Source organism: Centrocercus urophasianus, unplaced genomic scaffold, assembly GCF_019232065.1.
Source record: "Centrocercus urophasianus isolate 14NV4802_14NV808 unplaced genomic scaffold, USGS_Curo_1.0 seq_11, whole genome shotgun sequence".
NCBI lineage: Eukaryota > Metazoa > Chordata > Aves > Galliformes > Phasianidae > Centrocercus > Centrocercus urophasianus.
Window position 1 is genome coordinate 79,392,596 of NW_024884253.1, and position 72,089 is coordinate 79,464,684.

At 43.0% G+C, this 72,089-nt stretch overlaps 1 protein-coding gene across 1 annotated transcript; it reads right to left on the reverse strand.

Moving 5' to 3' along the window:
* Window positions 1-20,967: 20,967 nt before the first annotated feature.
* On the reverse strand, window positions 20,968-43,068 carry PXDC1 (PX domain containing 1). Its single transcript, XM_042809143.1, has 5 exons — window positions 42,787-43,068; window positions 32,549-32,640; window positions 32,151-32,268; window positions 28,472-28,583; window positions 20,968-22,950 (listed from the first exon to the last, which is right to left on the reverse strand). Exons 1-5 carry the CDS (start codon window positions 43,040-43,042, stop codon window positions 22,833-22,835), a joined length of 696 nt encoding a protein of 231 aa, XP_042665077.1. The 5' UTR covers window positions 43,043-43,068; the 3' UTR covers window positions 20,968-22,832.
* Window positions 43,069-72,089: the final 29,021 nt, after the last annotated feature.

A 72,089-nucleotide genomic window follows, 5' to 3' on the forward strand; every position in this document is an offset into this window, starting at 1 on the left:
GCACTGTCCACACAATTAACAGAAGCTTTCGGCCTCTGAGTCTTACCAATGAAATAAAACCAGAATAGTTGGGATATTTCTGCACCATCCTACACAAGCACATTTCTGAGCTGCAGCCCTATCATGTAACAGATACAAGAACAGTTAAATGCCATACAGTGGCAGAAGGCCAGTAGAAACCAGCATTGACAGCAAGAGAAGCACTTGTTTCTAGGGGCAGCGTGCATGCATACATGTACACACACACACACACACACACACACACACACACACACACACACACTTTGCTTGGAAGATAAAAAGCAATGTCAGATTCAAAAGAGACCCAGATTCTGAAAAAGAAGATTCAGAGCTATTTGCAAAGATAAACCTTCTCTGACCCAAAGTAAAATAGTGGGATATATTAACACATCACTTCTCAAAAGAGAAACACTTTGTTCCTTCTGCTGCCATCCTGAACAACATTTGAACAGCCATCATCAGTAAGTGCACAGCTTTTCTGTCCTCCTTGACCAGCTACATTTGCAAGGTGCATCCCCCAGCTCTCACCCAGAGGATCCAGGTAGCTCAGAACACAAAACAGCAAACTTCAGTATTTGAAGGATTCACAAGAGTGTGACCAGCAAGCCAGGAATAGCACAAATTGCTGGCAAACAGGAGCCTCATCATTCAACGCTCTTGTTCATTTACTGAGTCCTTTAAAAGAAAAGGTTTTAAGGATGCTGAACAGGAGATGAAAAGATGCATCATGCTTTCTGTGAAAGTCAGTGAAAACCTGTTGCTGTTTCATGTTTTTTCCCCTTTCGTAATGAGCTTCCACATTGTTGGAAGGTCATTCAAACCAAGAGCCTATAGCAACCCAGTGCCCCAGACCACTCCCAGGTTGCAGTAGCATTACCTATCTCTATTGGGTGGCATCAAGAAATCCTCAAGTTTTACTTTGTTAGACTTCCTAAGCTGAGAACTTCAGATGAATATTACTAAGCTCTATATTTAAGTAGGTCACTTGTATCTTTACTTTCTTACCTCAAGAAGAGAGGAGGAAGAGGCACTTACTATTGCTATGTGGTAGGATTTTAGAACAGTTTCCACAGAAAGCCTCCCTGCATTTAGCAGCAGCAATCCTCCCCTGGCATTATCTACTTAACCTCACAATGCTGTTTCAAATCCACAACTGGTGCAGATCACTGACTGATTGACTACATTGGTCAGAAGACAAATGACTCTGATTAGCAAGAAAAGAAAGCTGTGGTTCAGAAATTCAAAGTGATCTGGCCACATACAACCAGATCTAGACTCACAAGTCTGAACAGAGCAATTCCAGGAAAGTCTCAAAGTTAGCAGAAGGGAACAGGAGGAAAGATAAATGTGTAAATAGACTTCTTATTTACCAGGCTGACTTTATTAAATCTGTTGCTCTGGACACACAGAAAATTAAAGCCAGAGGATGTACTCCACCAGGTCATCACATAATGGACATCATAGCAGTCTGTTTGCCTGGATAAGTCTTCTATCTAGGCTGATGCCTCACTCTCTAAACAGGCCTTGACAGGTGAGATACCATCATGCTCCAAGAAGGCAGTCAGAGCAGACCACACATATGTAGTGCCATCTGTCTCTCCCTCAGGAATGCATCTTTGGATCTCCAATTGTACTTCCATTCTGCCTGAGCTTATGGAATGACATCTGTACATACACAAAGTGCATTGATACACTCACGTATTTTAAACTTTGCATATTGAAATTGATGTTGCCCTGGCTTTCCTGGAATGCATTGATTTCCTTGGTGCTTTTATTTCAAAAAAAAAAAAAGTACATCCCAGTCTTGAAGCCTAGATCAGAGTGATGTCCATAGTTACACTCCTTAGAGTGAATCCAAGGATTCACACAGGCTGACCGTCTCTCAAAGTAAACCACACTTTCTTGCTCAGCAAGGAGCTACCACAGTGCATGCATGCACAAACCATAAATGAATGTTATAAAACAATGCAGAGAACTATAATCAGAGTCAGCCTTCCCCAGCAAGTTGGGCCCTCCTTACACTACATGTTTCCCTGTATGAAGACAGGTTTCAGTTAACCTAAGAAACCCATGTCATCAGATCTGTCCAGCATGAAGAGATAGCTTTTATTTTATCTTGGCAGCATTAGAAGCAGTGCTGTAGCACATATTCACAAGTAGAAAGAAATGTGATGCCAAGAGGTTTCATCTCCAACCCTAGGCTGATAGCTTCAGGGACTAGGCAGTATATTAAGGGACCCACTTGGAGAGCTTTCTTTTTGGACCCTATAAACTGATCTGCTCTGTGCAGCCAACAGCCTGTGGGGGTCCCCTCTCCATTCACGTCGGCACTCTCATGTCTCTCAGACAGAAGGTCTCATTTTCAGTTGGTCCTGTGTGGAGCCAGGAGACAGATTTGATGATCCTTATAAGTCCCTTCCAGTTCAGGATATTCTTTGACACTATGCTTGTTGAGGGTCCTCCAAACACACTCATTCTAATCAAACAAATTCAAGGCTAATAAACACAGAAAACAGGAAAATAAATTTCCTCTAACAGATTTCAAATGAATTTACTTGAAGATTCAGACAATTGCAACTCTGTAGACTGCTGTTACCTAGAAATTTCACTAGCATTACACCCTTACCTCTGTTCTGCACTAATTCCACAATAATGAAAAAAGTAAAGTTATTTCAGGAACTTTTTGTCCAGGAAAAGTACTTATTAACATACCAATAATCTCTCAATCATCCCAGGACTCCAAGCATTTTGTCTACAAGCTGTGAGAGCCAAAGCTTTTTATCTTCAATATTTTTTCCTCATGATTTAAAAAAGACACAAAAAAGACAAAAGAATGCTAGTGTACCTCAGTGTGTACAGTTCAGTATGGATAGCTAGTGCTAAGGACAGCTAATACTTGAAAGTTGATAATATAGGTAAGGTTTTGTAATTGTATGAAGATACTCAAGTAGTTACACATAAAGTAAAAATAGTGCAGAGCTTCAAACAAGATGTTGCAAGTACTTCATGGTGCCCATGAAAATTACCCCACCAAGAATATCCACTCTTCCCAACAAATCAGATGTGAACTTGAGTTATCCAGGTTTTGTTTTCTACAATACCTTCTTACTTGGCACTGCATCCTGAAGTGCTGAGAAATCTCAGTAGATTCCAGAAATATGCCATCCTCTCATAATGATTGATCCAAGCTAGAAAAGCTCTTGTTCAGAATTAGCTTTTATCTTACCAAAAACATTAACGCAGACAGGAATTGGAGCTGCTGCTAATGTTGGTTAGATATTCCATTATTACACTTTCAAAAACAAAGCCAAATTATCCTCTCTCCTGGCATTTCTGTTTGCAACCTGTGTCTGTTCAGTAAGTTAATAACTCATTAAGCATGAGTTATCTGTGGCAGGAACCATCCTATTGTACTGAACCTAACACAAGGAAATCCTCCTTCGTGGCCAGGGACAGCATAACTTCAAAATATTAGAGACTATTCAGAGCAAAAGTTCCCCAAGATAAATTTTTTCTTCTTGATCTTTTAGGATGTCTCCTCTGTACTGTCATTTCCTGGTACTTAATTCTGAGTTTCCCAAGTTATTTCAGTTGTCTCATTTTAGCTCCTCTCATTTGCCCTTCCCTACTGGCCAGCAGGTTAACAATTAAGGAGGGACAAGTAAATCCACACAGTGCTGTCCATGTGTTGTAGGGTTTTTTTTTTTTAAGCATGGTTCTGCTCTGAGTTAGGTTTCTTGTATATGTTCACACCATACCCAGCAGCCAGCCTCCATTAGTAGTTTCAGTAGTCTTTGAAGAAGCCTAATTAGACCTCTTGGATGTAGGCAGAGTAAAGGTGCAACTTCCCAGCCTGGTATTTAGATCCAAGTTTTTTTATTCATTTAGACCGTAAAGGTTTATTTTAGCATGAGAATGGTTGGTAAAATCACAGATATATCTATGACTGTCTACATACATTTGACTCCCATGTTTACACTTGGCTCTGAAGAGTCATTCCTTCAACCCCACTGGAAAGTGTCAGTCCTAAAATAATTGTTTTCCCTAGGAACAGCATTATACTGGTAAGAATGACATGTAGACCCTCTCCAGATTGCTATATTCAATTATTAGGGGAACAAGAATGCAGATTATTGCAAACAAGAATGAAACTCAATCACAGTATTGTCTGTATCACATGTTTCAAATTACACTCAAGCAGCTGTGATAATTAGCTAGGAAGTAATTCAGTATCATAAAAGTTCTTTGTTACAAGGAAAAAAAAAATAGGAAAGCCATAATAAAGTGAGAAAACTGAACTCAAGGAGCAAACTCAGTAAGCATCCTGCTTGGGCTCAGCATGTAAATCCCAGGAAGAACCCCACCTTTAAAAAAAAAAAAATATATCTGTTTAACCTCATTCCATTTTAGAAACACATGATTGTGTGCTTGAAATAACTTAAGATATAAGCAGAAAAAGCAAACACCAGAGCTATCAGGAACTACTGAAGCCATCAAAGCCATTCCTCTGCAGCCACAGGCTAGCCAGACTCTGATACTGAACTAAAGCAAGTGTTCACTGTACCCAAAGTACACACAAAAATGTTGGGGAAAATGGACAGTCACTTAGGAACAAGTCAGACAATATCAATTTCCACAAAAGCTGAAGGGATACAGGAAGATGGAAGCCTCACAGCACCTGGCCAATACAAATGGAGCAGCCCATTGCCTCTTACTGCAAGGTAGACATCCATCCGTGTACTGAAGCATGCATTTCTGCCAGAATGAGGAGGTTTAAGGTATACAGGTGTGATATCATTACTGGTGCTACAGCCAGAAGAAAGAGGATTCAAGCAAGAATCCTGGCTGTCTCACAGAGCGAGTACAGAAACACAGCTCTGAGGGACATGCCAGGATAGAAAACATAGCCACACAGTAAATGGACACTTGCAGCAAGGCAGTAATAGTAGCATTTGTTTTGTATGTGTTTAGTAAGCCACTGAAAAGCAATGTCTGTCACTTTCACACAGATCATAAATGATATTTGGAATCCCTCATTCAAGAGAGATGAAGTGTGACCATTTACATCTTTCTCTGCCACATAGCCCTCTGAGCTCAGAAATGTAGGTTGCAATACTGTTATTTAGTAGTTCTTAGTAAAAGGCAGCATCTGACAACGTGAAAGGTATTAATATTTACACTCAACTGAGAGCAAGCTGCTTGTCAGTATCATTCATCTACTGAACACCAAAGCTCTCTCAAGTCACTGCAGCTCATCTTTTTTTCCCTTTCAACTTAAAACTGCCTTTCTTGCTGTGACCTATTTTCTAGGGAACATACACTCAGCTAAAGCTGGAAGATCAAATCAGAACTGTAGCTACACTTTCTTTGAAGAGATACATCCTTTGCATTTGAAATACAGCATATTGGTTTCTTTCTGGCACTTATTTCTAAATGGAAACACTAAATCTGATGGGAAGCCTAACTAATTGAAGAATCAGCCATCCTTATTACCAAAAGGACTTCTGGATTACAGCAGCAAAAGCTCCCCCTCCCCCCCCCCCAAGCAGGTTGGAATAGCTCTACAAGCAACTCAGTTGCTACCTTTTGTCTGTAATACCCACAAAAGGCAGATGGGAATAGCTCTGCTGGTCTGACTTCTGATTAATTTGTTCCCAGCTCTACTTACATGGATATGTTTGCTGTTCTGAAGCCTGCTAGACCCTCACCAAGCATAGAATCAGTAAGGTTGGAAACTACCTTTAAGATCATCTAGTCCAATCATTAACCCATCCCCACCATGTCCACCAACCATGTCCCTCAGTGCCACAACCACATATTTCTTTAACACCTCCAGGAACGGTGACTCTACCACTTCCCTGGGCAATCTGTGCTCACCACTCTCTCTGAGAATGTTTTCCTAACATCTAACCTGAACCTGCCCTGGTATAACTTCAGAACGTTACCACTCATCCTATCACTGGGAGAAAAGGCTGACACCCACCTCACCACAACCTCCATCCAGGTGATTGTAGAGAGCAATGAAGTCTTCTGGAGAGGAGGAGGCTCAGGAACAAACAGCTCCAGTTGCCTCAGCTACTCCTCATAAGGCTGCAGGCCCTCCACAGACTCGTTGCCCTTCTTTGGGCATGCATGTTAATTGAACCCAGCAGGAAGAAATACCTTCGGGATTCTCTTTATGTTCAGCTCAGCATGAGATATGCTCAGATTTGCTCCAGCACCTTCCCACAAAAGCTAGATTCTCCTGAGCTGCACTCAGACCCAGTCTTCCTTTCACTGGCTCCAAGTTAAGGGGAAAATCTAAATCACACAGTGGAAATCCCATCTTTCCAGAATACATGAATTCTTCCCAGCTCAAACCAAGGTGGAGGATGTTTATCGGAAAGGAAGATCCAGAATGGGCTGCAATAGGTAAGTCTGGACAAATTTAGCTCTAGAAAAGTAAAATCTTCAGTTACGCAGCTGGTGAGCTGCAATCTGTACTATACACTGCAGCTCTGAGTTAACATAATGGCTTTAACTGAGCACATTTTCCTCACGATCTCATAGCAGTTCCTCAAGTCTGTGCCTGACACATGCCTTTAGCAGGCCATTCTCCAAGGTCTCCCCCTTTTCTCCCTATGGACTTCATGGACACAGAACAAGTTCTTCAAGTACTAGAAGTTACTTTAAAAGTTCCCCTTCCCCCGGAAGGGCACTGTTGCTAGCTTGTGAACATTAGAAGACAGCTACTGCATAGACAGAGTCAGAGGCAAGCTCTGCAACTGGAAATGGCTCCGTTAATATCTTTCGCATCATGGGTCAAGGGTCATACCTAAAGCTCTCAATTGAATGTGCATCTTTCCATTTGCTTCACTGTGAGCTGAATCAAGACCTTGGCCTCCATCCAAGAGCCCCTATACTTTTGACTGCACATTTACATGCTGCAGTTGGAAAGAAGCTAAACTCACCCTGTAAGCATTTCCCTATTTTTAAGCTGCAGAAATGCCTCCATACACCCAGATCTGCAGCTTTTGGAGCTGTGGTTTTTGAAGTGGTTCAGTTAGAAATAAAGCCTTATTTTTAAAAATGGCTTTGATCTTTTGACTTGTCAATTTTTAGTTTTTACAGACACACAGTATATATAAAAAAAGGGAAGTTCTAGAAAAGAGCTGTAAGAATAAGTACATCCACAGTAGTTTTAAACTAGCACGTTTCTTGTGCTAGAGGATAAAAGGTCAGGTCTTTCAGGCTAGGTCAGCTGGAAAACACAGTGTTCCTTCAAGATAGCAAATTGTCAGACCCTCAGATCATCTCTTTGCTTGTCCATTGTCCAAAGAGACTTGGCCTCAGTGAAAGAGGAAAAAGCGCAGGATTTGATCAGCAACCGAGAAAGTCCTGAGAACAGATTCTTTTTCTCCAGCTGTTTCCCATCATGTTTCTCTATGTATCAACTTTAGACAGACTAACCCAAGGGAGTGGTGCTCCAGAAGTGATGATGAAGGTGAGAATGCAGCTTTATGCTCTGAAAAAAACAGCATGTGCCCTAGTGCTGATTTTCCCAGTCTTGTATGCATTTTGACAGATACTATCTGTAAAGCAGGGGTGGTTTTTTTTTTTTTTTTTTTTTTTTTTTTGCTCTTTTCGTATAATTTCAGTGCATATCAGGTCACAGCAAGATAGCCTTGAGGAATTGATGCAATGGATTTAACACAGCTGCAGACATCATAGAAACCTTCTGCAAGATTACCTTGACCTTCTGGCACATGAGCAGCCAACTTCCAAATGAATTATAACTATCCTCATACTCAAAGTGTAGTCACATCGTGCAGAAGGCCAACTGTCAGGAGTGACAAATAACAGAAGGAATTCATCATCACCATATTGTGCAGCTTCTCCCTGAGATGACCAAAAGACACTAATGCCAGCCAGGCCCATGCCCCAGTTTTCAGAAGTAGCCAGCACATTGCTATTGGCACACCATTTTAGTCCAATGCAATTGCTTTCCTGTCTCTAAGCTGCTTTTGTAAAGACTGATGTGAGCTCCTTAGCTGCTTAGGTTTTACTGAAGTTTCTACTCTGCTCATATTAATTAAGAGGCAAATAGTACTAATTAGGATCCATAATGAGTGTTAAGTTGGCAGAGAGATGATGTATCAAAAACACAGTGTTTAATGAGTATGTGGCAGATATTAGTCATCTCACTTAACACAGCTGGCAGAGGCTCCTCTCACAACAGAGTAGGCTGGTGAAAAGGAACCAACCACAAACACTGCTTTCCTTTGCAGAAGCATTTGTAGACCACTAGCTGGAAAACTAAGGAAAACTAAGTACTGCCTATCAGGTCACCAATAAACATCTGTCAAAAGCTCTCCCCGTCAGTCAGCCACTGCTCTGCTGGAAGACCCTCACAACTTCAGGAGGCCACGGTGGCCAAGCAACACAAGCTGCACTCAGCCACATGCCCAGCAGAAACCCGTCCATCACAGCCAGCAGTCGCTTAAGTCCTCAGCAGCGGCAACTTCACAAGAGCACACTACAGAATATGGATATCCCGTGGTGCTAAGCCGCCACCTGCAATAAATAGCGAGGAATTCACTTTAATCGCTTCATTAGAATATGAAAGTCACAAAACATGCTGCTTTAGGAACTGAATGTTTATTGCCATTTGCAGTGTTTTACTGCTTGGTAAGCTCCCCTAAATGGCTAGCTGCTCTTTCCATCAAAAACTCATTTCATTTTCCTAAGTACTGCAGAGCTGTAGAAATTGCAAACAAAAAGACATCCGCAATTTGGGCTTCATAAGCAGTTGAAAAATCTACACTTAAAATTAATTGGGAGGTTTTAGGGTACATTTAGCCAAAAAGCTCACATTTAACAGGAGCCAGATAAGGAAACTTTAAGAAATTAATGAAAATAAAATACATTGCATAAATCCTCTGATAGCCTTGCCTGGAATATCAGTCTGAGTGTTTTTACCAGCAGCCGTGAGATGCAGCTGCACTCCCCTTGGAGATATTGGTGTCTGCTCAGTCCTGCATTGAAGACAAAGCTACAGTTAAACATCAAAGATGAGGAGTAAAGGAAAACTAAGTACTAAGTTTACCTGTAATCTGCTCTTCTCCTTTTCACTCCAGTCAGGACTCGTAGAACATTAATCAAAATTGCCTGATTGACAATGAGCAGCACAGTTTTTTTTTTTTTTTTTTTTAGTAAAGAGTGATTTGGGTAACTTAGTTATTCTGGCCAGGCTACAAATGCATGCAGACACTCTGCAATGACCTTTTCTAAAAGGCCTTCTAACTCCCCCTCTGCTTTTATAGTACGGGCTCCCTAAAGTTTTGTTAGGAGAAGTGATAAGTTCTTTAGTTACTACCAAAGGACCAAGGTCTGCTTCAGGCTTATAGCAACCAGGTAACATGCATCATAAAAAAAGGGTTTAAAACACGCCCTGTACTACCTCCTGTAAACACTGCCAACTCTCCTTATGGGCTCAACAAATCAAGCACTGTCCTGAGCTGGCCAGAGAGCCCAAAGTACCCCAGTGCTAACAAGGACTGTAATGGCAAGGAAGAAACCATTGCATCCCTCTCAAAAGTCTGGATTCTGCAGTTGAGTTTAGTCCTTTCCTCCAGATAAAGTGGAAGCATAATCCTAAGTGAAAGAGAAAGCACTTTTCTTCCTTACATAAGGGAACCACACAACTTGGTTTAATAGCATATTTTGCAACATAGGCTGTTCCCTACCCTTTAACACTCAAACCACTACAGAAATAACAGTGCTTCTAGCAATCTGTAAAGACACAGCAATAAAAGAGCACTACATTTCACAGCAAGACAAGAGGGCTGAGAATGTCAATTTTTTCCTCATTTCACAGTGGCTTTTACCCAGAGTGGAATGGCCATTTTGGATACAAAGCACATTTTCCTTGCTCCATATGTGTTGGTTTGTGAATTTGCTCTCTGCAGATTTCTCATTCTGAGAGCAACCGTGTCCTTGTAACCATGGAAACCACTTTCAGCAAATTTCCTCAAAATACAAAAGCAGAAGGATGCAGAAGAACAAACATTTTAAGAAGGTTTTACACAAGGAGTATGACAGCATCTCCACAGAAGCATTCCAAATGGCTTGAGGATTATGCAGAAATGGATAAAGTCACAGTTTCCTGATGCTAGAGGGCTGGCTGCCAGGCTGCTCACCTTCCTAGCTGGACTCAAAACAGATGAGTTAGGCTCAGACTACATAGAAGACTTGCACTTGTACAGTGTTGGAGCTTTCCTGAACATTTGGTGAATCAGGTGACTCAGCACTGAATTTTCCTGGAAGCATGAGACAATCCAGGACAGAATCCCATCAATTTTTAATCATGTTTTTAAGAATGATAACTTGAATTGCCTCCAAAAGAAAAAAAATAAAGGCATGCACCTGTATAAAACCATAAGGAAAGAGGAAGAGTCATCTGAGCAGATCTTAGTCTTCCTACTTTAGTTTCCAACCTGCAGCAGTGCCTGTAAATGGCAAGAGTAAATACCATTTGGGAGACCATTCCACCCTAATGCCTCCCACCGGCAATTCCCCAGCTTCGAGGGACTCCTTGAGCCTGCTGAAGTTTGTCTAGAGGGTAAAACTCAAAGCAAATCTTCTCCAAGTACTTTTCCAGGGTCCCTTCTAAACCATGTCAGCTTCTTGCACCAACACCATCCTCCTGCAGGCAGCACAACAGGCATCACCCACTCCACATGAACAACCACCTCTGTTCATAGTGAACTAGTCTGCTAGTGCCACTTCATGGCCCTCTGTACTCATGCTAGAAGAAATAATCTCTACTCATTCAGCCCTCCTACATCACTCATTATTTTGTACATCTGTATCATATCATCCACACAACCCTTTTCCAGGGATGGAAAACTCAGTCTGCTCAGTGAGACAAAAATCTTTCTCCTCCCACTGCTGCAACACATCTTAACATGGAGGAAATAGAGCTGTGGAGAGGAGGATGAACCTATGGGCTACATACTGACTTTTCTTTTAGCCACTGTATTTTTCATTAGTACTGAGCAATAAATGGTTATAGTTATTATAAACCCAGTGTCACACTTAAATGGCAGTAATTAAATCAGAGCCCAATTTTTATGTGAGGCCTTCACCAGAACTTAGATTTACCAGCATTAAGTTTCATCTATTATCATACATCTCAAACTCAGCAACTCCATCCCTATCCCACAGCACCTCCAGAACACCTGGATGAATACCACCAGGCCTGGATATCCATTAGTTTTCATTTTGTTTATTTGTAGCTCTGCCTGTTTCACTATTACTTCAAAATTCAGGCTGATAGTTTGCTGAACTCCTACTGAAAAGGACATTAGGAATTTCCCCAGCTTCCTCCTCTGCAGCAAGCAGAAAACTAATTAGTTCCTCTGCAATAGCCTTGTCCACATGGCTGTTAGATGACCCCAGTAATTTCTAGTGGACTTTGATCTTTGTTTAACCATACAGCCTCTGCCCCTCCCTGGGATTTCACAGCTGTTGCTCAAGGCAGCATTGACAGCATGCAGCTGTGTGACCTTGGATCTGGTTGCTGGAAACAGAGCTAGGAGAAGGCTTGCTGGGGGCCTCCACTCCTCTTTCCCTTGGGAGAGGCATTGACCCTTCCCTTGGTCCCTGCCCAAGCTACGTAGGTGACCTTGAGCCCAAACTTACTCCTCACCAGCCCAGATCCAGAAGTCAACTTCCCAGCCTTGGTCCTTCTCATCCCCTATGGACTCATCTGACTAGCTGGACGCCTGGATGTACCCCAGCCAGCATCACTCAACTTGCCCTGATCACTGAAGGACTGAGCCCAGCCATGACCTGCCAGCCTTCCTCACTCCCAGCCTCCCTCTCCCTAATTCTGGGGACAGGCTAGGGGAAGGAGAATGCTTCGTTCACCTCACTAGCCCTCAAATTGGATTCATAATATGTTACAGTAATGAAGCTCCAGATTCACGAGGACTAAATATGAGGTGTGTTTTTTGGATAGAAAGACAGAGAGGAGGGACTTCCTCTTAGCTCTGCTGTTAGACAAGGAGGCAGGGCAGCTGTGTACTCTACATTTCCCGTGCATGACCTTCACCTACTTGCTTAAATGCTCCCCATTGGTCTCTCTCATTCTAGGAAGGGATGAAAGTATCCTCCTGAGAGGAAAGGCACACAGCTTCCTCCCTCCTTGTAACCAGTGCCAACAGCAGCAGCTGCCCTGACCAGGGCTGGGAGGTCTGGAAGCAGGCCATTAGCCTGAGCAAGTTCAGAGGCTTCATTTACAGAGCTGGGACAAGATAAGATACAGAGAAGACCTTGGTTCTCCCCTGTGCGAAACAGAAATATCACGCTGGCAGTAGGATATAAATAGGGCATCAGGTATTATTCCTAAGCTTTATACCAATATACTTACTTGCAAGAAGAAGCTCTCCATGTAAAAGCAGCAAGAAAAATCTTTACTATTGAGTATACTGTATTAAAATTCTTATGTTAGCATCACTGGTTTGAGACTTGCTTGCAGGCTTGCCTTTTAAAAATGCACGTTCTAGCAACAATATTACTATGCTAAGCTATGAAGACCTGTACTTTACCTCTCACTAGGCTTTAGAAAACCACTCCTGCAATATTACCTTCAAAAAACAGTACTAACACATTTTGCGTTTGCATATTGAGGTACATGCACAGAAATTTTTGAAATAAAATTCAGCCTAAGGTCTACAGTCATGTTTCAGCAGGCTGCAAGTCTAAGCTTCAGTGGGTACCAAGGAACCTTGGAGGGCAGGAAGTTGTAACACCAGGCTTTCTCAGCATCAGATTCACCCTCAAAATCAAAATAGCTCTCCCTCCCCAATCCTTCTTCAAGGAAAGGCAAGGTAGTTCTACAGATTTTAGTTCACAGTGTTTTTACCCTTCACTCCTTCCTGTTTTGTTGCATAAGTTGTCACTTAGTGACAAAGCATCAGAAGAGGAGGGAGAAAAACAGGGATATAAATGAAAAGTTTGAATGTATCCTATAATGGAACAGTTCAGATAATGAACTGTATGAATACACAGGAAGCTAGATCTCCAGGAAGAAGCTACATCCTCCTTATTTTTAGGTTATTAGATACAGTTAGTAGAGTATTCAGGAACAAAGTAAAGATTATGAAGTCTGCATTCTGAGCAAAGAGTTCCACAGAGCATGGACAGTCTGTTATTGGTAATAATTGCAGTAGATCACAGGAGACTGCTCAGATCTGCAGTTGGAATGGAATGAGGGCTTTGATTCTTGGTCTAAAAGGCTCCCAGGAAGTGCTCAATATCTACTGCATGAAGTTGACTACCATCTGTTGCCCAAAGGAAAGACATCTTCTCCACCTCCCAGCCCAGCAATTTGGTAATTGCCTCAGCTGCCACATACAAGCAGGTGCTCTGTTATCCCAATCCCTAAAAACATCAGGACTGCACATCACACAGAGCATCTTTTCTCCCAGAGCTTTCCTACTCAAAAGGAGTAGAACTGCAGCAGACCTGGAGAGGAAACCAGCCCTTCCCCTGGTTCTGCAGGATGGTGAGGGAAACAGCATCACACCAGCTGGCACAGCAGCAGACCCTGCTCAGCTCTGTCCTAATACTGATCTCCAGGTGGCTCATTTGGGAACAGCTTGGCTGCCTGAAAGCCATCAGCTGTGCACAGAGCAGAGGCATCTTGAATCCCAATCAAAGCAGCAATTAGATTTTACCACTTGTTAGAGTGCAGTAGCAAAGAGGTAGAAAGGTGAGGAGATGGGAATAGCTTCTTGGGTAAAAATAGCTTAATGCAGGTTCTATTTATTCAGGATAACCCTTCTTCCTGATACATGCTCCATGCACTTCCTTTTACCCCAAAATTCCATGTTCACAAGTGTCTCTGTTCCTGATCTGTAATCACAGTCCCTGCACCAGCCATGACAGCACTCAGCTATTTCTAGCCTCACAGCCTGGAGTCCCATTGATTAGCATTATATCAGTCTGCTCCACGGGCCAGAATGGTAACATAACCATAGATAAACAGGATATTTCCCCTATTCAGGCTGATTAAGGGAGGTTTCTGAGTGAACTAATCTAACTGCATACAAAGCACAGAAGAGAAATATCTCCCTTTGCAGCTATTACTGAATTACCATTGATATGCCTAGTAAGCTGCACATTAAGTTCTAATTGCTTCCTGCTTCCCTCATTAACCTGAATCACTCTACCACTGAAAAATCCCACTCTTCCAGGAGGTACCACAGTGCCCCACAGCATCTAGGTTCATCCTAGAACCTTGGATCTAGAGCTGCAATCTCAAAGCTGTCTAAAGTAATAATGCCATCTTCTCTGCTTATCACAGCCATGTAACTACTCTGCAACACTCCCTTGTCTCACTAAGCAGTATATTTCCCTACCTATTATTTGCCTCATAGAAACCTAACGCTGTGGGTCTACAGAAAGTAATGCTTGTTTTTCACTTAAGCATTTTAAACCCCTTAAACCAAAGCCTGATAGATTAATTTTCTACTGCAATAGTACCTGTTACTATATCCTTAACCTGAAGTTCTTGTTTGCTATCACGCGCCAACACTCCTCATTTGCCAGATCTTGCCTCCTCAGTCAAATATCTAGTCAGCCATCTTCCACATCTGGTACTTCTTCACCATTTCTCAGGTTGTTAAGCACAGAGATTTAACTGTAAGCCTTCTTACAGCCTAGTGAACTGCAGGTCTGGGCACTGCAATACAAAATGGGTTAAATCTCCTGGACTAAGGGAGATTGCTCAGTCAGCTCACAACCAAAGCCCAAGGTAGTAGCATTCTCCCAGCTGCATTTCAGTAGTGGTGAAGTAAAAAGGAGATCAAAGCTGCGCACTCTGAAAAAAGTCACCTGCTTGCACTTGAAGATGGGCAATACTGTGTATGGTTACGTGGACTCCACAGTCACACCCCAACAAAAAATAAATACGGCAAGCTTCCAGCAACCCAGTGTCAGCCTCAAAACCTGTACATTGCTCATTCCTAGAAGCTAGGCATGAACATACTTCATTGTTTTACTTTAAAGCCTAATAACTCACTAAATCTTCATAGATATCAATGTCACATCAATGTTTATAAAAGCATCTATATTCCTTAGATGAAACAACTCCTAAGCACAGCATTTCTAGTTATCACTGTGAAGTACTCCTCTATAACAGAAAGGTGCGTACACACCAGTGTTAGCAAGTGCTTGTAAAGATGAGGCTTACCACAAGCAGAACAGATGAACTCACTATGAGTAGAAGAAGGTGATGACAGTAATGGGTCTTCACAGCAGGTCAGAGAGCAGTCCAGGAGCAGAGGCTCTTTCAGCTGGGCTGCACTGAAATAGAGTCTAGTGAGGGGTGGAGTGGGGACAACCCAAATAGGGGTAGAAGTCAATCAGAGCTATTAGTATCCTCTAGGCCATGGCACCTGCACCCGTGTGCATTTCTCATCCTATAAAGAATGGAAGTACGCAGTGAAAGATACCTAGGCACTAAATGAAATAGAAGCTGAAATAGATAAATCCTTTACATGAGTTTCACCAAGCATTTTTAAAGGTGAAACACAGTAAGTTTTGTTGCTGCTGGATGTCTATTCCTACAAAGGAGACACATTCACCTTATACAAGGGCTCCTGATCATACACAGTAAATCTCCTTTCAACAAGGCCAACCAGGACAGCACCATTCCTTGCAGCATAACTGGTAAGGAAAAGCATGATTCTACACCCAGGTAATATCACTACAGGAGAACACCATCCACTCATACTCTAGAGATAACTTACTGCAGATTAAAAACTAAAACCCCTGGATATCTCCTCTGTTTGTACCACAGTGCTTCCCTTATTTCTCCATCCTCTCCTTTTAAGCTATCCACACACTCCCTTGCACACCCTCTCCATACACCCATAGGTATATATCTGAAGGTCATCTGAGGACCTCTGAACCCAGCTTTCATGAGGTAAAGAGAAGTTTGATACATTTGTGGAAACTTCTATTGTGAGAAGAGCATCTATTAATTCAGAAGTCATGGATTCTGTTCAACACAACCATAATAGTTACAAGGGAAAATAATAGACAGTGGTTGTCACAACACAATAGAAAACATAACAAGACAGCAGAACAGCAAGGTCTTCAGATCTACTTAGATACGACAGCATTAGGCATATAAACAAGTAGGAAGAAAAAAAAAAAAACCCAAAAAAACCACAACTGCTTACCTTCAGAAGGCCCAAAAGATCCTCAGGTAAGCAGAGATCTCCAGCAAGATACCCTCACCTCCACTGCCAACCCTTAAATGAGGTCTGGTAAGAGGCGCATTCTGGCTCCACCTCTTCCAGTCAGCTGCATTGCTTGCACCTGAGCTCCCCTGGTTGGCCCTGCCTTCCCACCAGGTGCTCGATCACTGGTTCAGGCCTGGACTTAGCATTTCTGCTACAACTGTTCTTCTGGGAGTGGTAGTGGTGTGTTGTGTTTTCTTCATTTTACATAACCAAGTTGCTTTCTGCTGTGTGTAACTATTTATATTTCCAGTTTCACCTTGTATCAAGGTGATACAGCCAAGCAAGAGGTCAAGATTGCTTGCATATTGTTTCCAAATTAAACTACAATGCTAAATGAAGCTGATCTCCCTATGGAAATTACAAAGCTGCATGCAGGCCCCCACAGTGCTGTGTGTATTGTAAGGTTAGAAGAGAATCTGAATATCAGAAGGTGGTGCTGAGGGCACTCCTGCAGCGTGGGCTGGGGTCTCATCCATGTCCTGTTGGCAGTAGCGGGCCCCTTTACAGCTGGAATGAGTCAGATCCTCAGTTCAGAGATGCAGGTAATCTCGCCAGGCAGCAGAAAGTGAATTTTACTATATAGAGTATCTTCAGACGTGAAGGAGCTTTCTTCTACCTCCCAACCTAAGCAAGTTCCCGTAACAGCAGCCTTTCAAGCAAAGAATGGCAAGAAGACCTTTGTAGCAACACTTGTCCTATGATACAAGGCATCTGCCTGCTAGCACTAGGCCAAAACTAAGCACTGCAAAATCCTGTCCTCGCCACCTCTTGATGCCCCCCTGTGTGATATGGAAGTTTGAGCTCTCTCTCACCAGTGCATGTGGGGTTATAAGCTGTAACTGTAAGGATAGATGCTATGTTAGCAGTGCCTGGGAGACCCAGAGGAATTCTGAATTAGTACAGTTCAATAAAAAATGCATCTGAACAACCTCCACATCTTCACTGTTGTTCTGATCTTTTATGTGAGTGCAAATTCCCATTATTAAATCTATCTGTCTATACAGTACTACCTTGGTGCATTTCCCTTGTCTAAATCCCCCAGTGTATGTATTGCTAACAGTATTAACTATAATGAGAATGGGCTTAGAGCAAGAAGAAATTACCTGACAACAGGGAAAATGAGAATGTTCTGTGTGCTATAAAACTTGGGAACAGCACTTCAGGGTGTGAACATTTCCATAGGAAAGCAATTACATTGATGAAAGCTGACTGGTAAATAGTTTGAACAATCTGTGTGTGTGTGGGGAAGGGAATTCAGAGGTAGCTGACTGGGACAGGAATGAGCATTATTATAGGAAGCAATGAGAAAACAGTCATCTATTTTTTCAGAGTTTGGTGCTGACTTACAGAGTATTCCTGCTATAAAGGGTGGCCTTGGAATCAAGGCTGAGCTTTTTAAAGGTAGCTATAACAAATAATAAAAAAAGTGATGGACGAAATGTTGCATAGAGTGATATCATCAAGTTTCTGATGCAACACACACTGAGATGAATGGCAGTGCTTTGCACCCCTGAAGTTGCTTCCTGCAGAAATCCTGACAGGCAGCATCCAGGCCCACAGTCCACCCACAGGCCTCGCTGTTGCTGCTCACACCTATGGCCTAGAGACCCACATCACCCCTGGGGCCCTCAGCCCCCCCCATGCATGCTGCAGGGGGCAGGGCCTCAGCTCCCCACAGGCTGGCCACCATCCCTGCCCAGCCAGGCCCACTCAAAAGCCCGTGGCCTGGTCCAGCTTTGGTCTGTCCTTGTACCCAGGAGGTGCTGGGCCTGCCCTGCTGTCTCCAGTGCTCTTACCTTCAGCTTGAGAAACTAGAAATGCAGGAAAGAAAAGGAAGAATACCCAACATGTCCAAGTAATGAAAAGGATAAACAGTTACGCATTCAGCACTTAAGCAAAGGACTGCAAGGAGTGTTTCTGAAGGCTGATTGCTATCCAGGAGCCAGCAGCAAACAAATCCTTACACTTCAGCTATGAGGTCTTTGCCCGAGTAAGAAATTCTTTACTCAGAGGGTGGTGAGGCAGTGGCACAGCTGCCCAGAGAAGCTGTGGTGCCCCATCCCTGGAGGCTCAAGGCCAGGTTGGACTGGGCCCTGGGCAGCCTGAGCTGGTGGGTAGCCGTCCTGCCCAAGGCTGGGGGTTGGAACCAGATGATCTTTAAAGTCCCTTCCAACCCAAGTCATTCTATAATTCTATGATAGGCAACCAGTTTGGTGATAAATTTCTTTCTACTTACAACACTGGAGTTATACCTCACCAATGACTTTTGTCTTTTTGCACTCTGAGTACCTCCAGAGGCTTGTTTACATATACTCATATGAACTGGCAATCAAATATACATTAACTGTCTGCTGTTATGACCACAACCCATGCAAACCCTATAATTTTACTCCTTTTCAGGAGGACTGGACCATGGAAATTACCATTTCCCATACAACCACTGTGAATCAAGAATGGGGAACACCTTCCTGTGCTCCAGGTCCTCCCTGCCCTGAAGCAGGCTCCTGCCTGGGGAGCAGCTTGTATTCCCAGCACTTCCAGCCAAAGAGTAAGCCAGGAGCTCTGCTATGACCACCCAGCCTTGAGTTCTGCAAACAGAGCTTATTTGGATGTCAGGTGGCAATGTGCTCCTTCTGACTGATGGGAACCATGAAGGAGTGGCAGCAGTGCAGTGACAACCCTGGAAAAAAATTAAGGCAAATGCTTTGAGCAGACAAGTCTGGATGATTTCCTGTTTCTCGAGACATTTTTTTTATCCCACCAGCAGAGAAGCAACTGCAAGACAAGAATGTTTCTTGCAGCCACAATGGTGAAAGAAGAGGAAGCCGAGAAATGTTTTGGGGGTTTGTTTCAAGGTATTCACTTCTTTGAGATAAATTCTTTTCTGTGAGGGATTGTTTCATGACTTGAAAATTCCCCAAAAGGGTTCTGTAAAAGGGAAAAATGCATGTAAACTCTCCCCTGATGCCCAACAAACACTTGCAAGCATGTTTTGTGACCTGGAAGAGTCATTCCGAAAGAAGAAAAATTCTTGATCCACAGAGTGAGCACTTAGGACTCCACTTTGCCGTCTTTTATTAGCTTCTGAACGCTTGATTGTTCAGCTGACAGTTCCTACGTGCCAAGGTCTCCTCTCACTTTTGTGTAACATTGAGGACATTACCTGGGAAGCTGATTGGCCCTAGCTCCGTATGAAGAGCTGTCAAGATACAGGAGAAGTGTGTGCCTGTTCAGTGGTGATGTTGTTACCCCAGCACTGCGGAGGAACATTACTCAGTCTGGCCTGATGGAGTAATTCAAAGAACTTTCAGACATGAGCTGGAGAACAGCTGGTCCAAATAGAATCCTGCAGAAAAGCAGACAGTTCTGAAGACTATACCGTAACATACACAAGCAAGAAGGCTCCAGTGGAAACTTAAATTCAAATTTCTGACTTTCTACTGTTCACTCAAATAGAGGTGCTGATCTCTGCTCGCTGGTGACAGTGACAGGACCCGAAGGAACAGCATGGGGCGACTTCAGGGCTGGGTCAGGCTGGAGGTTAGGAAACGGTTCTTCACCAAAGGCGGTGGGCATGAAACAGGCTGCGCAGGGCAGTGGGCACGGCCCCAAGTGCCGGAGTTCAAGGAGTGTTTGGACAGTGTTCTCATAGAGTTTGGTGGTGCTGTGCAGAGCCAGCAGTTGGACTCAATGTTCCTCGTGAGTCCCTTCCAGTAGAATCAACTCTTCTGTGATTCTAAATACTGTCTTAATAATCATTTAAAAAAACCTTGTGCACACATAATCTGCATCTTGAATTGTAAAAAGCAAGCTTCTTTTTATTCCTCAAAGACTGGTTCACCACAGATCTTGAATGTATGAACCTACCACATGAATAATTCATACTCTGAACCTCTCCCAGTTGTAGAGACCTGGTCCACAGGAGAAAGTTGCAGTGATTTAACCAAAGGTAATTTTAAATTGATTCTGTGCACAAAGCAATATACACAGTCATTTACATTTTTTTGATTTATCAAATAAATAGATTTTAGTGAAGTGAAATAAGTTACAAAGCAACACCACTTGAAAATACTTGATAAAAATGGCTTTTGAAAAATCCAAGTGAAATGGTACAACTTCTGTTTGTAGATGAGCTCCTTTGCATTACACTCCTCCTTCCATGAAGATTTCAACATGCATGCAACTGTTTTTAATGAGGAATGTGTTTTTACCTTTCAAGAATTAGCGGTGTTTCTCTTTCATTTTTAAATGATAGATCTTAAAGTGCTTTGAAAGAGGTAAGTAATCATAATGGGACTAACAATTCTTAAGAACATTCAAATAAACCAGGGGAAAACAGCATGACAAGAAACAATGACACTTTGGCGCTCTAGAAAACATAATTCTAGGAAACACATGAGGAGACAAAGTAGATTCACCAAAAGCAACATGGTATGCTGACAGTAGGACCAGGGACTGACATCAAATATTTGAACTCTCAATCCAACACACTTATTTACTAGATACTAACCCACCACGGTTAACTTAAATCACTAAAGAACTGAAAAAGAATTATAACTAACAAAATTAAAGACAAACAAACAAAAAAAGAAACACATTTCAAACTCAAAAGTCTGTTCAAAAAGCCTTGCACAAGTATGGACACATCCCCTTCTATTTCAGGAGTTTAATGTACAAAGATTTGCACGATGTTCAAAAAGGTTATGTGCCAGACTAGTTTTCAGTTAAGGTTGTAAAAGTGCAGAATTGCTCCACTGAACTTAGTGGTATTAAGCCACATACACCTATACACAAGATCAACAGTGAGGCTAAGAGCTTTCACATAAGCATGTAATGTATTGGCAGTTTAGGCAAGACATACAGCACGGGAGAAGTTGTGTAAACTCAGCATTTTTTCAAAACTACAGGGAACAAAGAGGATTTGGCATGATTGTGAAAGAGTCTTCAGAGATGGAAAAAGAAAAAGAAAGAAGCCACATCTCAAGCTGCAGAAAGTGTACTGAAGGTGAGTTATATTTTATTTCATTTAAAATATATTTTAGAAACATACTGTGTAAAAGAATTGGGATTCTAAATAATTTATTATTTACATTAGCAAATGCTGTTTGACTTATTCTACAGATAGAAATGAGAAGTCTGCAAAGGAAGGGAGTTGTACCAACTTCTTCAGGACAACGTAAGCCCCACTACAAGGAAACATGTTCAAAACGTCCTCTTTCACGTTTCAATCCCTTCAATTTCATATTTGCAATTAGATCACAAAAAGCTCAACGACAGGCCACGACGGTGAGTGCTGAGCTCTCACTGCGAGAGCTTGGAGATCACAGCACTCTGCAAGAGAGAGACCCCAAAGAGATTTTAACCTTCCACTACTCAGTAGTCAAGAGGCTGCAGGTTCCAATCCTGCTCGTGCTCCCACTGTCACCAGTGCATTCATGTGACAACAAAGCCTGCACCCGGCCCTGCAGGCATATCTCAGAAAGCCAGAAAGACCCTTTCAGTCAGGCAGGCCTGGGAGTGGGTGTTTCTCCTACTATTGTAGGCATGCTGTAGCTTATTGTTCTTTTTCAGTCCAAACATGCAATCTCATTGGCTTCCTCCCCATTCTCTGGGGAGAAACATACATAGGGAACTATCTCTCTGATATAAACAACTGTAAGCACCATTCACATTTTCTGGTCCACGTGACAAAATTCATATCCAAGTGCCTGTCGTAGCCTTGACCGCCCTTAGCAGGGCAGCTCAGCTTTCCCATCAGCTTTCCAGATCTTTGACATCATTCAGGTACCTAAACATTGTGTGTAGCCCATTGCAATGCCAGCTGCTGTCTGCTTTACTACTCATGGAAAGAGGGAAAGAGTAGTCATCTCTTCAATGATTACATAAAAACCCATGATTGAAAGAAGTAAAGCAGCCAGCTTGTATTCTGTATCCTAGAGGCACTCAATGGTGTTTCTGACGTCTTGTGTAAGGCACCAGTCATCTGGCAGCTGAGCAAGAAGTGACCTGCAAGGCATCCATTAAGCAATTGCAGAGGGAACTGACAAAATTCAGCTGGTTGGCTTGCCTTCTCACTTACACAGCATAAAAAGAATGGGCACGACATCTGGGGAAGTTTCTGGTGGTATCCTAAAAGAGGAAGCCTCAACTTGCACTGCAAGCCAAGAAGCACAGGTGATAGCACACCACAGCACGAGTTCTAGCGGCTGTATCAGAGCTGTAGTTACCACAGACATTGCAGAGATTTCCTCAAGTCCCAGGAGGCCTCTGCTGCCTTGTTTTCATGGAAAATGAGTTTGTTGTTCACAGTGAAGCAGCTACCTCCTTACAAGACGTCTCTGCAAGACACAACAGAAGGCCAGACTACAAAGCCAGCTTTGTGATGTACTTGCTGCAGCTTCTTAGCTGTTGGTCTTGCCTGCAGATCCTTACTCACTGAGATGCAATGCTGGAGACAGCAGAGCTTATGGACGAAGAGTTTGGCTGGATGCTGGCTGCCTGTGGCATTGAACAGTCTCAGTCCAGAATATCAGTCTCAAATGGAACCAGGTGGTAGTATGTCAAATTGGTGACATAGGCTGTTGGGTCATCACTGTCTTCTAGCTCTGAGGTAAAGTCACTCACACTTTCAAACCTGAGGAGAAATTAAAACAGAACAAACAAAAAAAGGCATTACATCATAGGGACACCCACAACTTCTCTGGGCAGCTGTGCCATTGCCTCACCATTCTCTAAGTAAAGAATTTCCTGTTAACATCTAATCTCCACTTTTTTAGTTTAAAGCCCTTCTCCCTTAAAACCATTTTCCTTCGTCCTACCATCCTCAGAAATATGTAAAAAGTCAGCCTCCCTCCTATTAATAAGCTCCCTTTAAGTACCAGAAAGGCTACAATAAGTTCCCCCCCAAGCTTTCTCTTCTACAGACTGAACAAGTCCAGTTCCTTCAGCCTGTCTTCACAGGAGAAGTGCTTCAGCCCTCTGATCATCTTCTTGACTCTCCCCTGCACTTGCTCCAACAGCTCCATGTCTTTCCTGTGCTGGGGGTCCCAAGCCTGGACACAATACTACAGCTGAGGCCTCACAAGGTCTGAGCAGAGGGGAACAATCACCTCCTCTGCCCTGCTGGCCACCCCTCTTTTGATGCAAAAAGACACTAATATTGATGAAAAAAAAAAAAAAAAAAAAAAAGTAATTGATATGAATTTTAAAAATTGAATGTAGATGGAATTTGAAGAAAAGTACTGGGGGAAAAGGAAAAGGCTAGAATATCTGGAGACTGATCCCCAGAAATTTTTGAGAAAAGACATTTCTGCGGGGGTCATTTGGAAAAAGAGCTGCAGGCAAGAATGTCTCTACCAGTATCTCAAGTTAAGTTTCTGAGTAAATTTAACACGTGGACTTGTTTTACAGCAGAGCAGTGCTGCAGTAGTAGTACTCCTAATGCTGGTTTACAGCTTGAGCTTTGCGAAGCTCAGTTTGCAAGGCAAAGATCTAGAGTCCCAGTTATTTTTTCTGAAATCACCAGTGTCTCGCTCCCTCTCCTGGCAGCTTGAAATTAAAACATATGCAAGAAGTTCTCAAGCAAGTCCGTGAAAATCAACTGCGAATAGTGAAGTTACAGTTTCGTGACATCAACCTACATATCATTCTCCTGATGCTGAAAGATCAGAAATTATATCTTCCATCACTTCTGTAAACCAAAATTCAGCACTCACTAAAGAGGGTTGAGATATAAGTGAAAAACATTGCCCTCTGTGTCCTTAAATAAACAGAAAACCTTCTTTGTAACCCATGGAGACAAATGAGCAAAGGAGTTGGCTTACAGTAAAACAAGAGAACTATTCCCTTTTTCAGCTGTGCTGAAACACAAGTACACAGCATGTTAGGAGAGCAAATACTCAATTTCTTTAGATAGCAGTCTGCACTGAAAGGGGCTTTTTATGACTTCTCTGCAGCATGACACAGACTCTTCACAGCACTTGTCATTATCATACCTGAAGCTTACATCTCATGACATCTAGTTACTATGTTCAGTTGAAGTTGACCTGGATCAAAAACACAATAAATTCATTTTCAACTCCTAGGGCTTTTCTCCTACTAACAAACGAATAATTTCCTGGGACACAACCTTTATTAGGCAGCTCTAGATACCTCTGGAATTAGAGCTTTCCGAGTCTAGAAAAAATGCACAGCAACTACTCAGAACTGATCCCATCCACCTTCTCATCGTACAGCCACGTTTATGAATCAGCTACAGGACAATGAGAACTACGGTGCATGCACACAACTCATACTGTTCTCCCTGACTTTCAAAGCTACTAGTGTTAAGGAAGGAAGCAGCAAGTGAGCTCTGGAAAAGTGAGTCATGAAGCTGAGGTTCACATTCTTCCATTTTATTCTCACAGCATTTGGCAGTGTCATGAAATGCCTTGGTTCCCACACAAATGCAGAACGGAAACTGCCTTTGTATGCAGATTGAACTTGCACCTATGAAGTGAAAGGGTGAGAGTCTCCTCCCTGCATTTGTCTTTTTATAAAGACAAATGTTCAAGACCAATAGGAAACAATGACTGTAGCATCCTTCCGACAGAGTCTCGCTGCACTCCCTATGGCAGTTGGACTCCTGCAGTTAAATAATGCAATTGCGGACGTCCTTCTAACTTCAACTGAGAGAGCCCTAAGAATCAAGTACTTCAGAAGGTCTAAAAAGACTGGTAGGATAAAGAAACAGATAACATCTCCCACTCCTCCCTCTTCTCAAAACTCAATTTCTTGGAAAGCATCACAGCTTTTTGGATAGCAGAGTGCCTACATCCTAGAATGTATGGACACAGATGGCTCTGTCCATTTTCCACACTCCTTCCTGGTTCTTCTCAATCCTAAACTATGAGAACCACAACTTTTTGAACAGAAACTCAGGGATTTTCTCCTGCAGTCCTGTTACTATGATCTTTACTTACAACCATGGAAAAACTCAGTGTCAACTGAGCTTCAAATGTTTATTGCCTTCATTTCCCTGCTCCCTCCAAGTTGTTTGCTTGCCTGCATGCGTGGGAACACGTGCAGAAGGGATTTGACTTAGTTTCTGGCAGCTAACTCCCAGCTGATGTTGTGCTGTCTTACAGACCACTGGAGGCCCAGGAACAACGGGTTATGAAACACCAGTGGGGCAGACAGAATGACAACGCCAGAAAAGGAAGCAAGAAAGCTATTTGGACTCAGCTTTCTTTCTCTTGCCAATTATAGAAAATCAGACTTGCACCTGGAAGGCCACATAGATTTTGTGGTACTTCAGTCTTGCTGATAAGGTAGTACAAGCAGCATGTGAGATACAAAGCAGTGACATTCACATGCTGTGGGAAGGCAGAAAGCATTCCTTGCTGCTGGAAAGAAAGTGCATACACAGGAGTCTGCAAAGCAGTGCTCTGCAATGCTTGGAAGAAACCAAACCCAGTAAATCAGAGTTACAGCTAGAAGCTGTGTAACACATAAAACTACCAACAAGTCTTTCCCTAAAATAAAGTTTACAGAACTCTCGACACATTATGTGCAAGCAGTACCTGAACAGAACTCCTTCCATTTAAGAATAAAAAGCATAGGAGCAGCATTTCCTTTTCTTGTCAAGCGTAGGATTATTTTTTTTCTGGAAACCTTCTGCACCTAACTTTACCAACTCCATGCTGCTTTTGCATTACCACACATGAAAGTTTCTCCTGTGGACAACAAGATGCTTGCACCAGCACCACCGTCCTGAAAATACATGCCTGTTACTGGAGCAAGTTTGCCAAAAAGGCAGCATGTCCAGTTCCAAAGCCTCTGCTGCCTGCTGCTGGCTGGAAAGACAGAAGTGCAAACAGCCCTGGCAGAGGAAGGTACTTCTATGTAACAAAACAAAGAGCTTGGATGCATTTATTTGCCACCTTTGCTTTGAGAAGCACTGCAGAGTACAGAAAGCATGTAACAGCTGCTTTTGCCACATGGAGGCTGAACACACTGGGTTCACCACATTTTGCAACAATGTGGTATTCTGACAACCAAAATTAGAGAAAATGAAGGAAGCAAAAAGCAATAACAGAGTAAGCAACTCCAGCTTGCAAAAACACGATAGTTTCTTTTGCAAGAAGTTTCAGATTTTTCAGGTGATGGGCCACTCAGTGGCTAACCCAGCGAGCAAGCCAACAGTGGCTAACCCAACAAAATCCAACAGTGTAGCAGGGCCTTGGCAAATGAATGCTATTGGGTGCTTCTATCAAAAAAAATGCTTGCTTTGCAAAACGTCTGATTCAAGTACATCAGCAACCAAAACCCATATGGATTTTTACTGAAAGGAAAAACTCCCCATTTGAGGATAGACAAGTCCACAAGGAATTGATTTCAGAATAGAAAATATGAATTCTGTAAATCCAAATCTACAGAAAACAAAAAGGAACTGCATAGGGTTTTGAAAGGTTTATAAACTTTCTTTCTAGGTTACTAGTCTACACTTAAAAATATAGGAAACTTTTGTATTTAAAAATAATTCAGTCTTTACAAGACAGCTTTTCTATATGAGTGCCATTACTTCCAGGCCACTACCTCCCTGATACAAAATACAGCTAAGTTTAGGTCATCATGTACAACAGACATTTAAAATGTATGAACTTCTTTGTACTCAATTTAACTTCCTTCAGGGGAGTTAAAATACAGATGCACAAAGCTGAGCTGTTATTTTGGATTAATTTCTTCCACCACTGTTTCTGGGAAACCACACCTACCACCCGGTCTTTATCATATCAATATACTCCTGCCTGAGTATTTTCTGATGTGTAGGACAAACATTGGGATGACAACTAGACAACAGAAGTTTTCCATCCCAGACCAGTAAGTTCTCCTTGGGCCAAAGCATTCTCTTAAATCAATACCTTTTGAAATAATAAAAATGAGGCAGGGTAAGGCCTTCTTTGGTAATCTGCTCTAATAATTTCATAGAATCATAGAGTGCTTTGGGTTGGAAGGGACTTTTAAGATCATCTAGTTCCAAGCCCCCTGCTGTAGGCAGGGACACCTCCTGCTAGATCAGGGAGACCATTTATCACTCTAAATACTAAGAGATGATCTACCAGGAGCTATCAACTTTAATGTCCAGACAGTGGCCTCATTGAATGATGTCCAGCGCATCATTTTGGCCTCATTAGTACAAGAGTATGAATTGAAATGCTGTTAGTAAGTTTTAGGCTCAAAACAGTAAGTGTTAAACACTCCTTCTTATAACAGAAAGACTTTGAGAAATTGCAGTGGAGCCAGATACATTTCAGACTCTGAGAAAATCTTGTCAACCTGTAAACCCTTCTGCAGACTGGCAATGATCACATTACAAACGTGACAAGATGAATTCAAAGATAAAGCCTCCATAAGGCCTTTAGTGCTCTGTTTCCATCATTTTGATTGCTCTAATGAAAATACAGGTCAATGTTTCTCATTGAAAACATTTAAATGCTTCATTACTTGAAGCTCACTGAAACATCAATCACTTTCCATGACAGAAATCAACAGGAGCTGACTTCCATCAGTACCCATCTGTCAATACAGCACTGACTTAAGACCTAAATGAAAGCCCTTCTGGTTACTGGCCTCTGGTCCAAAATATCTACACGCATTAGCAGGCAGAATTTACAAATAAGGCTAATCTAACATCCTTCCTCCTTAATGAAATACATGTTTCAGCAAGTCAAAGAGTGTAGCAACACCTGAGCAGCTGCCCAGCTTCCTTTGATAAAGAGAATGGTGTTTTGCTCCCCTAATAAATATTTGGGATAGTCTGTTTGTCGGGATCCTTCAGTTTCCACGTTTGGGCTCAAGTCATCTCTCTTCACAATCATGAGAGAAAGAAAAAGTTCCTCTGTTTTCACCTGGCAGGATCCCTACGATAGCCACAGCTTTTTTCTTACAGACAGGACCAAGTGAGGTCAATTTCCAGAGAGCCATTTTATCCATTTTAATGGAAAGAACTGTGAAGCCTCAGCTATCAGACCCAGTAATCTTCAGCCAGTTAGAATGACAACTGCACCAGTCTTGCTCCTACTGAGAGAATAGCATCTTGCTATGGAAATAAAAAGCCAGAAAGTGACTGTTGATCTGAACCCTGACAGCATTACTCGTGGATAAACCACACTTACAAGTGTTCTGCTGAATCCACATCCAGGTGCTTCTCTTTTCCATTGGGTATACTGTGGTCAATGACTATTGTTTCAGTGTTCGCTAAACAAAATCCATTTGATCGCATGATTTCTGTCAGAAGAATAAAGAGAAACAAGATGAGAGTCCAAGAAACAGAAAGCTGGAAATAACTACACGTCACACATACTTGACATGATTGTGAAAAGGGATGTAACACTGAACATCTGTAGAGGAAAGCAGAAAAAGAGTTTGTTTCACAGCTTCTTACACCTACAGATTGCCAGTGCTTAAGCAATCCTATTCACATCATCAATTCCTGATACAGAGCATCTGAAGCAAGGCCAGGTTTCAGTCCCACTATTGCCAGTGGCGAAATAGGCGTCACTTTTAGCAGAATGGCAGCCTATGCACACAGTTACAAACTACCATTTCTCATAATTGTGTTTTTCCTGGACAGATTTCCAAGGCTTAAACAAGTTAAAGAGGAGGAAAACAAGGAAAAAGAGGAGAAAAAAAAAAGTCCATAACAGAAGAAAGGAAATAAAAAGATACATTCCAAATTATCTGAGCAATCATCATTAAGTTATGTAAAACAATACTGTCTTCTATGCTGCCCTCAATTCTACTCATTTGTCATTGTGTAACAAGTCTCCAGACCAGAACAGCTAAACTTACATCTAATTCCACTCACTAACTACCAGGGAAAGTGTTTAAAACTAAAGAGCAGTATCTGTTGTGAATAAGAAGTTTAACCATGTTGGTATTATATAGAAAGGCAAACTAGGCAAATCCCAAGGACTTTTTCTAATTATACAATGTCAGATGATGCTAGTGCCAACACAACAGGAATATACTTCTCTAATGAGTGGGAAAGGAGAATGGAGAGAGGAATGAGGTAATTTTTAAGTGTACATTAGTATATTACTGCATAAAAGCCAAGCTAGAATTCACTTCCATATTTTTCTGAAGAAAGTCTGTATTGTGTTGCAACCTGCTTCAGCAGAATATGTTTGGGGGTGGTAAAGACAAAGAAAACCAGCAGAATGACTCATATTAAGCAAGCATCGTGCTGCAGAATACAATTTACACCATAAATTCAAATTCAGCTTCCATCAAAGAGGAGGGGCTTCCTCTCTTCCCCATCACTCATCACTCTGAACAGGCCCACGCAATGGGCAGTTTGTTCTTTCAGAGAGCATAGAATTTGTTGGTCTGTTTTTCTGAGCCTGCAAGGCATGCAGAAAGCTGGACTATGACCAACAAGAATGCCATAATTTTTCCTACTGTCCTTGCCACGACCTAAAAATTACAGCATTTTATTGCAGTGCAAACCGCTTTGTTAACATTTACTGCCACCTACTGACAACACCGACAGACTCCAAAACCATTCCCCCAGTGTGCAATATTCAGATGAGGCAAATACCATTTCATCATCAGGTTTTCACCTAAGTTCTAAAAATCTATTCGTGGCAACCAGTTAGATGATGACACAGACTACCACATGGTGCTTCTGAATAGCTGCGTAAGTCTTCCTCTGTTCTTCCTCCAATTAATTAGGTATGATTCAGCTACTAAAATCAATTTAGTTCACTTTAAAACAAAACATGTTATTGTTCTGCAGACATGGTTTCCACAGCTCTTCTATATGCAGGCTGGCAGGAGGCTTCCCTTTACTGCTAGCCTGTCTCTCAGTCAGACACCCTGACCATGAACTTAGATTTCTCTTGATCCTCTTCTCTCTGTTGTATCCACCACACGCTGACAACCAGTGGAGACCAACCAGTGGATGTGAGCACAGTGCTGGCGGTTGGTGATGCATTTCAGCAGCGATGACAATGGGTCACTTCTGCTGGTGCAGATGTTTACAAGTGCAGCATGCAGGCTTTTGTACACTGCTGGTGAAAATGCAGAGTTAATGGGGGTGACTACGTTGAAAAATAGTGTTCTGTAGCTGAAAATTTGCTCTCTCGAATTGTGTTGTGCTCTTTATATTTGTTGTAATTTGCACAGAAATAAGTAGGAGATACTACTTTCAGAGTCACCTATGTACTGCTGGATCCCTCAATTCATAAAGGCAGGTGCAAGGACTCACTTTGCAGCCCCTGCTCTCACAGGGCAGCAATATATTTCGGACAGAACACAGTGAATATGTTCTCAGGGTTCAGTACTGAAAACACTTCCGGGTGCTCAGAAGCAAAGCATGTAAACCACATTCACCTTTGGAGGCTGACAAACGTCAGGAAACACACACATGAGAAATTTCACCTTCGATTTCTACATCAACTCAACACATCATCCAAAGCTCCCTACTCACAGCTGGAGCATTAAACACACTTGTTGGCTTCTACCTCCTGGGCTCAAGGAGCCAGACCTGCACCATCCCCTTTGCAGTATGGCCCCTGAGGCGCTGCTTGATGAGCACCATCCTGTGCTGCGCTGTAGCCTCTGCTCAGGGGCTCAATGAGAAAGCACCAGACTGACTGGCAAGACCACATTTTTTGCCTAGGCACCATGTAAGGCAGTATGCTTCAAGATAGTTATTGGTGGGTTCCTAAGCAATTTACCATTTAATTAAAAGAATATTTAACCCATAATTAATTTGCTTAGTACCAAAGCTCAGGATCACAAACAAAAATAGAAATCTACCCTGTTTATGAATCAATCCTTAAGACATACTGTCTACATCTTTAGCACATTGACACATTACCTAGTCATTAACCAAAGTATTGTTAGTACCTATGAAAGCTGATGTATTCCATTCTAAAGATCTTATGCACCTTGGAGAACTATGCAGTATTTCACTCTTATTTCACTCACCAAAATAAGCCCTTTTGGTGACACTGAAACTGCCACCTCATTGGATAGCTCGCAGACTGCAAGCTCCTAAGGAGAAATCTGCAGTTCCCATTAAGCTCAAAGGAAACTTTTCAACAGAGAAATACAAATCTGTACACACCTAATGTCCATACACCTTCTAACAACAGACAATAGCAGATTCAGTGGGGGTGGGCTAAAAGGACGGGCAAGTATAGAATGATACTGCTCTCCAGTTTACCCTCCAGCAGGCTGTGGTTTTGAAACTTGCCATTGTCTCCATCTGTGTCAGGTCTCAATGTACTCTTCATTCATTTGCTTGCTTAATTCCTTTTTGAAGTCATTTGTATTTTCAGTTCCATGATATGCTATGAGAATGACTTCACTCCCTAGCCAAGCTCTGGATGAAAACAGCAGAATACTTAACCTTTATTTTGTTTGTTTATAGCCTATTATCTGCCAGCTTTACTGGATAATTGATGTTATTGTTTGGTGAGAACAACAGGATAACTAAACCTCCTCCCATTCAGTTTTGTAGGCTTCCATCATAACCCTACTGTTATCTCTTTCCAAAGTTTAAGTGTAGTTCTTTGACCTTTTTCTTGGAGAAGCCGTTTAATGACTTTAATCCCTATCCTTTATTTGTGTGTTTTAAGATTTAATTATTTCCTGTCTGAGATAGAGAGACCAAAATTGCACACACTGTGTTCAAGGTGCGATGTTTCTCCTTCCTTCTCTCCTAACAGTATTTAATATTCTCACTGCTTTTGCTAGTTGCTTGGAGAAAGAACAAAGAGAACAACAAATAAAGTAATTTTCATTCTTTAATTCTCAAGATGACTGTTGGAAGCAAACAACTCTTACCTGATATTTTAACTGGACTTTGAAAGCTTGGCTGAATTTTATGGACATTGTCATTCTTTAGAACTTGGTCCAAAGGAGATCTCTCAAAGAATGTGAGGACTACTTCAGATCTTGAATACTTAAAAAGAGAAAGAGACATCCGCTTTTATTACCAACCCTTTGTTTTGTTTCTCTCCTCCCTTTACATCCCTTCCTAGTACAACAGAAAGACTTATTACAAAAAATGCCTGGAGACATCATTACATGGTTCTGACACTCAGCACTTCTCCAAGATATTCAGTGGATTGTTGCTTCTTTTACATTTTGGCACAGGCCATCACTTTCTAATCTGCATGCAAGTGTGTGCCACCATCAAGGCAGAGTCAAGCTGGGCTAAGTGTGGAGCTTGGCTTACTCACCTTCCATGGCATGTTTATTATAGTCTTCAGAAGCTTTTCCACTTCATTAAGTCTGGCTTCTATATCATGGGCTTCTTTTATTGTGATGAGCCCTAGAAACAAAGTAAACAGACCGTGGGCATAGGCTTCGTACACATTTTCATGTGTATACACACTTCAGCAGCCAGAAGCACCAACTCAAGAAGATGTGGAAAGAACTCAAATATTATGCCTTCCAGAAATAAGACTTCTAACCCACACTGATGATAAAATGTGTACCCAAACAAAGGTGGGTGTAGTTACACAGTCTCAGGCCTGACACAAGTTCAGCTGTTTATGATCACATTTAGGAGCTGCAAGACAAGCAGAAGTAGAACCACCTACACCCTCACCCAGTTTTGCTACACAATATTGCCAGCAACAATGATCAAAATGCTGTTTTCTGCTTCCCAGAACCATGATTCATCCTTTTTCTGTCAATAAAAAGCAGAAGAAAACCAAAGAAAGCCAAAAAACACAACCCACAGATCAGATGAAAAGACAAAACACAAACTAAACAGAAGGCTTTGAGAGCAGACATGTAAATCCCAATGGCAAGTCCACAGATTTCTCAGTACCACATTCTTCAAGTGCAAAACAACTGTTTGGATTTTTGTTTTTTTTTTTTAATTACAGAATTATCACAGAGCTGCAGAAAACACCGACATGGAAATTTTGTGTTCAGTTGGCCAGAATGATGCATTACAATGCTTCTAATTTTGAACTGCTCGATAGTGTGATTTTCAAGTGTAATATCACATTCCATATGTACACTCTGCAGGGCGTCCATAGCTTCCCTCTCCCCTAGCAGGGGCAGGGAAATCTAGCACAGGCCATGCGCACGTACAGGAAATAAGAGATGAAGCAAACCCCAATACCTGACATCTCTCTAACAGCCCCATTATTTCTGGTGTTGCAACTGCACTTGTTCTAATCCAACCACTGATTTGCCTCTACGTGTGTGCAGTTTTTCCAGTGCATAACATTCACACGTGAACTAAAATACCTAAGAGACTACTGAAGACCACAAGATTCACTAGTTAAAACAAATAAATGCATAAATAAAGTGACTGAAAGTTGGAGCAGAAAAAGACTTGATAAACCAAAACCATCTACACAAAACTTGAAACAATGAAAAAAAGAAAAAACAAGCCAAAAGTAGCAAAGCAGTCTGTGAGAAGCCACCTCGATGTACTAAAATGCTAAGCACTAAACTTGTCTAAGTGCAGTCTCCCTTGTGCGCAACCATCTCTATTTAAAAGACAGAGGTACAGAAAGAGCTGCCAAACCCACCCAGTCTGGGGCCAACATTCATGGGATGTTTCTGCCTGCATCAGCCCAAGCTGAGTTACTGGTGTGATGTGACCACATACAAACTTTCCTGACAAAAGCATGACTTTGGAGCTGCCAGCTCTCCTCAAATTACAGATCCGAACAAAACGAGACTGTCTCTGGAGCAGCCAGGCTTACTTGACAGTTGTCACACAAAATAATAAGACTTTCTATTGCTCGACATCCCTCATTTTGCATTTTTTCCTTTACATGAGCTTCTCTGACACCTCTTTGGCACAGCGTGCTCCGTCCTCTGACAGTAGAGACAGGCCTAGAAGCACAGCAGCGTTTCCTGATCCAGCTGGTGTACACCACAGTCAAGTAGCTTCGCATGGGTAAACATGAATTAACTCATCTGCATGGATCCACAGGTTGTGTGTTAGCTGGGTTGCGCTTGATGCCTCAGCCCAGACCTGCAGATCAGCACACTTCATCTTCCTAACTGCTGGGTGCGTGCAGGCCTGGGCGGCTCCACGTTGCCCCATCTGCAAGTATGTGCCTGTCCCACATCTGATGGAAAAGAAAAAAATACACCTCACCAACAACAGTGTGCAGTGTACACTGAGGAAAAGCAGCCAAGCAGTTGGGATTTTCTCTCATTAGTAATCAAGAGAGGCATCTGCAGCTCTGCACAGCCTTGCTGAGCCCCAGTGAGAAAAGCCAGGATGGCCAACAGCCCACAGCACCTCCACAGCTCACCCCAGGGGAGGCTTCACAGCTCTCTGCCTTCACCAGGAAATCCAGCCCCACATACTTCTTGCGTGGGCTGCTGGAGAGGCACCCGGCACACAAACCCACCGGGAAACTGGCATGGAACATTCCAACATCTAACACAGTAACCACTGTTTCCTACTGTAGCTTTTACTGATAACAAAACCAAAAGGCAGACAGCGTAGGAAGGAGAGTAAGTGATGCATCTGCAGGGACAGATGCCTGTATGCATGCTGAATGGCTGTGGATGTGCAGCTCTGGGGTGCAAAGCTGCTGACCCACTGTGGTCGGTTGCAGGGAGCTGAGCTTGCTGGGGAGCGGCCTTCCTGTGTGGCAGCCCAAACACACAGAAACCGCTTGACTGCCTATATATATGCTGAGCCCTGTAATTTCTTCTGCAAGAGCTACAGAGATTGTAAGGCTCTCATTTATCGTCAGTCTAAAAGGCTCTGTTTTTAAGAGTTAGCAGATGTGCCAGCGGTTTTCAACTCATCGTGGGCTGTGATCCCACAGCCCAAAGGACTGCTAACAGCCCATCATCTGCAATGCCCTCAGCCAGATGCCCCATGCACGGGCACTGGGAGGAGTACAGCCTGGTCCCTCCCCTCGCTTCCTTCCAGCCCTCCTGACTGCTTGCTATCACAAGCCCCAACACAAATGTGCCATGATGTCCTGAGCGAGCATGTTGGTCTTGCTGTTCTTACATCGGCCACGTATGCAGCATGGCAGCCTGCAACTCCTCATGAGGGGAGTGGATGGGCAGTGCTGATCTCTGCTCACTGCTGACAGTGACAGGACCCGAGGGAACGGCATGGGGCTCCATCAGGGGGAGGGTCAGGCCCTGGAACAACCTCCCCACGGAAGTAAACTGCTGGAGTTCAAGGAACACTAGGACAATGCTCTTAGAAATATGGTTTGAATGTTGGGTGGTCCTTTGCGGAGCCAGGAGCTGGACTTGCTGATACTTATGGGTCTCTTCCAACTCAGGACATTCTGTGATTCTATGATCTGTATGGCAGCCACAGAGCACCCCGAAGCCTCTGTTTCTGTCTCTGCTCACAGACCAAAAGTGTGTGTCTATTTTTTCATCTGAGTGCCTTTCTTCAGACAGCTCACCCTAAAATAAAAGAGAAGACACTAACAAAGCAACCAGTAGCCCAGAACCGGTTGTGCTTTCTTCCACTTATGCCACAGAGCTGTGCTCAAAGCTGGGAAATCTCTCAGTGAGGTCATGGTGAAATGCTGTTCTCATGCCTTTCCCTCTGCCCTGACTGCTGGCTGATTGCTAATTGAAAACATGTGTAAACTCCTCCCAGGAAAACTTTGCTCTCTGTCTTGTTACCCCTACTGTGCTTAGACAATTAACTATCATTTCAAGTGATTTAAATACTATAAACACCTGTGTTTATAGGGCTTGAGGTAAACGGGAGCCTCGCTGGCTCCATTTTCTTTATTTATTTTACTACAAAGCCGTCTGCCAAATATGAGAAATCCCTAGGATTTTTTTTCATAATAGAGCCCACATGCTGGGTCAAGGGAGGGACAATGCAGGCACATTGTGTGACCAAGAGTGGCACCTGCCCATACCTGGGATATTTGTTTTCAGCAGTGTTCTGCTGTGTGCACAGCCCCTGCAACCAGCGACCTAATTTTAGGGGAGGAAAACTCCCCTTGACATCTTCCCTGCCCCTTTCCTGACCAAGAGCCCCGATCAGAGTCCTTAAGACTGGATGAACAGGATTTGCCCACAATTTGAAACCACGCAGACATAGTAACTTCACACATAGCAACACATCTGTGGAAAAACACAACACAGCAGCATGGGCTGCAGCATCTTTCCTGCTGTGGGACCCTGGTGCCAGAGCAGCTGCAGGAGCCTTGCAAATCAGGCAAGCAGCTGCGTCCCTGGCACATTCGGCCACGGTGTGGGAGAGAGGCCCAGAGCTGAGAAGAAACAGGAAACGAGCTCAGCAGATGAGGAGCATGACCTGGGAGCCAGTTAGTGATGTCAGCATCCAGCCTTGACAGCCTGTCCTGTTGCTGCCCTATGAGCCACCAAGCCTGAGTCTGCAGCTAATGACATGCTGACAACCACTTCTAACACACCACACAGCTTGTTGTGAGACTGTGACGTGGCCCTGATGGCTGATGCCCTCGATGAGCAACTTGTCTCAGGAGTCCTTTAGGGCTTTCCAAAGAAGAGTGAATCCATTCCTAAATCAAGTATTTCTCATAAATCATTCCTTGCTGATGACTCAAAATCATCTGTTTTCCTGGAGAGGTGTTGCTATGTACAAACTGCTATGTGCGCATGACCTCAAACCGTGGACAAACCTTGTTTCTCCAGTCTGGAGGACTCCCCTTGAGGCTTTGGTAAGGAGAAGAGCAAAGAATAACAAGAGATCTCCTGCTTTCTCCAAATTAGTTATAGAATCATAGAACCATAGAATCATTAAAGTTGGAAAAGACCTCTAAGATCGTCTAGTCCAAAAGTCAACCTACCACCAACACTGCCCACTAAAAACTTCAGCAAGTATAGGTGACTGAGCAAGAACAGAAGTCAAAGCATACTTTTGAAGATATGTGCAAGATGGAATGGTGATGCTATTAATACTATGTATTACAGTATGCACTTGAAGATTAAAATATTGCATTGAGCTCTCCTCACCTAATCTTCTCCCCAACCCCTGTGAGGAAGATGGCAAAGTAGACAGCAAAGTGAAAAAAGAAATAGCAGAGAAATACATGCAGAAATCTCAGTGCATTTTGCTGAATCTCCACTGCAATGAAGATTTACAACCTATAGATCCTTATCTTGAGCCCACCCTTATCTTTCGCGCAAGTCCATGACTGGTAATTATGGATTACAGATCTTTAAGGAAGACACCTAAGCTGTCTTGCACAGATGACCGCTACTCTGGACTCTCTCCTGACCAGATTGTATGGCTTCAACCGGAGATATGCTTCTTTTCCCCACTTGCAGTATTCATTAATACAACAGTGCTCAATCTTTTATATCTTTTACCCTCATTACTTCTTCTTTCCCTCAGATAACTCAAACTCTTGTGTATATGCAAATAGAGCCACGTTCCAGGATGAGGATAGAGCAAGAAGGTCCCAGCCACGAGGAGGTATTTGCTATCACAAAATGATGTACAACGGAAGGGACTACAGGCCATCAGCTGGTCCAATCCTCCATCCAAAGGAGGGTCAGACCAAGTTACTCAGAGCCATGTTCAGTGGACTTCTGGATATATAAATGCTGCTAGAAGGACAAAGGAATATTCAGAGGCAAAAAAAAAAAAAAAAAAAAAAAAAATCCACCAGAAAAAAAAACAAGATGGGAAAGATTGCTTCACACAACATTTCTTCAATAATTCTGCAAAATAACTCCACAGGAGTCCATTCAGTCCAAAGATATGATAAGATCCAGAGAAGGGCAGATAATTAGAGGCAATGAGGGATACCGGAGCTCCAATTACAAGAGACCAGGATACCACTTTTCTCCTCTCTGTGGGTGATTTATACTGTCTTCTAGGGCATCTGATTCTCATCACATGGAATAAGATCCCAGAGCTGTGTCTGTGGTTTTAGTCAGGCAGCACTTGTCTGATGCCTCTTCCTTAATTGTACTGCTCTCATCTCTTAGGGAAGACGCATTTGCCCCTTCCCACACAAGAAAATCCATTCCACCTCATGCATATGACAAGCCTCTGCAGTCCCTGAAGCTGTTACAAAGGGTGTGCTATTCATGCAGTATCGCTGACGTGGTACATCTTGGTGGCATTAGTCGGGGAGCAGAGAAAAAGATACGATGGAGTTGAAAAGAGGGATGCAGGAGGATGGATTGGAGTTTGGACTTTGAAGATATTGAAATCAATCTGTTAGACACAGAAAGACAGAGAGTTTTCACAATCTTGAATGCTCTTAGCTCTAGCACAAGCAACCGCTTCCTTGACAGATCACACAGAACAGATGTAAAAACACAGATGGCACAAAGTACAGCTCAAACTGTCCCAGTGACATCACCCAGAGCAGGGGCTGTGGCCGTGGCCATCTGAGGGCCCTGGTACACTTCTCAGTTAAAGCTGAGCAGCCCAGACCTCCAGCTGCCAGGCTTTTCATGCAGGGTTGGGAGAGAGGCAAACGGCACCTCCCAGAGACAGACCTCAGCGGATAGCCCTTTGTCACTGAGCTCCTGTCTTGATGCTTGATGAGCCACAAGAAACGAGATGTCCAAGAAGCACAAGATAAAAGTGAGCCAAGCAGTCAGTGCCTAATGAAAAATGCAGGCTCCTACAGCCACTTTCAGTGCTGGTTTCTTATCAGGTGAGACCTGTCATCAGAAAACAACCTCATTTCCATTCCTCCCCACCAAAATCCCCCCATACACGTATTGCCTCAGTCCACCACAAAAAGGCAACTTGTGCCCAGCTTTATAACAACACGGCAAGCTTCGTTTATCTCCAGCATTACCGATGAACCATGAAATTCAGCTAATAAAAAAACCAATCCCAGAAGCCCCAAACTCAATTTCAGTCTCACAGCACTGCTAGAGTCTGATAACCGAGAGCAGCATCCTTTGTCGGCCAGACAGACGCTCCGAGTGAGCCCCACTAATGAACTGCTGACAATGTCAACAATGGGAAGAGCACAATAGATGCAGTGTATTTATCTGCATTGTCACAGCACCCAAACAGCTGCTGTCTGTGGAAAGCACTATGCTGCTCCTGTGGAGTTCCCTCTCTGCATAAATCATGCTCCCAGATGGCCCTGTAAACAACAACAGTGTAATGCAGCATATAGAAAACTGTAAGCTATGAATACAGCATTCGTAGCAAAATATGCAGGAAAACATAACATTCCCAGGCGGCTCTTCAGGAACTCTGCTCTGCACAAGGCCTTTAGGCAGCCCTGCAGGATTTCCCAAGCACTTCCTGGCACATCTTCCTGGTGATGCAGGAAAGAGATGGAGCTCGGCATCAGCCACCAGGAAGGGCTGCCCAGGGGCTGCTGCAGGAGAGGGGAGAGTTGCTCAGTGCTATGAGCATGCTGCACACAAAGCTTCCATAGGAAGGCTCCTCTGCGGTTGGACAGCTTTTATGGTTGGACAAAGGTTGCGCGCCAGCATGGCAGATGATAAGAGAAAACCTCTGGGGAGCTACAGGTAAACCCTGGTGGCAACAATCAGGAGAGGGAAACCTGAAAGGGAAGAGAACCGAAAGGTCTGGCGCTGTCAGGAGTTGGACTCGATGATGCTTGTGGGTCCTTTCCAACTTGGGATATTCTGTGATTCTGTAATTCTCTATTCTATGCCTGCACTGAGGTTGGGGCCAGATATATGACTGCACTGAAGCTCCATCAAGCCTTAAGATAAATCTTTTCCAAGAATCTCCAGAAGTAATATTTAGAGAAAACAGAAGGCTAGAAAAAAAAAAAAAAAAGAGTTCTTTCCCAGATTAATACTTCACTTCCAGCATCTATTGGGTCTGTCGTAACTACTGCAAAATCACTGATTTTGACTCAGCTTCCAGGTCCACAAGGCTGTTTTTCTCATAAAAAAATATAAATACAAAAGCAGTTCACTCTGCATACAGAAACAGACTAGTGGCATTAAGAGTGAACCAGCCTATGCTTTTCTGTGATCTTCTTTTGTGCACTTGCCTGGAGGAAGGGAAGGGCACATTTCAGACACAAATCAGATACCAGCAGTGAATCATACTCAGTCACACTGCAGGTAGGCACTTACCAGGCCCTGTTTACTGGCTCCCCGGTTGCCTCAAGTTGGCCCTCCGCATCACAACGCACTCCAGATGTGTGCGTGGAATGCACTTTGCCACATGGTGTTGTCAGTTCTTAAAGGTGTGTCACAACCCCCAGGGCCTCCTCTTCCCTCCTACCAAGGGATGGATAAGGCAACAACGGGTGCAGAATGTCATACTTCCCATCCCCTCCTCTGCAAACACCCACACATCCAAGGAAGAGGAGTGAGTGCACAATGGTAACAACTGGCTCCTGCTGATACTGCTTACATTTAAAAAATAATCATCTTTCTTTGTAAAGGAGTTAGAAAGGTGAAAAAGCTCAGTCTTGCACTCCTCATATCCCTCACACGCAGCTTACTGCGGCCTGACCCAGCTGTAGGATAATCCTGGCTCTTTTAATGCTCCTTAAGCAAATCTGTAGGAATACCGGACTCCTTCAACGTAATGCAAGTTTAGTTTGCAACATTTTACCACTTCCTCCAGATAAAAGGCACAGCTAATATTCAGATTCCTTCAGAAAGATAAACACACACATAAGCATACATTTCTTATGCATATACATGATGTTTGTATGCATAAGATGAATATATGAAAATATACACACAGATGTATATGACTGAATGCTCACACACAAGACTTTGCTTTCACCAGGTGTTTTTGCTGGGTTAAATATACTGAGCTTTGGATCTCTGCCTTCAAACAGAACATGAAGAACCCACGCATACCCCAGAGGTTTCCTAAGGGCCACCTATGCATCACGCAGTGTGTGCTCACAGCCAAATATCACTGGCATCAGCATCACTTAGCCAAACGGGACTCTTATTCAGGTTCAGTATTAGGAATTCTTCTCAGAAAGAGTGGTGAGGCACAGGAACGGGCTGCTCAGGGAGGTGGTGGAGTCACCATCCCTGGAAGTGTTTAAGGAAAGAGCAGATGCAGTACTTTGGGACATGGGTTACTGGGTGATAATGGTAGCAGGTGGACAGTTGGACTGGATGATCTTAGAGGCCTTTTCCAACCTCAATGATTCTACGGTTCTGTGATTCCGTGTCCCAGCATCATGCAGTTACACAGGCTGTGGGCAGTCACTTTAGAGCACAAGCACACTCAGCAAAGTCATTTTCTTTAGCAGAGGAGCAGCTTCATTTCAAGGAGTATTACTGAAATTGTGAAGCATGCGGCGACTGCTGAGAAGCCATTCCTGACTGTACTCTGTCTCTGCTGCAGAGTGAACCCCCACCTCCTCTCCAGGCTGAATAGATTACCATCTGCTTCTATTAGCTTCCCATTTTTCAAATCCTGGACTGATGATTTGCTCACTGCAGATTCTACCGTGGTCTGCTCCCTAGGGAAAGGTGGGTGAAGGTTGCCAGCTCCGAGTCTTAGGGAAGAATCGAAGATGCTTCCTCTCACATAATTTTCAAAAGCAAAGTTTGGAGGCACTTAAGAGAGGCAAAAAGGGCTGCGGGCCGCCTCTGCAGGGGACCAGCGGGGACTGAACCCCGCTCCGCCGCCCCCAGCCCCGGCCGCCTGCAGAGGGCAGCCGGCACCGCCGCGCCGCCGGGGCGATGCCGCCGCCTCGGGATGCGCCGGGACCCGGCACGGAGCGGGGTCCGCTTTGCCCCATTCAAACCCCGATGCGCGGGGTGCCGCTGCCCCCGCACGGGGAGGCTCGGAGGAGGGCTTCTCCAGCTTCTCCGCGAGTAAACCGCACATCGGATACCGGCTTCTCCCCGCTCCCGTTCAGTCGAACTACCCGGACACTTGGGGAGACTGGAAAGCTGGAAAAGCGCACAAGATAGATGCTCCGTGCCGCCCGACACGCTTGATATAATTCAGAGCAAAGCGCAGCGTTGTCATAGAAAATATTCCCCAAACGTCAAACGCATTAAAAGCGGCCCCAGAGCGGCCCCAACCCTTCCGAGCGCGGTTCGCACCCCCGGGCTGCGTCACCTCCTTCGGAAACCGAAAGGCAGAAGGAGCGCGGCGCGGACTGCTCTGCAATACTAGCTTCGCAGAAAGTTATGCGAGGAATTGCGCTCGCTCCACACTCGCTCCGACCACTGCCAAGCGACGCAGCCTCTTTTTTCTTCCTTTCTTTCCCCCCCCCACAGTCCCCGTGGCAAACAACACGCCGACACGCGGGGGCTGTCCGCTGCAGCCCTTCTCCCGCAGCCTCACGGGCCCTCCCCGGAGGCACAGAGGGGCAGGGACCTTACGCCCGCAGAATCCATAATAATAATAAAAACGGCGCAATGCGAACCAGCGGCCCAGGAGGAGTTTCCGACCGCGAAGGGCCGCCTCCCCGTCGCGCCCCGTCCCGTCCCGCCGCTCGCCCCCTGCCCGCCCTGGGGACACCCACCCGCCCTGCTCGGGGAAGGCAGCGGGGGAGAGGCGAAGCCGTGCCCGCACCTTGGAGCAAAGGGGAGCGGGAGAGCTCGGGCCGGTCCTCGGGGAAGGAGTCGAGAAGGCGCTTGAAGAGGCGGCCCAGGTCGGAATAGCTGCGGTGCAGGTAGAGGATGTTGCGGTCCGACCACTCGGTGCGGATCTCGTAGAACTCCTCCTCGTCGCCCCGCCGGCTGATGATGAGCCGCCGGATGCCGTTCACCCAGCAGCCCCGCACGTACATGTTCACCAGCGAAGTGCCTTCGAACACGGCCGAGGCCATCCCGCCGCCGGCGGAGGGCGAAGCGAAGCGCCCCGCCCGCCGCCGCCACCGAGTTAAGGGGAGGAGGAGGAAGAGGAGGAGGAGGAGGAGGAGGACGGGGGGTGCCACTCGGCGCACCCCCCGGGGCGGGGGAGCGGGGCGGCCCGGCCCCTTCTGCTCCCCCCCTCCTTCCCGCTGCGGGAGGGCTCAGCCCCGCGGGCGGGCAGCGAGCCGGGGGGGCTGCGCCCCGCACCCCGGCCCCCCTCGGCCCTCCTCCCCCCTCCTCCCCGCCCGCCCCTCCGCCCGCAGCTCTGCGGATCCTCCTCTTCCTTCTCGGGACGGTTTCGCAGACGCCACAGACATGACGAGGAAATTTTTCCCCCTCCCAGTGACCCTAGAAGTTTTTATTTTTCTTTTAAAAAAAACAAAAAACAAAAAACTTTCATCCCGGCCGCTGAGGAAGGAAGCGGAGGAATACGCAGCGCACACCGCCTCCGGCTGCGCCGCGCTGTCAGCGCCCAGCACCGCCCCAAGGCAGCCTCAGTGCCGGAGGGGAGCGGGAAGGCGGCACCGCTGGGGGCAGAGTGCCGCGACACTGGGGAAAAGAGGGACAAAGAGAGGAAGCAGAGGGGCTCGGGGCTTGCTCAGCCTCCAGATGCCCAGGGGCTGCAGATGTGTATGTGGATGAAGGCGAAACCAATGACAGCGTGTGGTGACGCGGGGTGTGTCGCCCGGGATGGTGCCTCTGTGGGCTCCACTAGGAGCATCCCGTGGGAGAGGAGCTCGGGGCATGAATTCCCGGCCTGCCATGACCCAGGGAAGGGAAGGCTCTACCTTGATCAGTAACATCTTTATCAATGACACAGATGATGGGATGGAGTGCCCCCTCAGCAAATTTGCAGATGACATCAACCTGAGTAGTGCAGTTGGTACGATAGCAGCAAGGGATGCCATTCAAAAGGACCTGAAGAAGCTTGAAAGTTGGGCTCAAGTGAACACAATGAGTTTCTATAAGGCCAAGTGCAAGGTGTTACACCTGGGTTGTGGCAACCCCAGATTCCACAAAGTGGAAAAAGAATTCATTGAGAGCAGCCCTGCCAAGAGGGACTTGGGGGTTTTGGCTGATGAAAAACTTAACATGAGCCAGCAGTGTGAGCTTGCAGTGTGGAAGACCAATGGTATCCTGGGCTGCATCAGAAGAGGGGGGGCAGCAGGAAGAGGGAGGAGATTGTCCCCCTCTGCTCTGCTCTTGTGAAGCTCCATCCTGAGTACTGTGTCCAGGGCTGTAGTCCCCAGCACAAGAAAGACACAGAGCTGCTGAAGCGGCTCCAAAGGAGGACCACAAAGATGATCAAAGGGCTGAAGCACTTCTCTTAAGATAGTTTGAGGGAGCTGGTTTGTTCAGCTTGGGGAAGAGAAGGCTCTGGGGAGACCACAGTGCAGCCTTTCAGTACCTAAAGGGAGTTTATAAAAAGGAGTAGGACTGACTTTTTACATGGTCTGATAGTGACAGGACAAGGGGGAACAGTTTTAAAGTAAAAAGGGAGATTTAGGTGAGATGTTAATAAGAAATTCTTTACTCAGAGGGCAGTGAGGCAGTGACAGCTGCCCAGAGAAGCTGTGGGTGTCCCATCCCTGGAGGTGTTCAAACCCAGGTTAGATGGGGCCCTGGGCAACCTGAGTTGGTGGGTGGCAACTCTCCTCACAGCAAGGGGGTTGGAAACGGGAGGGCTTTGAGGCCCCTTCCAAACTAAGCCATTATATGATTCTATGATTCCAGCCTGCAGCATTTTTGGGGAGGTCAGAGGTCACTGTCCTCACACGATCTAATATCAAATTTAAGTTAATTCTGGCTACCATGGCACCCATGGTTCATGAGACCAGGAATTCACATGTAACAATGCAGGGGCTGTTTAGCCATTTGGAAGAATTGGTGGAAGCCGGAGATGAAAACACTGTTAAAGATGTTGACCAATGAATGGTGTTTGGTCTTTATGGTAAACCAATTCCAAATCTACAAGTGCAGTTATGTCCCACTCTTCCTATTCAAATACATAATTGTGTATTTCCTTAACTTCTTTGTCATAAAATTGGTCTCACTTCCATTTGAAGCACAATCAGATGGAACGAATGCACTCAACGAAGCCCTTCCAGAAGCACACACGCACCTGGTTCCTGCAGCCTCACTCTGCAGCACCTGCAGCCATTTCTTTCATGAAACCTGAAGCTGTAAAACCAGGACTTGAGATGTTGAAGCAGATGCTGGGGAGCTGAGAGTCCCCAGACTGCCCTCACTGTGGCTGGGCTGGGCCTTGAGCTGTCCTACAAAGCCCGATAAAGGGAGCAACCTGGGGCACAGGCTCTCCCTGTGTTCAGTACACAGGCCCACCCACTTCACCTTGGCTCACCACAAAAGGGTTCTCACAGCCCCATTGGGCTTGACATCCCACATTCAGCAGATGCAGGCCCCTTGGAATATGCAATGCACCTTTGCAGGAAAGGAACCGCTGCAAACCTTTGTCCTGCGTCTGTGTCTCTTGACACAGTTCATTTTGTTCAAGATGGGCTTTTCTAAGCTCTCCTCTTGTTCCAGTACTAGGTGGTCTCCCCAGTCCTTTTGTGCAAAAAAAACATGAGAAAATAAAATGCCTTCTCTTCTGAGAGTTGCTGTAGAAACCTGAAATAACCACAGATCTGAAAGAAGTGAAACTAATAGGAAGAGAGCTGCAAGGCTTGTTGGAGTTCAAAATGCATCTGGACAACACTCTCAGGCATATGGTGTGATTTTTGGGTGGTCCTGTGCAGAGGCAGGAGTTGGACTCAAAGATCATTATGAGACTCTACGATTCTATGAAGGCCGAGTCCCTTTTTAAAAAGATGTCAGCCTTGAGTTGCTTCTAACTATGCACATGGCTTCTGCTTGCTCTCATTGGCATTTTTTGCCTTTGCAATGGAATGAATGTTGCTGTCATCAGCCTGCCCACAAGCGTATGCAGCCCTGCAGAACCTCTGAGGCTCCAGCACCTCACAGAGCTCTGGCTGCAGCTGGGTTCAGCAGGGCTTTGGCTAGGAGTCTGCTGGGTAATGGCTCAAGCATGGAATGGCTGGTTCTGTTTTTCTCTTTCAGTCTGACTGCTGCCACCCTTCCAACTCTATTATCAAGCAAAAGCCTGTCATGCTTGCACATGAAAAATGAGCTTGCACCAAAATTTTTCCTTCTAAAGAACTTGGAGTTGACCGAGATCACCAGATCCCGATCGTTAAGAATATGAAAAGTAGACATATCCCTGTATTTGGTTCTCATCCCAGCTGGCAGGACACATACCTCTCACCTATGTCCTCTCACCTAGCTGCTATATGTAGCAGTGTAATGCCAGCCTGCTGCTAAGCCTGGGCACAACTGCCCTTTGTGAAGGTTGGCTTAGTAATAACAGTCTGTGACTGCATGGCTCTGTTAAAGTTTTATTGCAAAATGCTCACACACAGGAAAGCAATGTTTGCATGGGAATAGCGGCGTGCTGAGGAGGAAGGCAGCCCTTGCAAGATTTTTTGCACTGTGGAAAATAAAATGGACGAGCAGTGAGGATGGGCAGTCACGAGGGACACAGACATCTTGCAGATGAAAGTATCTTTTATTATCAGCACTTTCTATTGTGGCTATGCCAATTGTATCTGTCATGCACTTTTATAAGTACATAGAGGGCATTCATTTGCATTTGACTAGTTTTTCATATGTATGCAGCATGGGCAGAGAGAGGCACTGCGCAGCAGATGCTCTTCAGCAGAAAATGGGGAACATGTATTTGCCTTTTTTAAAAGAAAGGCTGTTATGGAGGGACATTTCATTCCTTTTTGCGTGACGTGTTGGGTTGCTATTTTCCATATTTAAATTTGGAGACAAAAGTAATTAGTGGCAATTGCACCTGAGAGAATAAAGATGCTGGCGGAGTATGTTTTATCCCCTTGTCTTTTTGTGATCTGATTGTTTTACTGGAACCCTATAATACCACTGGGATGCAAGTATTCTCCTAAGCACTTATTATCTTCATTTCTACCTAGGAATTTTTCAGTCTTGCATTCAGTTTCACAAACCAGTAATCATTCATTTAAAATGCATGTAGAATACACACCACATGCTGCTCATCAGGCAAGGTGACCCAGATCTTTTGAAGATTGATCTGGCTAAAAATTCACTCAAATCTTCAACTGATGCAGCAAAACTGCCTGAATTTGAGTGCCAAATCATGGGGTTTGGAAGCCTAAGAGCAGGTAACTTCCTTCTTATGCTGCAAACTATTGCTAGGAACACAACTGAAGATGAATGAATCTGTGCTTCTAAACTCATGGTGTGCTGTGACATCTGCTGGCCCTGTCTTTTCAGGCTTCTTTATCCACGCAGTAATGTCAGGGATATTTGCCTTACTCTCACATACAAGCACACTATGAAGACTTCTGAAAGCCAACCCCAGTCAGCCTTCTGGGCTGCACGTGCACACTGCTAACTCACGTCCAACGTTTTTTGTCCCCAACTCCTCCTCTGCAGGGCTGCTTTCAATGAGTTCTCCCAGACCATACACACATCTGGGACTGCCCCGACTCTCTTCCCTGTGCAAAGATGCCCCTGTGCACAGGTTTGCCAGGAGATGTGGGTGAACACTGCAGCACGGTGACATGAAGCAGGAAGAAGGAGCCAGAGGCAGAGAGGGAAGGTGTCTCCTTCATCTGACACTGCCACCCAAACCCATCCCTTTGGTGCATCTGCTGGAAATAGTCTGAGAGGAGCAGGAGGAGGGATAATACCTGCTGGGGAGGAAGAGGCTTTCTGGTTGTTCAAGTCTTCCCTTGCTCAAGGAAGCTGACTTGCTGTATTCCTGTAAATGAGCAAAAATTGCACCCAGGTTCCTGACTCCATTAATAATTTCTCTTTCTAACAGGAACAAGTGTTCAGGACTCAAACATTTCAGCAAGTTGCTTAACAACTCAAAAAGCAGGAACGCTTCCCAGACCTGGAGTCACCAAAGACATCTTGCCTGGTGAATCTGTAAAATTGTTCCTTCTATGAAAACATGGCCTGGCCTCTGCAGCAAAGGATGAAGTCACATTTCCAGCCTCAGATCTGTGAGCAGGGGAGAACAGAGCTGATGTGAAGACATTCAACTCATTTTGCTCTGTTGCCACTGCAATACGAGAACAAATAAAATACCATTCCTCTTGCTCAGTTGTACCAAAAATCATTTGGAAAGCAAGAAGAGCTTTATCCACTTACATATACAGCGAAAACAAGACAGTGAGCTTTGAAGAGCAGCCCATGCCTCTGTAATACCTGCAAGCAATGGGGAGTGGGCCACCTTTTTTATTTTCTCCTACGACGTGCAACTTTCTGCCAATTGTTTGGGTTTCATTTGTTTTCTATTTTAAAGAGCAATGCAATGACAAAGCAGCTCCCGATGTTCTAATCTTCAGTTCACATGACAAGATCATCTGAACACCACTGTGAGATTAAATGAGCTCCTGAGCGAAGCATCCTTTCATGTTCCTGTGGGGCCACTGGACTGCGCGAGGCTTGAGCATACAGCCAGAGCACTGCTGGGATTCTCTATTCTCACTTTGTTCTCCTCTCTCCCCCAGGCTGATTCTGTGAAGTACTGAGCCCTCCTGGAGCTAACGGGACTTTAAAAAATGCTCAATATCCTTCCAGCTTTGGCTTCCTCATAATATGGCCTTTAATGTATGCACAACCTATTTTTAGAATCTATAACATGTTTTCTGGGTAAAACACTGCTTGAAAGACCCCTTCCTTTTCCTCTGAGTTGACAATGAATTTGATTTAATAGAAGAGCCTGAAATTCTTTCCATTAAAAAGTGTATTATAAATGCTCAAGAAGCTGTAACTGCAGTTGAAAGCTAGGTATATTCCTGCCAAAGGGTAAACTAGCTTCATCTAATAGGAGAATAGTTCTAGTGGAACAACTTACCCTTTATGAGCCTTTTTCCTAGAGACAACATAGAAAGTATGTCTTCACTATGCTTCCAGCAGAGCAAAATAAATTAAATATACCTGCAGGTTACTGAAAAAAACCACCAAACACTGGCATAAAAATACGCAAGACAAAATTTATCTGCATTTTCAGACTCTTAGCCCACTGCAGACAACCAAGTGGGCAATAAAAGTCCACAGCGCTGGGATTTGGTACGGCTTGTAATGATGCCGTGTATGGCCTAAGACTGCACATTTGTATTGCACATCGAAATAGAAAGCCTTGAAGTGCTCAGCAATGACAATATCATCATTCTGAGTCTGCAGAAGGGGAGACAGAGCCCTAGAGCAGAGAAAGCAGCTTGCCTAAGCCTGCAGAAAGAAACTGTCTCGGAGGTTGAAATATTTGCAGCACTTGGCACATGGACTTGTATACAGCCTTTAGAGAACATACTGTTTTGCAGGGAAAAAAATCACATTGCGTATTTCCATTAGACCTACAAATGCAAAAGTGAACAATCTGCACATGCTAAGAGGTTGTGGCTTTTTCTTTAATATCATGGTGCTCTAATGTTCTTCTGTGCTTTTCCTCTTTATTGTGAAGAAATATCATCCAGCCTAAAAACAGTAGGGTGAGCATAATAACTTCAAGCTGGGCATTTTTTTGCTACTGTTGTTAGCAACTGGAACAAATTCTTCCTTTGCTCTCCCTGCACCACCCTAGGAGAAGCAACTGGCTTTGTTTTAGATGCTGGCAACTCTGTCTGTATCCCAACTAGTGACAACTCTCACTGAAAACATATGAGCCATCCAGCTGAACTGCAGTACCCTGCTCTTGAACTCAATTTTAAGGGCACAAAATGTTAAGGGCTTAGCTACGTGAATACAGAGCCCTTCAGCACTTGCTCGTGGCAAGAAGTTCTCAATGAAAGGAATACATACGGAAGTTGCAGCAACAAGAATGCTGAATATGAAAGAAATGCAGGATTGGACCCTGAGCCTGATGAACAGGTATTACTGAATTGCATTCATTCACATAGCTGCATCCATAAGTTATAGCTCATCAGTGTTTGCTGCTACAAACGCTTCGAGTCAAAACAAGCGTGAGTGATTGGATGTGTCTACACAGCATAATTAGAGATGTAAACAGTGGCTGCCATTGCAGAAACTGGAGCAATATGCCAAGCAATTACCTGAGTTATTTCAGTCCACCTATATTCTGTATCCTTAGTGTAATTACAGGAATTAAAGTCAAGCCCATCATACCTTTGGTAGTTCAGTTTGTGTGCAACAACAACATATTCCTCAATTTTTATGATGCTCCCTCTATAACCAGGGTGGCCCACACTCTCCCCCATTTTTAGTTGTCAGAGCCACAATGTAAAGGCCATTAATGAAAACAAGGTTAATTATGATTCAGAATGGCTTCAGAGGGGATCCCTTCTAAAAAAGCAGCAGAGTGGGGAGTCCACACACTGTGTCCTGTTCTGCCTTAAAAATGAAGCAAAACCTCACAATGAATGTCTCTATGTTCCTGAGTTCTTTTCATGCTTAATGTGTCTATGTGAATGTACCAAATACAAATGAAGCTTGAATAATACACAACTATTTTTCCTTTGTTTTCCTATATTGCTCAGCATTCTATTTTTCAAATTCTTCCCAAGAGCAAGAAAGAAACAATTTCCCTGCCCCCCTTCTTTTTTGTTTCTTTTTCCTCTTATTCAGGAAGGAGCTTGTAGTGAATCTGTTAGGACCATTGTGCTATACTCACCAGTGTAATTTAGTGCAGCTCAAGTCTGAATTGAGGATCTCTTTCCTATGAGAAAAGATATTTCCCCATACAACAAGTACTTTCCCTAGAGCCCTGTTATTATTTATTAAATTATGAAGGCCAGAATACCTTGAACATACATATGGTTCATATATACATTACACATAGTGAAGGTCATAAGTTAGCATAGCACCTCTTAATAAAAAAAGACAAAATATAATGAAGAGGGAAATATAATTGAAGGAGGGAAGATTTAGGTTGGATGTTAGGGGGAAGTTCTATACAAGGAGAGTGGTTAGGCCCTGGAACGGGCTGCCCAGGGAGGCTGTGGATGCCCCGTCCTTGGACGTGTTCAAGGCCAGGGTGGACGGGGTCCTGGGCAACCTGATCTGAATGTGTGTGTTTGGTGGCCCTGCTAGGCAGGGGGGTTGGAACTACATGATCCTTGAGGTCCCTTCCAACCCGGGTGATTCTGTGATTCTGTGATAATGTTCAACACTCATTATTTTCAATACAAAGAGGCTGACAAAGCACCTACAAAACTTTCATCTTTGCATAGGCCAGTGATAACATCTTCCTTAAAAGATGAATTCAGTAACTTCAGCTAAGGGATGGCTCTCAACTAACAGTGAAGCCACAAAGGAACATGAAGAATGACACAAAAGATACGCAATGGTTTCAGTACAAATGACCGCTGCAAAAACAACTTCTATCCATGCTAAAAGCCTTTGGGCTTGGTCCTACAACTGCTCCAAGCAGAAAAATACATACTGTTTCACCATGGTATCTTGTTTGGTATGGTGTCTTGTTTGTTTGATTTGGATGAAAGGGAGATGCAGAGACAGTGGGAATTGTTCCCATACTTGCAGAATATGCTGAGTTGGGAAGGGACCCACAGGGATCATTGAGTCCAACTCCTGGCTCCACACAGCACTACCCAAAATCAAAACCCTCAATTCAATATACAGCTCATTTGCTAATCCCACTATAAACCAGCTTAAGTTACAAACAAGGTCTGGCTCAAATTAGACCAGCTAAAATATTTACAGACTCCTCCTGTTTCAGCACACAGTGTTGTCACGTCCCATGGGACAGAACCCACATGCACTGTAACATGGTGCACCAACCCAACTCAATCTGTGAGACAGGAGTATTTACAGAAGTACAAGACCTTGATTACTGCTGCAAGCAGAGCCTGTGCTAATGCAATATTCTATTGCAAGATTACTGTAATTTTAATGCATATCTTCTTCAGGCCTCCCCAGCATAGTTTTAGCCCTAGTCATCACTGTACGAGCCTGATGCAGTCCTTTATCCAGGACCATCTGTATCTTCTGCTGCTTCAGTGAAACTAATACAAAGAGAACAGAAACAAACAAATAGAAATTAACTGTATTAGAAGTCTGCAGTTGTGCATACAATCACTGACCCCTGAAAATAGCTGATAAATAAGACAGTTCGAGGAGCAGAGGTTTTAATGGCAATAGTTCAAAAGAATGTGACTTCAAAAATCTAAGCGTGTAATATAATGAGAAAGCAAAGAATTGTGTAATGCAGACATCTGATGGGACATGCATATTGTTATACAGATACTAAGGAAAATAATTAACCAAAGAAGAAATTGAAGATGTCTAGAGATAAAAGCAAAAGGTTTTCTGAAGAATTCTGCTAGGGAATTTATGAATGAAGGCTGAAAGCTTTTCTTAACTTCAGTTCAGGGACCAAGAGTAAAAGAGGTTTTCTCAGCTTCTGTAGATGGGAGCTTCTACACAGACAGGGATTCACTGCTGCAGGAACACCATCTTGGCTCTCTCATCCCAGACCCTAGCAGCTTAATCAGTAACATTAAATGATGCAATTATATAAGTAAAGAGATAGGATAGTACAGTCTTATCTTAATGTAAATACAGTACCAATTGCATCTACTGACTGGTCTGTTGTTCAAGCTGGCTCTCTTCAGTTGCTGCCTGGAAAAATCTAAGGTTTATTTTTCTCCTATCACTTAGGTTTCTCAGTTGTCTAATTTCCCATTTCCCTTACCCAAGCACAGGTGACAAAAACTGCCCAGAATGGTTACATGCAGCTGCTACACAGACTCACAATTTTTCTCTTTTAATCTTTAGCAAACATCTTACACTGGTTCTTACATTATCTCATGCTAACAACTACACATAGGCCTACCAAAAAAGTTAAGATTGAATAAGAGGTATATACAATTAGCTGAATGTTTCTTCTCCAAATGAGATGTATATTCCACTAGTAAGCACAATTTTCCCTGAATTACATACTTTTGGAAACCCACTTGATAGTGTGGATTCCAAGCACGTGCTTTGCTTCAAGGAAGTAATAGTTTTATGAGACTATGTTTTCTTTGCCATTCAATTGCTTTCCCATAGCAATTGTGATCCAAACAACACAACACTGCCTGCAAAGTGAAACTCCCAAACAAAACAATCTGGAAATAAAAGCGCTGCTAACATTACAGGAATACTGTTTGTTCACAGGGTACCAAATGCAAATCAAGATTTTTTAGTTTCTTCGAGAATGGTCTGATCATTCAGCTTGCAAGAGTGGATGGGAACAGAAAGGGAAAATGGTCTTCGTGAGGACTAAATGCCTTCTTCCTTAGCGTTAAAGATATTAATTCCCTTAAGAACTGGAAGGTTCTCTGCATCTGAGCATTTTGGAGTGATGTCACTACACAAACACAGCCTCATCAGTGCAAATCTTCAGGGAGCTCTGACTGCACCAATGTACAGGCATGTGTCAGCACAGTTAAACACAGGTGCCAGTTAAACCCATGCTGAAGTAGGCAGACAATCGGAGATTTACAGCTAAATGCTTTGGTGGGGGCACAACTTAAGCTTTCTTTTCTTTTTAGCTTCCTAGAAAGAAGACTAGGAAGGATCTAATGAAGACACAGGCATCTGCAAAGATGAAAAAGAGATGAAGATTCTGATAACATCTACAGGGAATAAGAAAACAGGCAAGTCTATAGCTTCAAAAGCACAGCAGCTTTCTTGTCTTTATTGCTGCACAGAAAAATCAATGCCAGGGCTCTACATCCTCCTATCCTGAAAGGAAGCAAGAAACACAAAGGCAAAACAGCCTAAATAATAGCCATCTGCTTGGGGGGAGCTGTCAGTGGCATGATTTGCAATATGTGATGGACTGAAACAAGCATGTCCTTCTGGCAGGTGGGGTGGCCACAAGCTTTTGTTCTTGCCTTGCCTGGGTTCACAACGCTACCTTCTTTTGAGCTAGAAGTTGAGTAACTTCTCTCTTCTGAAAGACTTGATTCCCACTGAGTGCCAAAAAAACCCAAACACCTGTCTCCAAAGTTATCAGGAACATAAGTATTTTGTATATGGCAGCTGAGTAAAACAAGGGAAACTCTTTTGACTTCCTCTCCTCCCCAGCTTTCATTTTAAAAAAGTGTGTGTGGGGGAGAGAGTTTCAACTGCCTCCTAATTGTTCCCCAGCTTCCTGTCAAAAGATCCAAACTAAATCCCAGGAAACTTGTCATTCCCTGTCTGAGGCACAGCTCAGGAGAACAATAGATGGCTACAATCAATGGTTCTGCAAAGACTTGTTAAAATATAAGTTTGCATTGCTACGCACTATTGAATAGCTCTAATGCAGCTCTATTGGAGCTCCTATTACATTTCTGCTTTACATGTTGTGTGTTGAAAGTCACCAACTAACTCATCTTTTAGCTTTTCTGATGGTTGCCAGGACGAACTATCTATTTCTCAAAAATAGATGGAATATAAAGGTGAACAAAGAAATTTACAATAATACAACATAAAATCCTGGCAGTCTAATTTAACACAGAAGAGCTCATTTTTTCCCAAAGCCATCACTTCTCATCTTCATTTCAGTTTCAAAGACTGATGATGCCATAATGCCTAAGATGGTGAAACAGATTGGCCCTTGAGTCATTAGTTATTCTTCATATCCTTCTCAACACTATCTCACTAATTCAACTTGATTAGATTAGCAGTTTCTCTTGGTGTAAACTCCAAACTTGTTTATCTTGAAGCACTAAAAGTAGTTTCCCAAAGCCATATCTGGTATCCAAATGGGTTCTCCTGATATTCCCAGAAAAAACCAACCCTCCTTTTCTTTCTGAAGCAATGACAGAGTTGTCCAGTTGAACAGCATGGCAGATGGAGCCTGCGCAGCTCGCCCTTCATATGTTTGCCGCTGCCAGGCAGAAACCCATCACAGGACTGAGGGAAAAAAAAATCAGAATACAAAGCAGGTTCTATTTTTTATGAAGATGCCACTGTCCTGTGCTTGTTTTCCACCATCAACACAAAACTATTAAAATGCATTATTTATTGCAGGTTGCTTGAATATATCTGAAAAGATAATCTCTATAAGGGTCTCCCTATTCAAATCTTGCACAGATTTCCTCTAGTAGCAGACGACATTAAAGAAGTAGGAGATTTGAGTATGATTTATTTGAGAAGAATGTCAAGTGTCATATTTTATTTTCCTCTCTCATTGCTGACTCTCATTTGAATCTCCCATTGAGCACTGGGAACACCCACGTTATCAGCTGTTCCCACTCACTTAGAGACTTGAAAGATAAAATCTGAAAACAGTGAACAGGACTGGAGGCCCAAATCCTGTTTGTCTGGTCTTGAGGTTTGCTCCACAAGAAAGCATGAAACATAGATATGTATAAGCATCAGTGGTTTATTTGGAGAGATCCGATCCAACCACGGCACATCAAGTAGATTAAGAGGCCAAGTGGAGCACAACATTCTCTGTCCTGGTGAGAACTGGGAGGTGTAATGACCAAACTGAAAATCAGACTGCTTACAAGAAGCATTTCTGCATATGAGCATCTAGTGCCTACCCACAGGCAACCAAGCTTGACCAAGTCATACAACTTAAAAATGTCAAGGTCACCAAGGAAAGTCTGTGGAAAAGAAACCAAGAATAAAACTCTTATTGTCCTGTCACTACAAGGCTTTCTTTCTTCTTCTGTTAAAGTAATTCATTTTGTACAGACTTAACAAGCTAAATCTTAAATTCCCTCCTAAAACAGTCTTGGATCCAAGCTACCCTGAGCATTAGTTTGGTGTAACTGAGATCAGAATTCAGACTTCCATTCTTCTTCATTCCTTACCAGGCAGCCTCTCCTCTCTATCAAAATAAAGCACAGATTTCAGTTACAGAATTAGGACTTCATCTCTACGTTAGTAATTAGAAGTACATTTTTTGCAGTGTTTTTTGCCTCATTAAAGGCACCATGGTATTTCTGAAAGGTAATGATGGCTGCTACAACTAATGATCATTTAGAAATAGAAGTGTTCCTGCAGGATAAACTTCCTGTCTACGTCTCAGTCTCCCATGGAGATTGTTAACAGAAGCATCATCACTGCCTTTCACTTCCCAAGGACAGGAAAGACCATTGGAAGGTCTCCATCACAGTTATTAGGCCACACGTTTCTTTTGCTCAGAAAGGGTGGCTGAGCTCTTTAACTCCTTAAGTAAAGATCCTCAGAAAGCTCAAGATCTTGTCCCTGAGTTGGAGAGGAAAGCTATCGAGGAACAAGGCTTCAGGAACTTGGCTTCAGTGGCAGCTCAGGGCTGCCTGGCCAGCAGCAGCACTGCTCAGGAGGTGCCAGGGTGGTGCTGAGCAGCAGGCTGGGCAGGAGCCGCAGCACAGCAGCCAGGAAGGCCAGAAGCAGCTTGGGCTGCACCAACAGCACCTCGGGCAGCATAGAGGGCAGTGGTTATTCCCTTTTTCTTGGCACCGCATTAAGACTGGAACACGGCATTTGATTGCTGGCCCCTGGGACAAGACGGATGATCACGCAGTGCAAGTCCAGGCAACTGGCAGGCTGCCAGTGAGGAGAGCTGAGGGACCAGGGATTGCTCAGCCTTGAGAAGAGACAGCTTCAAGGACCTGACATCTCTGAGAAGAGACACGGGGGCTCAGTTTGCCCAGGCAGTCTGTGCAACTTCTGACCTTGGAGATTTCAAGAACGTGGCTGGTCAAAGCCCTGAGCAACCTGGTCTTATCTCATGCCTAATCCTGCTTTGGGAAGGAGGTTGGACTAAAGACCTACTGAGGTCCTTTCTAATCTAAATCTTTTTAATAGATGAAAGATTTCTATGCAAACAAGTTAAAAAAAAAATAATCCTTGTCATAGTAGATCTGCAAAGATTTAAGAAACAAAACTTTTCAGATTCAATGTACAGAATAAAAACCAAACAACATCCATCTTCCTCAGTGTATAATACTGAACGTTACATTAAAATTTATTCCAGATATTGTATTTGACGTGTAAACTTTTTTTCTGACTAGTCATTTCAGAGATTAACGAGTTTAGGATTTAGAGGAAAGAAATCCCTCATTTCTCCTGGCAGGTATCCATAGCAAAGCAATTATTAAAGATTAACTGCTGCTTAAGCTTCTGAAATAGGACTTTCGCCTGTTTCTTCCAAGAAAATCCCTGCTTCCCCACTGTACAAACATAAAACCAGACTAAATCCATTTGTGTCATCCAGAGATTCTTATCCTGTCTATCGTGGCCTGAGTCTGATAACTCCCAAAGAAAGAAATTTCTCCTGATGTATACCAGAGGGATTGAGAATCGAGTGACCCTCTGAATCTCAGCATAAATGATTGTACAAGAAACAAAAAAGCAACCAAACCAAAACAAACAAAAGCAATCAGGTTATGTATTTTTTAAGAAGAATGAAAAGTCATCAAAAGAAAACAATGAGTGAATATAATTCCTCATGGCATAAGGCACAAGTAGGAAGCTTCGTAACGCTTTCATAAGTTCTGAAATTTACATGCTATATAAATTGGTCAAAGGGGTCTGTGGGACCTGAGCCAGGGAAATGTGCTCCATGAGGACTTCTAAAGTCCTGTCAACAACATAAGAATAGTCATGAAATGCCCAAAGTGCTTATTATTGCATTTCCATCAAAGGGCCAGACAACGTACTGCCTTCTTACAGAAATGAAAGGAGTCAGAAACCACTTGCAAGTCATACAGCTGCATTAACTCATTACACACTGAGAACCATGGGCCTGGTTTAATTCTTCATAATGACTACAGTGACGATGACCAACTTGAGAAAGATGTTCAGGATCTGGTTCCACATGAAGAAAAGCTTTTAACTAAACCCTGGGCACATTTTAGCCTTTTGATCTAGACAAACAGTCTTTATGGCAATTTCTAGGGTGAAAAGTAAGATCTGTGCTGAAAACCTACCTCATTTCATGCTTTGAAATGGTACACTTCTGTTTTCAAAATAATTTCCTCTCCTCCTTGACTAACGCATGTCTAAATATTCTTTCATGCACATCTGTATTTTAAAAAGCATTCCAGAATTTCCCCTGACAGGAAAAATGCTTTTGGGAATTTGTAGGAGGATCAGAAATTTAACAACAGCATGCAGAATAAAATATTAAAATCACATAATGCCTTTTAAGAAACCAAATTTTCAAAAAGTGGCATTTTCATTTGTTCTGGTCTTTGGAAGTTCTGTGATGGAAAGCCCTGCCCATGCATTTTCTTGCTTTGAAGTCCTAACACATTTGTAAAATAGGAAAAAATTGAATCTGGAGCATTGGGTCTGTAATTACGTATCATCATACAAAATAAGGGGGAATAAAAAGCACATGCTTCCTCGAGCTGTAATGACCATGCCCATAATGGAGGTGGTAAAGCCTCAGGATAAAATTCTAGCTTTGCTGAAGTCGACACACAAGATTTCACCCTCAGAATTTCCCTTTGAGGACATGACCCTTTCCATGTTTTGGTTTAGGTCTGTTAGTTTTAATGATGACTTTCAATGACACACAACTCCCACGTACCAAAAGTAAAAAAGCCTGGGTGTGCAAAATTATTTGCTTCATACACAAAAAAGGAAGCTTTCTTTAATATTATGGACGTCATTGACAAATAGAGAATTGATCTCCATACTTTTAAGAAGAACAAGTTTCTATTCTAGGTAATATTTAGCAGTCCATAATACAATAAGTGGGCAAAGTCTTTATTTTTAACAAAACATAAGGGATATATGTATTTTTTTTCCTTCAGAGCAAATATTTTTCTTTATAATCAAAATAAGAAATTCATTACATGTACAAACTGTTTTCTTTTTAGGAATGCATTGTGTGTCTCTAACACACTGCTCTACATAGGGAGAGATATTCCAGTAACAGATGTTGTGTTTATAGTGGGGGAAGAAGGCCACTGATCAGAAAAGATTGTATGTAACAAAGATTAGGAATAGTAATTTTTACATGTCATGAGATTCTGGGACATGTAAGAAGGAGCTACTAGCAATCAGAAAGTTTATTTCTTCCTTTTCCTGGAATGCTTTCATCATATCTTTCTAGGGTTCCTACTAACAGTAAGTGACAGATAGAAAAATAAGGAATAGCATTTAAAAAGGAATATCTCCTTGCTTATTTTTGCTTGTCTACAATAAGTGCATTGCACAAAAAGCAAGACAAAGGAAATCAAAAGAGACTGTTTCTCTTGCAGTGGTAGTAAGCAGAAAAAAGCAGTGTATTTGCTAGCAATTGCTTGCATACCATCCCAAATTATGATGCAACAGCAGCTCTCAATTGGATTTAAGGACAATTTCATCTTCACTACACCGATTCACAAAGGGTAAATACATAATGGCCTTGTTACAGCATACTGAACAGGCACACAGTGATGCACTGATGATCAGTGATCCAGGTCAGACATGATAAGTATTTACCAGTAAGTTCAAAAGGAAGCACACTCGAACACTACTGCTATCTAGTCCTATCACATATATTTTGTTAACCTTGCTTTCAAATTATGTTTTGCATCTTGTCTTTAAGCCTGTAATTCTGGTTGGATCAGATCATTTAGCACAGATTATTTCCAAGACTTGCCCAGAAGTAACCGTTTTGGGGAAGCTTTGTTAATGTCTCTCTGGTCATTCCTTCCCACCTCCTCCTCATTTCTGGTATAGGACTACAACTACAACCCAAGATACCTTTTGCTATATGGCATATTGTGTAATCAAGTACACCGCAGTTGACATACAATTCATCTGCTCTTCTGCAACACGTAACACCATGCTGCTGCTATGTTTTGTTGTGCCCTGAGTCAATCTCAGTAAAACATTACAAACATTTCCATATTGCATTATCATAATTTACCTTCATTTTAAAGTACTTCCAAGGATTAAACCTTGAATTTCCTTGTACCCAAAGAAAATTAATGCATCGGAAATGCTAAATTCTGTAATATTACTGTCTTCTCTTTTGCCATGTTTATGGTCATTCCTTGTCCACTGATACATAGTGAAGTCATTTCTCTGAAAGCCAAGCTGGCACACTATTGAAGAAAAGATTCTCTTAAACAATTGCTGTTCTTTGAATTTCAATAGCTATTATGGTGATTGATGGTGAATAACAGCGCAGTCATGTAAGTGGCAAAACCCTATTTTGTGCCACTCTTCTTTGGTCATTTAGACTAATAAACGAAGTAAAATCTTTCCCTGGCATCCGTTCCCTCAAAAAAGAGAATAAATCATTTTAGACAAGCAAAGTATAATACTGTTACTGAACATTGCACTGGATCCCCTAACAGTTCCAGACTCATGTTGACTTTTCCCATTGCTGAATCAGTTGCCCTAGAGGAGACATTTAGAATTAAAGGGAACACACAGCTTGGCTCTAATATCTTTTAGTCTGTAGAACACATCCACAGAGATTCTTGAAGCTGATATCTGACAAACCATCTGTAATCAAGATCTTCAATAATATACAAAATTAAATAGTTTTCATACAAAGTGGTAGCAGAGCAGTGTGGTCTAAAATAACTTAGGAAAGAACGCTATCTACTGCATGCTCTGTGTTGTTGTTTTCATCAAGTTTGTGAGGATTTATTATTTGTTTTACTGTAGGCTAAAACATTCCAAGAAATAATGAAAACATCAGAGTCTGAGGAAAGATAGAAGAAGACGGTACTTATTTGGTGTGCCTATTTTAATATAAGGAAACAAAAGAAATGCCAAAGCGTGCTCCTTCCTCATCTTTCTGACATCACTGGATTTTGGCTCAAGTGCTTACTAAATCCCACCTGGAGAAAACAATCTCCTTTTGGGGCCTAAATAATTCACAAGGCAAAACTGAGGGCTAAAACATGGAGGCAGCATCTTGTAGTTAGGGAAATGAAAGAACAGGAGAGGAGATTAGTGAGACTGAAGGTGCCCTCGAGTCCCAAAGACCCCCTGGTGTCTCCCAAACCTCTACTGTGATATGCCCCCAGCAAACATAACCAGAAGCAATATTTTTAGATCCTGGGAACAGGAGAGCATTCTGCTTTTCTTCACCCCAAGTACTGAGTCTAATCAGCAATTTTGACCTGCTTAATTTAGTTAGTCACAAATGCTGGAATGGAGGATGACGTGGCACTCACTTCCAGAGTAATTAATTGTGATTTCATAAAAGCATCATTATGTTATTTATTCAGACAAAAGGAAGTTGAAATAGATCAATAGTTAAAAGTTACAGATATACCAACTTTAAACACGCTGTGTACAGACAAAACTCTTCATTCAAACAATTACACCACATTTGATTAAATATGATGGAAGAAGATGTAAAGAAAGCATATGTAACAATGCAGTTTAGCAGGGACAAGTGTTCTTCTCTGTAGTTGGAATGCAAGACTGAGGGACACTGAATGGTTAATGCAGAACACTTAACTGGGGTAAAGGACATTCACCTCCAATTCTCCCCAGAAAGAGAAGTTTCTCTTGAAATTTTTAATGAGTCTCTTCTAATGAGTGTTTGGTGTGAAATATTTTCCTCTACTTTAAGAAATTCCAATGTTTTGGTATTTTCCTTATTTTATGTCAGAGCCAAAGACTCTAGCAGAGATGGAGCCTGAATGTCTTGATTCAGAACCTGAAGGGACGCTTCCTTCTTGCCAACGTGCAGCAGTTCATGAACCTGTAAATCATCTTGATGAAACTGTAAAACCAAACCTTTCTCTGAGACCAAACTGCACACTGGAGCAGGCAAAAGAAGAAAGCCTTGTGTGTGGAAAAAAACAAAAGTGGCTTCATCCTTCTGGTTTTGTGGCACAGCCCCACATGCAATTGCTCTGGCTCCTGCTTGGCACAGGAGAGCAGCAGAAACAAACCACACTCTAATTTAGTGGCTTCCTTGCTGAGAATGGACCTGTATTTTAATTTTGTTTCAGTCAGCAGCACTTCTCCCACTTACTTTTAACAGATCTTAAGTTTATACATGTTTGCTTTTATTTGTCACTTCAAAAGCTCAGTTTGTCATAACTGGTTCCTATTGCGAGTTTTCCCTTAAGCACTTCAAATGCACTCTGTCTAGACATTACCTCTATATATCAGGTCAACACTATTTTCTCAGTTGTGCTCAGCTCTGAGCAATAATTCCCTCTTGTGTGGTAAATGCTACAAAGACCTTCCCCTTCAAAATCCAAAAGGAGGATAAAGATGGTATTTTTTCTCACACAGAAGCAGCAGTCACCTGCCTTACAGATAGTTTGAAGACCCAAAGAAAACTGTTTTAAAATGAGTTTGCACTGAAACCCTTCCCTCTTTCATTTGCCTACATTTTCATTTTCAAATGTGTTACAAAAAGGAGCTGAAGAACGAGCTTTTTTTTTTTTTGTATTTGGTTGGTTGTTTTGAAAGCCATCAGAAGTTTTTTTTTCTCCTCGATTTCAGAACCAAAACATTTTCTTGGAAAAGAATATAAAAAGTAATAGACAGAAAGCAATACCAGCTTCTCTTTTCTCCACTAGGAATTAAAAAAAACCCTGAGAGGAAATGATGGGCTCTCTACACACACATATACGCTAACACTTTCATCTTCTCTATTAGAAATCTAGGACATTAAAGAGCATTTCAGCATGCTAGCTCCATTTCCCTTCACAGTTTTATTCATCTTTGCAGAAAATGAAGTCTATTTTCAGTCAGCACTCCGTAACAGCAGAAACATTTTAAGAGCTCGCTTGGACAAACACCTTATCAGAAGGTGCTCCCTATGAATCAGGCCGGGCATTCCCAGGCACAGAGCCATCCAGCTGTGCAAACTGCTGTGCAAAGAAAGAGAGATTCAACTTTGCCCAACATTTTCTTTCTTCCTTCCCTCCTTCCCTTCTTTTTTCTCAATAAAAATAACTGAAGGGTTAACATTTTCAAGGATTGCTATGTGCTCAGCCAAGATTAGTGGAGGCCAGAATTATCTGGGTGCACCAGGAGTGCAGCACAGAACCCACCAGGGCATGTATGGAGGTAATGAACGCCTCTATGAGGAAGAGAGCAAAAGGAAACTCTGCACATACACAAACCAGATTTTTATCAGTCGAAAAGGGTTCTTTTAAGGACGCTCTCCAAGGACAGGTTTGGGAATTTTTTGATAGCTACTATGTCACTTCCTTCTTGTCTCGCAAAAGATGAATTAATGCTTTTTGACAGACTCATACAACTCAAATAATTCACAGCCAGCCATCACATACCATACAATTTAAACGAGCATGAAAATAAAACAATACGAAAGGTTTGGAGTCTTTAAAAACAGCCTTTTACAATTTCAGCTCAAATTTGCTGCCACTGAAGATGGTTGGTGCTCTGGGGCTTCCAGCAGCAGCAGACTTAGCTTGCAGCTCTGGACACTTAATCCAAAAAGAGCTTATTTTCAGGTCAGTTGTTCTGAAAATCTAAATCTAATGGTAGAGGACACTACCACTGTACTGCCTTATAAAACCAATTCAGCTATAAGCTTAGGCTACTTTTAAATAGGAAATACTGAACAAAATCTTCACTGAGCTTGCTGGTGTATGCATTTAGAAATGTGAACAAGGAAGAAAGATAAGAAAGGTATCTTTGTACTGCTGTATATCGGCCTATTGCCTTTGGGGAATTCTGCAAACTGCAAAACTGCAAATCCCATCAACTGCAAACTTCGACTTGGTGAATTCAGTAATGCAAAGGAGCAACAGAGCTTACAGTGCAGGAAAGAGGAGACTCTTAGAAAACAATACTTAGAAGGTTAACACAAGCCAATTAACAGGTAATTTTGGTAACTGAATATTCACCTACAATTTATTACAAATAGGATAGTTTAGTTTAGGATACAAGAGAATTATAGAATGGCTTGGATTGGAAGGGACTTCAGAGTTCACTCAGTCCCAACCCCCTTCTACGGGGGCTGCAGAGCAGCCACTCACCAGCTCAGGCTGCCCAGATCCCCATCCAACCCGGCCTTGAACACCCCCAGGGATGGGGCATCACAGCTTCTCCTGGGCAGCTGTGCCACTGCCTCACCACCCTCTGAGTAAAGAATTCCCCAAGACACCTTGTCTAAATCTCCTGTTTTTTAGTTCAAAACCATTTCCCCTTGTCCTATCACTATCAGACCATACAAAATGTTAATCTCCCTCTTAGCTCCCTTTACTTCAGGCACTGGAAGGCTGCACTGTGTTCTCCCCAGAGTTTTTTCTTCTCCAGGCTGCACAAACCCAGCTGAATGCAGCACTGCAGGTGGGGCCTCATGAGAGCAGAGTGAGAGGAAAGGGGAGATACAATCACCTCCCTTGCTATGCTGGCCATCCTTGTAATTGAACCAGTGACCTAAGGATTCCCACAGGTGGCACCTCTACAGTCCTCCGCTCTACCAGCTGAGCCTCCATGAAGGCCACAGACACCTTCAATAATGGAGACTGGAAACTGGCCAAAGTGAGAGCTGCTGGTGTCAAAGGGACCTGATGGTACCTCGTTGGCAGGCTGGGCCACATCTGCAGGGGTACAGGTGACAGACCAGCAGGCCTTGATGCTCCTCTCCTTCCCTGGTGGCCTTCTGGCACACTTTTAAAAAGCAAAATGAAATAGGGTGGAACTGACCAGTCTGGGAAACATCAGAACTTCTGGTAGAATGGAGCAGGGAGGAAAAAATACTGGTGGCCTCCCCACATTGCAAGCACAGAAGAGGCTGCTATATGGGAAAGGACAGCACTCATATCCCCTGCCAGGTGGCTGCGGGACACACTCTGAAAAAGGGGATGGTAAGAAAAAAAAAAAGTACTGGAATGCAAAAATCCTCTCAAGTGCAATGAAATACAGCCTATGGGAGCAACAAAGCGTGTAACCTTGCAGTTCAAATGCAAAACCAAGTTATGTCAGTTCTTTGTAGGTGACCTCTCAGATGTACGTACACATTCATAACAAGATGAGACAGTTAGGTGCAAAGGAAGAGCCAGCAGCAATGATTGAATATAAAATGACAAGCCTTTTCAGAATAATGGGTTTGTTTCAGATAAGGTTTATATTAATAGGCTTCCAGGGCAAACTACTGCAGTCTAACTCATCTTACCAAGGCCACAGAGCTGAAGAGTTGGAAACCAAAGATTACATCTGAATATGGCTCTATTTCAGTTTTGACCAAAGCTTCCAGAAAACTCTTCACAGGTGGCAACAGCCACTCTGCAAAGACTTCCAGGCCTGTCCCAAGGTCCCACCCAAATTCGATCCCAGATCTAGGAGGGATGGAACATCTTGGAATTTCAAATCTCACCTAAAACTACCATTCACAGCTGGAGATTGACATCTGGAAAATACGTATATGTAACAGGGGAGAATGTATGACTTGAACTTCTTCCTAGGGGAAAAGAAAATAGCAAGAGTTAAGAAAAATATGAGATTCCATGCAAAATAGGGAGGAGGTGTTTGCAATAAGTGCTTTCGTCCATGAACCGTAATTTTCAGTTTGGAGGCAAAAGAAGTGGAGTCATGACCAAAATTTGACATGTGACAGAGAAAGTCAGAGAAGTTAATTGCAAGAAAAAAAAAACCAAAACATCAGATGTGAAACCCCAGCTCACAGAATAATGTGCGTTTTGACACTGATTTCAGTGCAGTCAAGCCTTCACTGCAGGTTTCTTTAGGGCAAGACAAGGTAATTTCCTTGAGCTGCAAAGGAAAGCGAGTAATTTCCTCCCTCTTTCCTTTGTTTGAGATATTTTCAAGTGTACTGAATATGGCACAGAGAGGACTTTGCATAAGCCAGGGTAAAGCACAGCCTTTGTGCAACTTCCCCTGATTCTACTGTAACAGCATTCATGCCAGGGCTCGCTTTGGCCTGGTAACCTTGGTTAATGTCTTGCTTGTAGTGACAGCCCCCAGAGTTTGTTCCTGCTTCAAAGCATTATCTAGAATACTCAGGTCTCTGTTAAAGACTGATTTCCAAATATCTTTTATATCAAATTTATCTTGCTGCACAAAAGTATAGTGCGGAACACAAAAGCAGCACATTTCATCAGAATGACTAAATTTTATGGAATAGGGTACAAGCATATCTAGGACTGCCTTCTCCCAAGCCCATCCCAAATTTATATTCACCTGACATGGAAGCCCTCAAAGTAGAGCTCTAGAGATGACACAAAAATAACTGCATTCATTTCAAGCCACAACACACACCTAGAAGTTGCATCTCTCTTTCTGTGACTGCAAACTAACGGAAACGTCTCTAAAAAGAGCACTGGTATCTTCCCACTGCCCTTCTGAAGCCCTCTTTGGTGCTACTTCTCCCACAGTAGGTATATCATTTCTCTTTCGATCTGCATGCTTATTCTTTTGAAAAAATCAGCCACTATTTTCTGTCTTCTTATCTCCAACCCCAAATGACTGCATTTCAAGACAACCTGGAAAGTCTACAACAAGCCTTCTCCCTGTCTCCGGGCTCAACTACACTTTGTCTCCGTGATTTAAAATAAACCTTTCTGGCCCCTCAAGCAGTGTAAACTCTTTAATAAACCTCCGTCAGAGAGACACTTCTTGCACAACTTCCTGCCCTGAAATCAGTACAGTTAACACTCAGTATGAGGGAACAGTAAGGTATTGCAACTCACAGCTCTTATTTTTTTTATCCCCTTTTAACACCTTTAACTCCTGAAGACACTTTCCCTATGGCCCCAGACTCCAACCTTCAAGTTACACACTTGCAAAAAAATCAACAACTACTTTTTGCTCCTGAGCAGTTCAAATGAGCCTGAACACTGCTTTTCCAACACAAATAGACCAATATTTTATTAAGGGAGGAAAATAATGGTGTAGATTAATACTTCAACTAATACTGATCAAAGAGTAACCTCCAAAATTTTTCTAGCCAGAAATGAAATCTAAAATAAATGTCTCATTGTGTCACCCACATCTTCCTCACCTATATACAGTGGTGAAAGCATAGAACTAGGAGCTCCCACAGCTAACTTTCATTAGGAAAATCGTAATTTGCTTGTTTGTTCAAAACCACTAACCTTTAAGGAACAGTTTGCTGGCTACCATTTCATTATTAACTAGTGTCTGCAGAGCATCTTACAGTGTTGGCAAATACAATGCTAGAGTGACAACAGCAATCCTGTAATTGAAGGAGAGTCACAAGGGACAACTATAATAAAAATCAGCAGCACAGACATCTGGGCTAACCAGGCTGAATTTCTTACGAGGACTTCAAGAAGCTCTGCAGAAGGATTTTGAGAAGTACTTCATTTTAATTTCTCTTCATCGCCCAGAAGTCAGTTAAATCACAGCAGCTAACAGCTGCTGGAAAACCCTTGTGGTGCATGGTCAGTTGTTTTTTAAATCTGATCTCTTCAAATTCCTCTGTGATTTTTTTTGCTAGCGTTATACAAGTTTCAAAGATTCACAACCCTCACAGGAGGCTCACAGGTGAAGAGAAAACATCACCGCCATGTTGTTTTTCACTGGGTAACAGCTGCCACATTAAGAAAAATAACTTCTGTTCTTCAGTATTTTTCTCTGCCTACTGTTTCAAATTAGCATCAGTAACTTATAGTCAAGTAAACAGTCTAGAAAGTCCATCAGGATGTAGCACTCATGCCACAGTTCTCATGAAAACAAACAAAAAAAAGAACAAACAATGAAAAAATAACTTAGAAAAGTCTGTGTCCAGTGAGTATTACTACTACGCAGTCCACAGCAGGTAGTCAAAGTGTCTGCTTCTTACCTGGCGGCTGAGGTAATCGTATCGCGTGATCTTCTGGCATCTGCCAGCTCAGTGAAATAATAACCCAGAGCTGTTCCTGCACTCTTCCATGATCTCACAGTGTTAGCCGCCAAGTTCTTGTTTTGACTCATGTGGAACAGTGTTGGTGCCAGTCTCCATTCTCTGCATCGGCCATGGAGCAAAAGGGAATCGAGGTCTGAAATGCATCACTCATTAGAAAGCGCCAGGGTTTCCTTTCACTTTAAACTGCAGTGCTTGGAGTTAAGAAGTTTTATTGCTATCATGTCAACGTGGCAAGCCTTCGGTCTGTGAAATCGTTAATCCTCCCAGCACTTCCCCTCCTAGATTTATGTCCTTCAGACAAGCCAATCTTCCAAGTATTTCTCAATGTTGCAATTATCACTGTCTCTTGGCATCAAAGTAAACATACAAGGAGGAAGCCCGTGTAGGTAACCACAGGAACAAGTAAGGAGTCAGGAGAGCCAAGTCTGATGCAGAACTGGGTGACACAGCCTCCAGGAGGTGTTCAGCTGCCTTCCCAACCTGTAGTAAACACATCTTTCCTCGGGCAATAAGGAGGAGTCATCAGTGTTGCCTCCTCTTGCAGCTACTTGTGAACCTAATAAAAATTTTGATACAGCTTCATAGCTTACATCACAAACTTAATTGGATGCAGTTACAGGAGGAAGGTCTGGGCACAAAAACAGAAGAAAGCATTCAGTTTTTACAGGTATTCAGGAAATACATCCAGGGCGATAAGAAGCCTAGATGTCATTTCCAGGGGTGACTTAGGACTGTGAAACAAAGTCTCAGTGATGCACAAGAGGGCTTCATTTGGGTCACAGCCTGACTTCTACTTGTCCATTGCACAGGCCTTGCAAACAGTGGAAAGACACCCAATAACCTGTAAAATCTGAGCCTGGGCCCCCATTCACTATGGACCTTTGCCCCCACTCACTATGGACCTTTGCAGTTTACCCTTTGCTTATTTTCTAAGGCATTCACACCTTTTCTTTTCCATGGTAGAAGGAACAAACCACTAAGTGATAAACCTGCTAAATAGTACAGGCAGTACTTTAGAAACACCAGAGCTATCTATCTGATGATCTACCAGGTACACTCTGCTTTAAAACACAAAAGCAGAGTGGTCTTCTGGAATAGTGAGCCAACTAGCAATAATTTAAAAAGTATTTATTTTGGAGCTACAAGTATTTGGAAGGGAAATATGATTTATCGTTAAATATCCCTGTTGTCTCCAAAAACCGCATGGAAAGCATTACTTTATGTGGGTAAAAGGAAAAAAAAAAAAAAAAAAAGGAGTGCATAAGAAATAATTCAGCCACTTGGGTGAGCAGATGAGGTGGTTCAAATACATTTTCTCTAATTAAATGCTTCCGAATAAAGAATGAAAATATCACTGTGTAGAGTAGTACATCCAAGAGAACATCGGATCTGAGGTGAGAGTTGTTGGGAGCAATCTGCTGCAGAGCAAGAAGGCACTACAGGATGCCTCTACTCATACAGAGGTTATTTCTGCAGCTAAAAAACGGTCTGGGGCAAACTTCAGAATGACAAAGTTCAGTCCATCATGGCCATATTGTGAAGAAAGATTACTTCAAAACTTAAATAATTGCCAAGCACCTGGTAAGTGGTCAATATTGTTGTAATAGTCATGGCTGCGCTGGGGATGCTGGTTTTGCAGGCTTGGAAGACCTGCAGTGTAGTTTTTATAAGAAGCGTTGAATGTTTCAGTGTCTGGAGAGAAAGCCAGTTGTACTGAGCCAAGGAAAGCATGCAGCAGTCAGGAGCTTCACTGAAATTTCCAACTCACTGCTTTTCAGATTCCTCTTTTGTAAACTGAGGGTGAAATTTCTCTAGCTCAGAGAAGTGTTTTGAGAACAAGGTAATGTCTATGAAATACTGTGAAAGTTGAGTGGTTAGAGTATCAATTAACTGTGTTTATCTTCATATTTCCTTAAAATCGCTGTCCCATAACAAGACCTCAAACACTTTAACAACTGTTTCTTTACATTTATGTGACTAGTCATTATGGATGCATGTGTGAGTTCATACTGGTGCAGACAAAAATCTGTATCAAGACTTTCAATATGACTATCCAGATCATTAAATGGTCACTATTTTGGATAGGGATCTTGATGTGCTCATATCACTGTTATTTTAATCCACAGCCCAGACTGTGCATGCTGACAGCAAGGGCACAAGGGCAGTAACATTGTTATTCGAATGTACCTGGGAACAAACTGCAGAAGAAGTGTGAACTAAAGAAACCAAGAAAAAAAAACAACACCTTTTTTCCCCACAGAAGAATGCTTCTGGTTCTCTTCCAGACATTTTCATGAGAGAAAAGAATCACAGGTCCAGGGCACCTGAGCTGGTCATCTACCCTCCAGATTCAATCAAATGATAGAATCATGGAATCATAGCATCATTAAGGACAGAAAGCAGCTCTAAGATCCTCCAGTCCAATCGCCAACCTATCACCACCTATCACCAACCATCACCATGAACCATATTCCTCAGCGCCACATCTCCATGTTTCTTGAATACCTCCAGAGATGGTGACTCCGCCATCTCCCTGGGCAGCCCATTCCAGCACCTCACCACTTTTTCAGAGAAATTTTTCCTAACATCCAATCTGAATCTCCCCTGGCGCAATTTGAGGTCATTGCCTCTTGTCCTGTTATCAGTTATGTGGGACAAGAGGCCGATCCCAACCTCGCTACCCTTTGGGTAGTTGTAGAGAGTAATAATGTCTCCCTGTCAGCCACTTCTTCACTGAACTAAACAATCCCAGTTTCCTCAGCGATTCATCATAAGACTTGTGCTCCAGGTCCTCCCCAGCTTCTCTGGACGTGCTCCAGGGTCTCAATGTCTTCCTTGTGGGGAGCCCAATACTGAGCACAGTACATGAGGTGCAGCCTCAACAACGCAGAGTAGAGCGGGATGATCACCTCGCTAGTCCTGATGACTATAAATGTCACACATCACCCACACAAAGCAAGAATGGACTGTGTCTGGAGGAGCTGTTGGAATGACACTGAAGCTACTAGCAGCTAGCAAAAAATCAGTAACACATTTACAAACTAAAGACCCAGACTGTATGACATACATTACAGTCATATACTACTGTCTGAGAGGAGGGGCAAAGCTCAGTCATCTGGCATAAGGGTCATGCAGCTACTGCTTCCATTTTTTGCAGTGAACAATATATCTAAATAGGGTATTTTTTCCTCTCTCACATACTAGCTAATTAAAAATAGTCATGGTGTTACAGGACATCTGTAAATGGCCTTGTGTGGAAGCTTTGTATTCCACTGGTAATTACAATTATTCTCTTATTGCAACAGACCTCAGCTTTGCTAAATCAGCCATTTATTTTCTCAGCTGCCAGGGCCATAGCTGAAAACACAGGAACCATTCAACTTCCATCCTCCTCTCTCACACTGTAGTATACAAGAAACATCCACATAGCCTTCAGTTTTCATAACACATTTTACTCTTTTAGCTCAGAGCAGATTTCCCCTAATAATGTACACATTCAAGGCAAAATCTAGCTCTTTTGGGACAGCAGATTTCAAATGCAAAATAATCCTTTGCTTCTTTTTTTTTAATCTTTTTTTTCCCATAGTCATGTCTCTTCCTCTAAAGTGTTGTGAGAGCAAACCCTAAGATGTAACACATAAAAACAGTGAAAATGTCCAGATCCCATATCGAGCCATAGTCTTTAATACCATTGGACCTTCTGCCTGTGTCAGAACCAGGCAGTTTCACAATGAGTTTCATAATAATTAGCATAGCTCTGGTTTTAGGGACTTCCTCTGAAGAGATTTTGCAGACAGACTTCTAATTCTGATTTCAGTTCTTCAGAAATATCCTTATTTACTACTCCTTGCAGAGAAAAGAAATCCACTTTCTTGCAGGCAAAGTCTCAGATTTTTAAAGGGAAGAATGAAGACAGTATTTTGGGAAATATCACAGTGAATAGTTTTCTATTATGCATGAAAATACGTATAGGAACCTGAATTCCTCTCAGAATAGAGCAACTAAAGCAGAGGAATGATGCTGATGCTTGCTTATACCCAGATCTGGGCAAGTTAGGGCTAAAATAGTGTGTGTGTGTGTGTATATATATTTACAATGTGCTATAACTACAGCTACAGCATATTCATGCTGTTTCTTGGAGGGGGTAAGTGACCTAAAAATTTGGTACAAAATCATACAACAGTTTAAGTTAAAAAAAAAAAAAGTGAAAACTGCAGATAGCCAAAATA

Bases quoted from the DNA above. Each gene is read 5' to 3' on its own strand.
- PXDC1 (XM_042809143.1), bottom strand. From the start codon at position 43,042: ATGGCCTCGGCCGTGTTCGAAGGCACTTCGCTGGTGAACATGTACGTG. The intron at 28,584-32,150 runs GTAAGAGTTGTT...TTCTTCTGACAG, and splicing joins AAGTCCAGTTAAAATATCAG to AAATCATGCGATCAAATGGA. The intron at 22,951-28,471 runs GTAAGTGTGGTT...ATTTCTCCTCAG, and splicing joins GTGGATTCAGCAGAACACTT to GTTTGAAAGTGTGAGTGACT.